Raw genomic sequence first — 65,089 nt, 5'->3', positions numbered from 1 at the left:
CCCCGCCCCCGCCTCGCCTCTAATCACAGAATGAGCTTAGCTGTTTTACTTTTTATCATAAGTGTTATGTGGTCAATCAACATTTTATATATACATACCTGTCTGTAAATATTTTTATGTATTTATTTTTATTTTTGGGTTTATTCGCTAAGTTTTCTCTATATAAAGTCAAATATATTTGTTAGCTCCAGTTTATATTTATATCGATTCCATAACACTTTATATGCCAAAGTCGATGTCTCATTGCCATTATCGCCGCTATGTCGTAAGTTACTCTGCGTGGATCTCTGACATCACAACGGACTATGATCGTACAAAGGGAGCCATTTATTTACACCGCCGTGGGGGTTGCTCCATCCAAGCTGCTCTGGTGTCTTATATTAGCTCAAGTACTCATCTAGTAGTTTGCTCATAATGTTGTTGTTGATTTTTTTTTATTTTTTTATTATTTTAAAAATCTCCACGATATGGAGTGAAATTCTAAAATTATATTCTCAGTAATCGAATGTTTTTTAGCTTATAGTATTTTTTTTTAATTTTATGAAATCATTATCTGACAGTTTATTATATTTGCACAACAGTTAAGCCGCCTAGTAATATTTCGTAATAAGTATATTACATATATATATATATTTTATTTAATTATAAAACTTACATTTAATTCCTGTGACATCTATTTTAGTTATAGCATTTCATTATTGTCTTACCTTTTCAATAGAAATTAAATATTTAAAAAGAAAAACTCAAAAAAAGTGCAATTCAGTATTTAATTTATTTTAATAATTTTATTTATAAAATTTAACTTTTTAATATGTCACCAGTGAGGAACACTTGCATTGTACAACTTGTAGTAGGGACCAAGGTATAAACCCGGTTTGCTTTCGTTTAGTAACAAGACGTCCATTTACTTTGTTTATACTCGATGCGATACTAAAAGACATTCTCATTGATTTCCATACGTTTTCGTTGTGTTTGTTTCCGCCGTCGGCTTAGTGATGTATGATACCGAAGGGCCTTTTATAATTTGATAAGGTTTAGCTTGTTGTCTTTATTTATATATGATATATATATTTTTGTAGGTTGAGGTTGCGACGGGCGACGTGCGACGTGCGACTTTAGCGTATAATCGCAGGTTTAGGATGAGGCGATAGGTCGGTCGCAGTCGCGCGAGGTGATATCTACAATAAACTAGTCTTCCTTGTGTTTGAGTGGACGAGAGGACGATAGGACGAGAGGGCGGCAGGCGGCACGAGAGGCAATCATTCCTCTAGTCTAGTTACGTGGTGCGGTTAAGTGAATACCAAATATAAAATAACGAAGGCTTTGATGTTAGTGTGTAGGCGGTAACCATAGATTCGCTCCGAGCAGCTTGGACCCTGCGAAACTTAACAAGGGAATGGTTGGGTAGTATTATTATAATGCATTTATTTCTCTTTTTTTGTCATAGTCACTCGTAAATATATTTAATTAATTGAGCTAATGCCTAAAATTGGAATATCAGAGTTTATTTAGGATGTTTCATATTTTACATTTTAGTGTTTAAATATCTAAAATTTACCTTAATTATAGTGAATGGATTTTGTATTATTGGTATATAGCTGTAAGACAAAGGTGTTCTCGATAAACACAAACAACTGATTAATACAAAATAATAAAAAAAATGTACTGAGTGACTTTACGTGTAAACAGAGCGGGCCATTGAAATAAAACGTTGAACTAAGCTAAATTTCTCTATGTGGTAATTCTAATAAATGTGATCGCTGCAAAATATTTTTAACTGCTATATGTATAGATATTATAGTTGAATAAGTGTCATGTATCCGTAGTTCACTGAGAGGTACGCCGGCGCTACGTGCGTACTGCAGAGACAATGGTGGGTGTGGTCTCCGGCCGCCCCGCCCCTGCCGAGTGTGACAGCTTGTGCCTTACCTTGTGACTGGCACATTGGCAGGCAGACCACTCTCGTTACAATCTTTACCACCAACGACGCCATCTAGTGGCATCTCATTGTCGGAATATATTTTTTAAACTTGTAGCCGGTGAACATAGTTGCATTTGATTCGTCGTATTTATGTATATATGAATGTGTATCGAAGCCGACCTCCCCCCCCCCCCCCCCCCCCCAGCCCCACCAGCCCACTCCCCACCAACGTGACTGCAGTTAATTGATGCAGTAGACTCGGGCGCAGCTCGCTGCCTACACTACACAAGACACTGCTTCTCTAGTCTGTCTCGCATTCGAACATCGCATTAGACGAGCTTTTGATATTCGAGCATAATTTTTATGAAATCGTCGTAATCCTAATAAGAAACTAGTTATTATTCGTATTATTTCTTTCATTAGATCTCTGTTGTACCTGTGTCGAGTTGTTTTATATTCATTGTTCATTTGTGTTCGTAGGAGAAGTGAACCGGTCTCGATGTCTCCGTACTCTGATATACGTAACTGCGTAGCTCCAACGACAGAATCGTGTATTTTTCCAGAAAAAGATAAATTAATAAAAAAATCCTCTCATTGTCAATCATGACAGCAAAAAATAATAAATACTCTGCGCTCTTAAATTAGTCACATTTGTACCTTGAACATACCTGTACATGAATAAAGTAATGGACCTCATGTACGCGAGAATCGACTAATCCAATTCTTGAAATATACTTAATTTAAATTTTGACAGACTGATAGCTGTGATTAAGAAAATATTTTTAATATTATCCAGTGAGTCGGATGAGAATATTTATTTTATTAGATGTTTCCTACTGCCAGAGACACGTATCTATGTGACGAGACATAATCGCTTCGCATATTTTTTTACTTTTAGTATTGTATCGTAGTGTTGTAGAGAGCGAACAATTGCGCCCACCACGACCAGCGCCATCTCGCGGCGGTCGCACGCACAGACTGACAAACGAATCGATTATCAGTACCACCGATGTCATCTGAAATTCATTTCCTAAATGATCTTCAACGTTGCATATCGACTAACATTTCTATTTCGAATGATTTTGTTGTATTCATATCCGTAATTTTTCCATAATATTCGTTAGGTTTTGATATTTATAAAAGAACTTAAGTTAACATAATAAACGAAACTTAATCGGTCGCCTTTGATAAGTGTAGTGAGTGACATCTCTCTAAAGTTAATGTACGATTGGCGTTGGTTTATAATAAAATATATTTTTCGGTACCACCTTTGAGTTAAAGTACAATGTAGTTATATAAAAAAGCGTGTTTCAATGGAATAATTCATAACAATATCAGAATAAAATTAATCGATAAGTTAATTGTAGATTAAGGCTGTCTCGTCTCATATAACAAACAATAATGTCAACTTCTCGATTTTCGTACTGTATTGGACATGTATTAAACTAGGCAAATACTGAATTTTTCATAATTATATCGGTAAGCTAAATATATTAAAGAAAACACTTTTCTGTGCAAATCTCTGTGATGGGAAAATTTTATTCTAAAGATTTAGTATTAATTGTTGATGTCGCGGGTGCGATCACGCGTCGCCGTCACGTCGGCTACGCTGATCGTGCCCGTTACGTTGCGCTCTTAAAAAGTTGAACTTTTCAGTCTTTTCGCGCAAAGGGTTGTGTATTAATTTTTATGTAGTACAAATGTGTTCGCAATTTGATTGCTGCTGTAGTGTTCCTTTTTTTTTCTTGTGTAACTTTCGGCATTTATTTGAAACTGGTTTTATTGTCGGTAATATGATTTGTAATTGTAAATTGTCGTCAGTGTCGGTGTCGGCCGCGTACCAAATAAGAGCCGGCAGTGCCGCCCGACCTTGTCACTCTCTTTGTATCTTTATTACCTCATTGTCTAACCTCACGTGTAAATCAGACTACTATATCGCCTTTCCGTACTTACCGAACGCACAGCACTGTTATTTGGTACACCCACCCCTATAAAATTGTCTTAAGTTATTTTAAGGTTTATCATGAACTGTATCGGCATATATAGTTGATATATTAAATTGTTATTTTTCTGAAACTACCTAAAAGCAATGTATTTTACAAACAAAGCAGGAGAACAATAATTATTATGTAAGTGTAACAGTTAGTGAATTTGTGTGCTATTTTCCATTCCAGAACTCAACGATATCAACGTTCTTATAATACTTATGTTCGGGTTTAAAAAGATGTTATTATTGTATAATTAAACTAAACTTTATGTGATTGAAATGCAATGTTTAGAAGTATTTTATTCTTTATTTTTTACCATTAATAATAGTTGTAGAGATCTATTTGAGAGTCTAATGTATCAATTATTTGTAAAGTTGGCTGTAACTAATTAGAAGTTACAATAAGTAGACATATTTTAATATAAACATTTGGAGCAAATTTTTATGTAGATTACAAATAGTTGTTTTGATGATTATGTAAAGTGTTGTATGTGATGTATCGTGTCGTAAGTAATTGTATGTGGTTAGCGCAATGTACGCACAACGGTGAGGCGTGGGGGCGCGGGGGCGCGGCACGGACCGCGTGCGACTCCGCGACCCCCCCACCCCCCTCCCACCACGCGACCCTCGACTCTCACTGCACAGCACAGCACAGCACTGCTAGGCTAATTCAGTTATTGCGTAAGGATATTTTTTCTTACATTTCATAAGAGTAATGTTTATAGTATAGGCAATAAATAACGTTTAACAAAAAGTCCCTATGTAATCGAACTGACGACAGAAACGCGTGTAATATTTGTGGCCTCTTTATAAATAAGATCTAAGTTACATGTTAAAGAAAATTAATTTTGCTATGCACAGAAATGATACTCAATTAATTGCCAAAAAGTTATATGTATATTCATAGTTCAACAATATTTCTTTTGGGCATATTTACTTTGATGATTTATGCAAAAACTTAGATTATGACTAAGTAGGTTGTAGACTATATGTAGAGTGGATGCATATATAATATATCTATATATTTAAATAAGGTGAATTTGAGATGTATCAATTTCTTGTATCGTTCGTAAGTTTAGATAATAAATGGGTTTAGCCATAATTCGGCTGGTTTGATATGTATGTTATCTGATTAATTGTAAAAAAATATAAAAATAAATAAAAATGCGTTTTTATTTCAAACCCTTTCCGAACTTCCCACTTATACAGATAGAGGAATAGTGTCTTAAAATAATTTTTAAATTATATTAATAATAAAAAACCTGTTTACTTTAATATATTTTATTGGGATAAGAGAAATGCCGATGTTAATTACTTAACTAGGTATCACTTCTTGAATGTGCTTAATTCAAAGCAAAGTCAATTCAGTACAAAACTACATCATAGTACCATTTTTGGTAATAATAATTACATACATTAAGAATATTAACTGAGATTATACAAATAAGCATTCATTGGTCTACTACTTTGTTAAAATTATTCACAAATGCAATATATTAGGCCAGAAAGAGAACAAATGTAAACAATTTGACAGCGATATATCTGTCTCTTTCACTCATAGTTAATAATCCAGAGACGATGTATTGTTGATTTGTCAGGTGTCATTTATGGCACACGGTCATTTCAAAAGTTTGAAGCGTCAATCGCCTAAAGTTTAAAGGTACGGATTTCAGATCGTGCGTTCAAATCTCGCCGTAGACTTTATATTAGTAAATTAATAAAAATCAGCTAATTTAAAAAAAATCTTGACAATGTCCCTTGACTTATTAGCTTATTACAATCAATTTATGTTCACAATTCTTTACGTCATCTCGCTGGCCGTAGTACTTTTGCACTAATTAAAACAATAAACTTCTATGTACACATGGTCTATATCCTAGATATTTATTCAAGTCGCTATTATTTCATGACATCTGTTATCTGCCGTCAGTGCCTGACAGTGACACAAATATATGTTTGTACCAAAAGTCAACAGTCTTGGCCCACGCGCCGAGGGTTGTCGAATCCGGTTTCAAAACTTCAATCAACATCTTTACTAACACATCTTTTAGATCCTGTGAACAAAAACAAAAATAGTTATAACTTACTAATCTTACCAATATTATAAATGCGAATGTTTACATGGATGGATGTTTGTTTGAAGATATCTTCGGAACGGCTCAACGTATCTTGATGAAATTTGGCACAGATGTAGAACATAGTCTGAAAGAACAAATAGGGTACTGATTCATTTTTTTTTTAAATTTCGCGACGACGGAATCGCGGGCGAAAGCTGGTCTATAATAAAAATAAACGTAAGTAAAAATTATTTACGAATCAGTTCGTTACTGTAAATCGGCACAACCTTAATACTTCGCGCCATTTGCTTATTATATAATTCTATCTCCATTCCCCAACTTCGTATAATTTTAATGTCATGTAATGAAAGTTACGTACTCTCAATATATACGACATTTGAGGAGAGTCGTGAAGCCGTCTGCGAGGAAAACGGAACCTGTTCCATTTATATAGCTAATATTATCTGTATGAAAACGCTTGTCATACGATCGCTGGCGTTTGTATTCCTATTTCTAAGTACTTTACATACTATCGTACGTAATCATTTGGGATTTTATTTTAAAATAAACTTTACATAAATTTCTAAACTTAGCTTACTGCAATTTAAGTTTTTTCGGTCAACAACCTAAGTGTGGTTAGATTTGAACCATTTTACTCTAGCATATAAGAGACAATATCACTACTTTTCCCACTGTTCTGTTTGGAAATAAAAAGATCAAATTAACTTACATAGAAATGTTGTTCCTGTAATTTTCTTTTTCTATGAGAGTCTCCTATCTTGAGCATCATTTCAATGACTATCTCCGGCTGGTCTAAAGTCTTCACTGCCTGATCTAGAGAAGACATCAAATTGATGACGTGAGCTTTGAACTGAAAGTTTCTCTCGTACTCTTCTTCCGGCAGTTTTCTCACCATTTTGAAGAATTCTTTCGTTTCTGGATACGCGCGGAATAACCTTCGATCAAACATAAAATTATTATTATACGAATTATTGATATTTTTTATAATTATAGTTTTTGTCATAATTTACCAATCACATGCACTTTAAAAGAGAAAAACCTGCCTTTAAAATTATAGTAACAGTTTTTATATCAAAGTATAAACTTTCGGAACATGTCTGACCAACATTTTTCTGTATAAATTCATCTAATATTACCTTTTTAATAATTCAATTCCGTTAGCCGTGGAGTCTTTGTGGACGAGTGCCCAGGATCGCTGCACCGCGTATATCTCACGCCGTGTCAGGCCCGAAATCGGGTTCACTATGTCGGGGTCTCCGCCCCACCATAGATAGCTCAGCCACCCGCCCATTGCCCACTAGCTTCCTGCTTCTACTTGTTATTCTGAAACACTAAAAACAATACTTCATTAAAAAAAATCAAAACAATATTTATCGAATGATACACGCTGCAACATCGATCCAGTCATTTAGGCTCATTTATTTAGGACTTGAAAATAATATCCAGGTAAAAACAAAAACCTAATCCTCGTTGAGTAAAAAGAAATGCCTGAATCCTGGTTAGTCAGCTTTTGTTTTGTCAATTCAAGACATGAAATGATTATGAAAGAAATTTTTAATATGTAATTTGTGCACAATTACAAAAGTAATTCCTAAATTTTAATGGTGTCGGTACTCTCCCAATTGTATGTTTAAAATTATAAAAAAAAAACATTTTGCAATAGTCAGTACCTTTTGCTTTGTCTTGACGCGCTTTAAAACTAAAAATGTCGTCAATAAAACGAATATAGAAGATAGGTAGACGAACAGAAGCATTATAACTTCCAGCACTTGCTTAAATACTACTTTTCTTAGTTATCAACTGCGGCGAACTAAAGTGTAAGATAAATTAATTTATCGTTTTATCACGAGTATTCAATTTATCAAGAGAACAACAAAATCATATGTCTCACAAAACAAAAGTAAATATAGTATCAGCTGACACATTATTCATCGCATCACGTTTATGTTTGAACAATTAAAGTTAATATTTGTTATTATTTGTATCACATTTAAAAGGATTTTAAGAGATCAGATAAACTGGTGACATGACGAAAAAAGTCTTAGTTAAATTTGTGTAGACACTTCGTGGCCATTTGTTGTTTGAAAAACGAAAAATTCGACTTGATTAGTGTTAAAAAAAACAGGAAGAACAGGAAGATCAGTGGTAATAGAGAACTTAATTTGGCAACTAAATAAATAAAACAAAAATGTATCATCTTTATTATGTGTGTTAACAAACAATCTCTTAAGTAAATAAGTAAATATTTCTTATGTACATTTATGTATAGGTATGTATATTATGTACAGGTTCCTCCTGATGTAAAAGTATTCCAGGATCAAGCGAAATGGACTTCGTTTTTTTGCCTACGCTTGATTTTCTATTTGTGGTTCTCAATTGGTTAACTTTGGCTCGGTTGTGAATTACAGGAATATTATAATATATATTTTTCTAAACAGCATTAGCAAATAAAGCTGGTCAAAATATCTTTGTACAGAAAGCGTAATATCATGTACGAATATATAATGTGAACCATAAGTGGTTGGAATCCAATTAACTGACACTCGAGAGGGAGCGACATTTGTGAAGCAAACACTCGTACAAAGGAAACATCGTGTCGGTTCGTAATTCGTGCCTTAATTAAAACGTCAAATACATATTTAGTTAACTATCTGGTGGTATACGTTTAAAATGTGTTACACGAAGAAAATATTTTAAACCAAAATGAGTAAAAAATTTGATCGAATCTTTTTTGAGTTGGCATAATTATTGCAAATATAGATAAAAGTGTGAAAGACGCTTACTAATAAATCTATATATATATAAAAGAAATTCGTATTAGTTACAATATTTATAACTCAAGAACGGCTTTACCGATGTGGCTGAATCTTGGTGAGGACGTAGCTTAGAGCCAGGAGAAAATAGGATACTATTTATTAATTTTTTTTCGAATTTATGTTTTGAAGAGCTGTTTTTTATTTAACTTACTAATATTATAAATGCGAATGTTTAGATGGATGTGATGTGGATGGATGGGTGTTTGAAGATATCTCTAGAACGGCTGAACGGATCTTGATTAAATTTGGCATAGTATAGAATATAGTCTAAAATAACACATAGGCTACACTAATTAAGTTTTTTTATATATCCACGCTGACGGAGTCGCGGGCGACAGCTAGTAATTTAATAAAATACGTGAAACTTATTGTGAATTTACGAAGTACTAAGTTAAATGTGTTTATATTTATATTTTATTCGCACACGTTTCTAAGTTTATAAAAAATGTAAACCACGTATATTAATTTATTTCCTCCGGCGCACGTAAATTGAAATCATACCGGAAGACTAATTGGACAAGGCTCGATCCACACTTGACCGGATTTTTTAATCAATTAGAGAGACGAAGATATAATATATGATATGGGCTCACTTTAAAATTATTTTGCGGTTTGCAGCTTTCGGTGGGCAAGTTTACATAGTGAAGAAAATATGTATTTAATTTACATTATTTCCAAATTGTTATATATATATAGTTAAGCTATTTTTTATTAAAAACAATCTACAATTTTTTTTTTGGACTCGTAGAGAAAAATATCTCATCATGAGGAACTTCTATGTCAAAGAAGTAACACTTCATATCGTTGTCAAAGTTCAAAGAGAATAAAAGCGATGATAGTATGTTTTCATAGAAATATTACTACAGTGGAAACGCAAAAGGATCGAGTTCGACAACCCTAGGTTGGATTAAGACGGTGTCTGGCTGTAGACGATTGCCGGAAAGCTTTCCTCCAAATTGTTAATTATGAGCAGACTGATGAGTTTCTTTTGTTTATGGTAGCCTGGTCCCTGCAGACACCGGCTAAGACGGCTAAGTAATAAATAACATAATTACTATTTCATTGGTTTAATAATGAAAGTTATATGGAATTAAAGCTTTAAACCTAAGTTTTTATTCAAAATAACCTATATAATTAATACAAATAACTTAATTATTACAGAATATAAGAGTCACAAATCAATCGAATAATAATTTTTGATAATAGTCATTTTTAAAAACTTAAGTTTCTTAGTAGACAACTTAGCCGATTTTATGTTTAACACAGACGTAGAGACCCCTCTCTATGTTAAGATTAACGTAACATAAATTTTATGTTATATTGGTATTATTACGTGGTAAATGTTGAAATGAAATTGTTAGATTACGCGATCTCAATATTTTCTACTCTTTAACGTTGAAGCGATATTGAATGGTAAACATTTGTACATCCAAATTTAACTGCCCGCCTAACCTTTGTGTGAACGTTGTGCAAATTGACCATTTATTTAAAGCCATAAATATACAAGAGTATTTCTGTACTCGTATTTCTAGTATTCATTGTGTGGTTAAAGACAAGGTTGCAAATGTTCTTTATAAGTCAGGATTTGTTCGTTGATTCCGTAATTCTGTTTACATCTATGTAAGAAGTCTTGATAAAAATGTTTGGAATTTGTATGTTTATTTATTACATTTAGGACAACAATAAAATAGTAATCAGCTCACTATACGTCCCCAATGAGTCTCAGAACCTAAGTTAGGGGTTGGATGACTTCACACGTATATTTGAATTTCTTCGAAGATATGTGTAGGTTGCATCGCGATGTTTTCCATCACTGTAAGAACGTCGGATAAATGTACATATGTAAATCGAAAAACATATTGATACATAGCGGAATTCAAACCCAGAACCTATAGATTACAAGTCAAGTGCATTGACCCCTGAGCCATCAACACTCTTGATAGGGATATGAGTACAACTTACGCCAGTAAACCAGTGGAATGGGTATAGTTTACAGTTTTCTATTTGGCGCGGTTCTGGTACAAAGATCAGCCTCTTCCACATGAATACTACGCTCGTATAATAAGAATGAAAATAATCGTATCTTTTATATCTACATTAAAGTATACGTATGTTTTCCGCACACTCGCAGTAAAATAAAATGAGTAACTGCCTACGCGGTATCGCCCACATCACTTCAATCTAGTACACATTGAAGTAAAGTGGGCGATATAGTGAAATGTGAAACCTTTTTTGTTAATAAGAAAATGCGTATGTAAATTGCGTCGAAAAAAATGCGTCGTAAGTTGCAATTTAAAATGTAATGTTTGTTTATAATCTTACTAATATTATAAATGCAAAAGTTCATATGATGGATGTTTGTTAGAAGGTATCTCCTAAACGGCTTAACTGATATCGACGAAACTTTGCATAAGTGTAGAGCAAAGTCTGGAAGAACTCATAGGCTATAAAGTTTTTTTTAACTACGCGAGGATGGAGTTGCGTGCGACAGTTAGTAGATAATAAATAGCATAAGAAAGTTTAAGCATACATAATTCCTATATTTCGTGCAAGTTCTGCTGTTACCAAATGTAAGTGTTGGATTGAAAATAACAACGAGGATAGAGTTATGTGCACTGCAACTGTACGAAATCACGTCGATGACTAAGTAAAGATATTTTATAAAAATTACATGATTAAGTATATTTCTACCTTCTATTATGAGTCCTTGGATAACTCCTACGTGATTCACATATTATATGAGTTAATACAGGACACCCTGTGCATAAATTAATAAGTTATATGTATAATGCAAAATGCTGCATTAATTGACCTTAATGATTCATTCAACTTTTGATGACGCTATATTTTGACATTCCTCGAAATGAGAAATCAACTCTGATTTCGTTTAGTACTCGCATATTTCTTATTAATTATATTTCTTTATATTATGTATTTAACTGTCTGTATGTTAGATTAAATGTTAATCTTTTTAAGGACATATCCAAAAAATTAATCGACATCGTAGGGGACCGAAGAGCTGGCAGCTACCTCGGGCAAAGAATTAGTTTAGCTATCCAAAGGGGGAACTCTGCCAGTATCTTCGGAACCTTGCCTAAAGGGACTTCCTTTAATATTACACTTCTGGCGTCAAGGTATTCGAGCTCTACCAGGAAGATGGGAAAAAGTTGTGTCTAGCGATGGGCAATACTTTGTATGATTCATTCATAATAATAAAGTTATATTTTTTTTTATCGAAAAAAAAGCGAGAACTTAGTTGCACACCTAATAATATATTTTTTAGTAAATTATTAGTTTTTAATATTTTATTTGATAAAATAATTTTTCATGTACAATATTCTAGTATACTATAATAATAAACTATCACATTGATTAAATGTAAAATATATTTAAGAAAATATTATCGTTTCGTTAATTACCGAGTCCCATAGCGTTGTAAAAGGTTGCTGCGAAACACTTAAATAAATACAAATTAAACGGTTTGTAACGTACAGTCTTAATTAAACTGTAAATTGGACGTTATAATTGTTCTCGAGATCCATTGAGATGTTTTTTAATTATTTTTTTCGATGCTTGTCTTTTTGTCACTAATTGACGTAATAAAGTAACACGATCAATTGTTTGTGTTAAACGTGCTAAAAGGTTAAAAAGCATTTTATACTAGCTGTCACTTATTTAGTAGCCTATGTCTTAAAAGCTATGTTCTACATCTATGCCAAATTATAACGAGATCTATGCAGCCGTACTAGAGATGCGTACCATCCAAACATTCGCATTTATAATAGTAAGAAGTAAAGTTTAACCCATTTTTTTTTACTAGAATAAAATAGATATGTGTTTTGGCATTAGTAAGTTAAGTCCAACTTTAACTGATTATCCTTAATGAGGCGATGATACTCGTACTAGAGGATTGATTTGAAGGCAATTTTAGAAAAAGTTTCATAAAATAGTTCATATAAAGATGAGTAAATAAATAGTGAATGTTGGTAAATAAACAGAATTCCCATAAACGCACTAGTAAATGTTGTAATATTAGTGACGCATCAGTTATGTTTAATAGTATTATTGAATGAATGAAAACAATTGAATCATCCATCAAGCAGTTTATTAAAACTCGTTACAGTAATTACTCGCGTGGTCGGATCGCAACGTGTCGTGTTGCGGTACTAAAATCTTTTTAAGACGAAGAGTTCGTAATTTTACGATTTAAAGATAATTACAAGCATTTTGGTATTAAGAAAGGTTACTTAAACAGTTCTTAAATTATACAGTATAATGTGGTATTGAAAAAATTATAATTAAGTTGATTTTGTTGCAAATAATTAAATTTTGTTTGGAAATGGCAAGCTGATTAGTAGTTTTATTTATAATCTTACTATGAAAGGTAAACTTAAACTTTAGTATAACTTAAAATAAAACTTACCTCGATTACTTTCCATCGCTTATCACGTTTTCTTTTGTTTTTAATAAAATAACCCGTGACACTTTTTATTTAAATATTACGTTCTTTTTTTAAATATATGTGGTTTTCTAAAAATAATAACACGTGTGATCTCGTTCAAAGTTGTCGCGCTACTGAAGTCATTTTTTATTAAGATCCTTGCAGACCTTTGGTATGTTAATTAAGCTTTTACGAAAAGGTCTTTCAAATATAATATAAACCTAAGTAGGTTTGAAAATGTTGAATATTTACTATATTTTTCGAAATATTAACGTATTTAGAAATATTGAATTTTATTAACCTATTTTCTTCAAAGATACGTTTAAGGAAAAATGTTTGAATTACGCTAAGTAGTACTTGTTGACTCGTTAAACAATATCGACTAAAAGATGACTTTCTAGCTACTAACCTTTGTTAAGAAGCAATCAGAGTAGATACGGAAGACAGCAAGAAACATTATAAAGTCCTAATCTCTACCCTCCTATCCCTCTACTCTATACTTCTACTTCATGCGGATATTCCTAAGACCATCCTACAATATATTATATTTGATCGATCTATGCTCTACTATACTCTTGTTCTTGACTCTACTATTATGGTCGTGTATTTAGAACGACTTTCAGTCGATCAAAGCTATTGACTACGGGTCGAGAATTACAATCTAAAGAATATTAATAAACAAGCTAATCAGTTTAATAATTCACAGACTGTACTGTCACTTGTGAGGTTCTATGTCACCGATCACATTGTATCTGAATGTTTCGAACCCACATCAAAGATAGGTTGTGTTAAAACAAACATGAATTGAACTTATATAAAATTAACAGGTGCTACATTCGCCACAGAAGTGTGTTATATTTTAATGAAAAAATAAACTAATCAAGCAAAGCGAATTCAAATACTTGGTGTAATGTAATTAGAGTACTCACACTTCAACGCGATTGTTTTTCCGGAATATTTCCCGCGTAACACGTCACGTCCGTCGGAAACGGAAATTAAGAGCACGTGCACCCCCGGCGAGGACTGGCACCCGACTGAAAATCTAAAATATGTCGTAGCTGGCTGCGTTGTTTACTACAGGGTAAGGTCACGTTTAACACGAATAAATAGTTGAAAAAAAAATTTCCTAAGTACGTAATTTCGTATCACATTAAGGGTTGAATTTAGTTAAAATATTTATTTAAGCCACTTACGTTAGAGTAGAGAAATTTGAATTAAATATTTTTAAGTTGGCAACTCTATTCATTTGCGGTTTACAACTATTACTATGATCAGTGTCCTAAAACTGAGTTGCAGGATTTATTTTGATACGACTGTAAAATGATGCATTAATGAACTTTCTTAAGCGTAAAGTAGGCTTACATATTATATATACTGTAGGAAACAAGTCGATAACAAAAGGACCTAAAACATACCACGTCGATGTTTAATTAATTTGTTACGTCAAAAATAGTAGTAAAACCACAAACAGTGGTGATGACGTAAATTGGCTCGAAAGTAAAACGGATTTTTCCTAACATCCGCTATTTTGTGGTCAACGGAAGAATGACTTTCAAAACAATAAAAACTATCTCTAGAAGCGATTAAACATAAAACAACTGATAGGAGTTAAACAAAAAACACTATTTAAACAATATTAGTTAGTTAAATAATTTCGAATAGTTGCATTAAGGGATATTTTACCTGTATATACCAATGTATTTTCCACTGATGAGTGGGCCTAGCACGAATATTTGTGACAATACCCATCGTATCGTCAACGACAAAATTTGTATTCAAATTTGTGCCGTGCCTCTATCGGAAGTATAGTGCAAAAATCATACTAATTTTGACATAATTGATGATGACGATACGAAAACGACTGTCACATATATTCGTGCTAGGCCCCCTGTTGAAAGCTAACTAAGTATGTGAATGTAAATTTGCCGCGAGTGTTTTGTCTCGATACAGAGTAGTGACTCACGATAGTCCCTTACTAATGGAAAATTCCTTCTAATATAGAATAAAACAGGATATAAGGAATAAGTAATAGAGTCAGCGACATCTATCTTTAGAAATGCTAAATTATGTAAGTATTAAGTCATGTCCGTACTTCCTTTGTCTAATAACATCTAGAAAACTGCGAAGGGAATGTATACGTCATATTTAAATCCATTTTACTATGCCTTATGTCACATTAGCTTTTACATATAAACTTTACGAGAGCACTTGAATAAATGTTTATTACCTTTCGCTACTTTTCGCATAAAAAAGGGCACGACATAATTTAGAATTGTATTCAGTACAGCCGAAACAATCCGTGCCCTTTGCATTGACATTTGCACAACGACCTACTTACAAACTGTTTACGTAATTCACATAGCGCTAAACACCGCTGTGACACAACTAATTATAATAATTAAAATAGGATGTGCAGACTTAAAAATTAAATTAGACATGAGCTTTATCGTAATATTTGTAGAGTGGACAACCCAATACAATTATCCCTTTGATTAAAGTCAAGTCCCTGTTGAAATTTCCCAAGTCTTATGGTGATTTATATAATCCAGAAATACTATAAATATAATGTAAGTTATCTGGTAAATTTAAGTAATATTTGGAATAAGTTTTCACTGCAGAAAAACCGATATAAAACATATTATTAGCATTAATTATTATAAGCAATAGATTAAATTGATTATTTTCTCCAACAGATTATATTAATTTTAATTGATCTGGAAACGCGTGCTTATTAAGATGTATTGATTAATTAGATAAATCTGTTCTATTCTTATTCAAACAACGTCTACAAATAGTCACGTAATTCCTCTACATTTGGATGTAGCGTGAGTTGTAAGTTTATTGCATTTGTATCGGATGCGTAGTTTAAAGATCGTAAAACTGCAGGTGTGTTAATTAAATAAAGAAGTACTTAATAGGGCTGTAACAAATTAAAATAATGAAACGTGCTGTACCATAAAAAATCTTTGTTTTTGTTGTTAAAATCTGGAGGATAAAACCTCTTTTATCTTCATACTCCTAGATCCTATTCTCAATAGAAGAGGTTAAATACTTTTATTAACAGAAAGATAGTTCGTATATCTGAACACGTAGACACTGCCCGATCCGGTAACTATAACGAAGTAACAGCCCGAGCCGAGGCTCCTGAGGGAGCCCTCCAGTCTTGTTACTCTTACACGAGGTTCAGGCTAAGCGTCATCTGCGATCAGCCACCTCAAGCCCGGTGACGCTGAAAATGCTTCTTCAAGGCAAACAGTGACTACTCAGTCACAACAAAAAATGACACTGTCTACATCACGGGATCACAACAAAGATGACTATATTTTTATTTCGAAACATATACCTTTTTTGTCTTTGTGAAATTTTGTGACAACCCTAAACGGAGTCGTAAAAGAATGTACATGTCATAAATATAAATAGCGGGCGGAGTTCCGTAGTGGCTTGTACCTGCCTTGTAATTGGTTAATCGATGATAAGGATCCTTAACGACCCATTGTCAGTATTATAATCTCTTTGTTTTATTATATATTAAATGCTTTAATAGAATATTGATGCGATATCAATTCTTCATCTCGGTGGAATGTCTCGTTTGATTTACAGCTCATTAACCGCTTAAGAATACTCGATAGATGAAGGTAGAGGGACAGAGGTGAAGCTTCGAGTTTTTATTGTTAGTTTTACACCATTTTAAAATAGCGCTTGAATTATATTTTAGTAGTTAATCCCTTTGGTTCGTACTCAATTGAATTAATCATGCAATAAGTCGCCTGTGACTTCGTCCGCACAATTAAAAACTTAATTAGTAGTCTATGTGGTCTTCCAGACTATGTTCTATATATGTCAAATTTCATAAAGATCCGTACAGCTGTTCTGGAGATACTTTCAAACAAACATCCGTTCATCTAAACATTCGCATTTATAATATTAGTAAGATCGTATTATTTAAAAATCTCATTTTAAAAAGAAGTTACACAATCAGGAAGTATTTATTATACATTAAGTCGCACGTGCTACTATTAATATGATCAAGAAATGCTTCCGAAATCCTTTTTCGCAAGCAACATATTTTATAATCTCGCTATGTATTTTGTATGAGAAACACTGACTTGTAATTAGTATGCGAGATGCGTGCAGTTCAGCCGACCCCATACACTTGGATTATAAAGACTGCGTCCCAAGGGAATACTAATAGAAGATATAAAATTAACTATTTTTATACCATGGCAAACTAATGGAGAATTTTCATCTTATATCTTTAAATGAGCAATTCTTGTATATTTATATAATTGGAATCTCGGAATCGGCTCCAACGATTTTCATAAAATTTAGTATATAGGGGGTTTCGGGGGCGATGAATCGATCTAGCTAGGAATCATTTTTAGAAAATGTCATTTTATTCGTGTTTTATCGATAATCAACTTAAATATAAACTTAACTTTTTCTATCGGTAAGATCGAAAAATATTATTCATATTTCATCATTTTATTAGTTATTCGTACTTAAATATAATTTCTAAAAAAACACAATTAAAAAAAAACACCGAGCAAAGCTCGGTCATCCAGGCTTTTTATGATTAAAGAGTTCAAAAAAATTTTGTTGGTACAAAATTAATCTTTAGTGACAATTAATATATAATTTTTGTTGATTAAACTTGATCTGATAGTTGAAAAGCAATTTGACAATAGTAAGTAAAAATATATTTTATAACAGAAATAAGAGAACACATCAAACGATTTTATGATCGAATAAAAATCTATCATTGAAGTATTGTTTGCAATTGACCCAAACAAATTGAACAAACAAACACTTTGATCACATGACATAGATTTTATATCGTAGAGTTCACGTCACACGACCTATTGACATCCGATAAGCTTATATTATTTTGCATTCACATATCTGTTGATGTTTTTCATCTTTGATTGTATATGTTTGGATCCGGTTGACATTTTTCCATCAGTGTCTCTAGCGGTACTGGTACAGGATAGCATCCCATGGGAAGTGGTCTTGGCACGTCCACTGGGTTATGCTTTTTGCTTCCACAGTTCATTGAGAAAAACAACGGCCAAGCTCGATCGTGTCAGCGCAATATCGTGTTTCTAGTTAAGAGTTTAGCGAATGAATCTGGAAGAATGTCTATCATAGAATAATAAATACTATGATCCCACTCCCTTCTGTTTTTATGATACTAATAACGTCACATGGGCGTACTTGTATGTTGTACAAAAAGTTCACGTATTTATTATTATTAATTCAGTTATTTGCAGCAAATATATATCGCTGTTATTAGTTTGATGCGAACTCTGTAATTAAGAGCAGCCTAAGCAGTGCTGCATAATTAACCATCTCATAATTATTACTTTTCGGGAATAAACCATTTTCCTTCGTTTCGCTGTAAAATCTAAGCTTACCGAAGAATTATATTCATCTCGGTTGATACCAACTTTTTTTTACCTTATTCTGAAGGCAAAATTAAATAATCAAACTTTGTTCTTACAAATCAAGTTTTTTTAAGGTTTCAAAGGCAAAACTTTTTCAGGGATTGTGAAAAAAATTGTAACATCGAGTCCCGACGCTCTGGGATGTTAAGCTTGCATAATTCAGAGTCTTGAAAATTTGATGCTGGTCACGTTCTCGTACGATTCATTTCCTTTAAATTTCAATACATCTCTCAGTCAAGTTTCACATTGAATAAATAACTACTGGAGACGTAGACAAGTAGTATAATATATTTTCCACGAGCACAGATTTGTGAGAAATAAAATTTGCTTGTATTTTTTCAAAAGGTGAATAAAGATAAAATTTGTTTTAATAAAAATATATTCTGATTTATTTTCGACTAATTTAATAAACATCATAGTCATTTTGTTTTACATTTAAATGTCGTATTTTAAATATAAATTGTATAATATTAAAACTTATTATATTTAATTTATTAACTACTTTTTGGTTTTACATACATAATATTTTTTATTATTTCTTATATTAAATCATATATAGATAAGTATATAATATAATTACAATAATACCTAATACAAATGATTATGAAATTATATAACATTTTATTTACATATACTCGTACCAATCTAATTAATAAAAGTGTTTATTTTTTAGTCTTTAAATAAATTAAGTTCCTATCTATCTGTGTTCAATGTTTCGAATATGTGTTTGTACCAAAAGCCAACTGTCTTGCCCCAAGCGCCGAGTGTAGAGTCGTCTAGTTTCAGTACTTCAATGAACATCTTCACAATAACTTCTTTTAAGTCCTGTAGAGAAAATGAAACCATTAAATTGATATAGAATAATAGTAGTCGATTATATAACCTTGCTTTTATTTAAACTTTTCTTTCTAACCAATTTACTATTAAAATTAGGTTAGAATGTAAATAGCCAGCTGTCGCCCGCGACTCCATCATTATCAACAGAATTAAAAAAAATAATAATAAGTAGCATACGTGTTCTTCTATACTATGTTTTACAACTATACTAAATGTCAGTGAGATCCGTTTAGTTGTTCCGGAGATACCTTGAAACAAACATCTATCCATCCATCCAAACATTCGCATTTATAACAAGTAAGATAATTCACCTCAGGTTTTCTCGATAAAGCATAGGCTTGTCAAAATTATAGAGATATAAAATCGTTTGTAGTGCAGTAGCAATAAAATTGTTATTCTTTATATGCATAGAGTTAAATAGTGGTAGAGTCCGCAGCTGTTTTTACGATTGGCACATTTGACCGATATAATAGAAAGACCATAGAAAATACAGGCGTGTAGATGCATTTTGCCATTTCGTTTAATCATCCATATTAAAAAAAAAGCAATCTTACATGAAAATGTTGTTCTTGAATTTTCCTCCTTTTATGTGACTCTCCGATTTTATTCATCATAACTGCGACAACTTCGGGCTGGTTGAGGTTAGTTACCGCTTGGTTTAATGCCGCCATCAAATTGATAACGTGAGCCTTGAATTGGAAATTATCCGAATATTCTTCCTCTGATAGCTTTGCTATCATTTTGAAGAAATCTTTGGCGTCTGGGTAAGCGCGGAAAAATCTAAACAATATTAAACGATTTTTTTTAATATCAATTAAGTTATTAATTAATCGTTCTATAGTTAACTTACTTTATATATAATTTAATTAAGTTACTTTGGTAGAGACTATTAATTTATTAATCAAGTTAATTAGTTTTTGATATTATATATAAAATTACATAATTTTCTAAAGAGTAAAACATAAACATAAAATCATATAAATGGCAGAATAGTCTATGAAAGCCAGAAAGTTTGTTTAAAAATATAATCACATTTATTTTTATGTGCCATAGAAATGTCATTCACAATGGAGCCAGATTGAATTCGGTTGTTTGTATACTCGTACAATATGACTTTTATCTGTTCATTGAATTGAACGCAGTAGTTTTGAAAGAGTAGACTGTAAATGTAATGGTACAATGATCTTATATTATCGGCCAATAGAAGTTGAGAATTAAAGATCGAAAAAAAGTGTCTCGATACGTCGAATACCGTTTTACCGCCTATTGCCTTTACAAATATGGGTGTATTGTAGCTAGAAAAATGTAAAACAAACATTTATCTACAGATAAACTTTACAAATATTACTTAGCACGTTATAATCAGCGAAGTTATTGAGAGAAAAGATTTTAAAACAACCTTTTGAGCAGCTCAGTGCCGGTAGCCACGGAGTTTTTGTTAACGGGCGCCCAGGACTTCTGCACGGCGTGTACCTCTCTCCTCGTCAGACCGGATACAGGGTTTACTTCTTCGGGATCACCTCCCCACCATAGGTAGCTCAACCAACCCCCCATTGTGACTGTGGGACAAATGGATGGAGACAATATTAGGAATATTTGTTATTTTTATCCAACTGATTTAAAGAGTAATCTTATTCGCGCGTTATGTCCATGGCTCCTACGTAAAGTATCGTAAGTCCAGAATATCAAGTTTAGAATTAACATACAAACTCACATACTATGTGTGAAGCAAGCGCTCTACAAGCGCCAGTAGAGCGCTTGCTTCACACATAGTATGTGAGTTTATATTAATTCTATAGCCATCGTCTGTAGCTTAAAAACATAAACCGATTTTGACGGATTAGGTGTCATTCGGGTCGTCTTTCCATGAGTGTCAGACTAACTTTTTGATTTTAAATCAATAAAAAGTGATGTTTTAATGAACATCATCATCATCAGCTCACCATACGTCCCCACGTACTCTAAGTTAGGTGTGACTAGGCCATCAACCACGCTAGCCCAGTGCGGGTTGGTTGACTTCACACATATCTTTGAACCTCTTCTCAGATATGTCAAGATGCTTTCCTCCATCGTAAGAAAGGTTTTTTAATTATATAACGAAAATAAAATATTACCTCGTCAAGTTGTACTGTGCATTTTTGCTATGTTTATATTTATTAGACTTCCTTATCTCGAATTAACGGTAAATAACGATAGTTTTATTAGCAACGTCATGTTAGGTTTAATCGACATGTTTTTACGACGATAACCTATTGAAGCTAGAGTTCAATTACTTAGTGTAAAGAATGTTTTTGTTATTGTTCACTAGCAGTCACCCGCGACTCCGTCCACGCAATTAAAAAAAACTTCATAAGAAGCCTATGTATTTCATCAGACTATGTTCTATACTCATCATCAGCTCGCTATACGTCCCCACCAAGGGGCTCGGAGCCTACCTTAAGTTAAGGGTGATTAGGTCATAGCCACCCACTAAATCTCTCTGTTCCTCCAACGCATCGGGACGGGACCACGGGCACGCTTTCGCTCTTATCCGCGGCCCCGTCTGCGCCAGCTGCCGAGGCAGCTGCCTCTCGGGATTAGGTCATAGCCAACCACGCTGCCCAAATGCGGGTTGATTGACTTTACTCATATCTTTAAATTTCGTGTCAGATATGTGCAGGTTGCATCACGATGTTTTCCTTCACCTAAGAACGTCGAATAAATGTACATATGTAAATCGGAAATCGAAAAACACATTGGTACATGGTGGGATTTGAACCCACGATCTGCAGATTGCAAGTCAAGTGCTTGACCCCTGAGCTACCAACGCTCTTATGTTCTATGTTGTTCTATATGCATGCTAAATAAGAAATACCTTCATACATCCATCTATTTATATTATTAGTACAGTTTCCCTTGTTTAGTTCGACGTTCGTGAACATTGTTCGTTGTTCGGTTGTTCGTTTATGATTAAAATATTTGAAAGAAAATGCTCGTAATGTCTGCTCTATACCTTATATTATATTTGAATCTCTTTGTTTAAACTTGCTTGTGATTAGATAATGGTCTCAAACAATTTTTTACACTTTTTAATCATTCTTACCGTGCGATTCTGAGACCGATAATCCCGTTTTAAACATATCGTTATCCCCGTTTTGTCAAAGATAATAGGCATGACATTATGTTTTGTTTAGTGGTTTAGAATATTAAATGAGGCGTACAAAATTTTTAATAATTTTTATTATGTCAAGACAATTGTAAACACATATTAAATAAGTACATAATCAAACATACGCACTTATATGTTCAATCATGAACCGGATGTCAATTAGATCAAATATTATTTACTAAGATGAAAAGCAGTTTTATATTTGTATTGCTCATTTACATGGACTATCGAAGATTCTTTGACTATTTATTATTCCCTAGCTATTTATAGAATAATTAGAAGCATAAATAAAGACTTTATTTTAGTTTAAAATGTGACTGTAGTAATTATTTTTAATCTGTTAAAACTTTTTTATTCATATTTTTAAACATGTAGGCAAACAGCTGGCCATTTATAAGTGATCTGGGATACATGGTCAAATGAAACAAAAGAGATTTTTTTTTAAAATCGTAACTCGTTTCTTAAATATTAAGTCCTACTCACATCAATGAACTAAAACAGGCTGATGGTGATGAATATTTGGTGATGATGAGTATTTTTCGCTGTACCAAAGTTATTGAGTGCCGTCGCATAAATGATAATAATCTCAATTCCTATGTAGGGTGAACAATCAAGTTAATGTCTTGTAACCATTTGAATTGTTGTATGAAAACTTTTAAATTTCGAAACGGAATCATAATGAGAGGCTTTATATTGCAATATCAATGGCTAGAACTTGTTTTTTTTAAAAAAAAAACTAAAAATATAAAGGTCAAGATAAAAATAAATTTGTTTCGTATTTTATTGCAAAGATAATTGATTTATTTAACTGACGATTAACAAAAAATAGCTACATATAAAATTCCCCTGGTTTCGTGCCAATTTGACGATTACAAAGCATTTGTAATGTTAGTAGGAAACAAAAAATGTCGACACTGATTGGAAACTAGTGAGGATATATTGAAGTTCGTATTTAAATAAATATTTTAATATACGGTTAGATGATATAAAATGATTATATAATAATAAGGACAAAAAGTTAAATTGTAAAATGATAAAACAAAAATAATGAATGAAAATATTGAAACGGTAAATAAATGCTTAAAAGGTATTAAAAACAGTCGTTTTAATTAAGTCTAATTAATAATAAAAAAAAATACCAACCTAGAAATTATAAATTCCAAAAATTCGACGCTCCTACGTAATTAAAAAAAAAATTGTTCCAAATACGAAAAAAAATCAAATATCGATACTTTTTAATCACATGAAATAAAAAAAAAAAGAAGACACTGGCTGGTAAAAATTAAAAAAAAAATCTGTAGAGCACGCGCGCCACGATTCGACAGAAGTGTCGTACTGAGATGTGAGAATGTTTTCAGAATGTTAACTTCCAATCCGTTTTCGACCACTACGTTTCCCTCTATAATAACAATGATATTGCATGTAATTTTAAATATACAAAAACCATAAGTAAGCTCTGAATTATTTAGTTTTTGAACGAACACAGTAATGTTGGGATGACATCTGCACAACTTGTTAAACCGGCTCAAAGAACTTTCTATTAACCATTTACACTGTCGAAACATCTGGTTCAAAAACGTTGTTATCTCTATTTCTTTTATAAACATGAAAGGGATGTCAATATGTTATATGCAGATCTATAAGCAGTGGTAACATATCCGTAAGCATATTAATTTTGAAGATTATCTTAAAAATAAACTATGTTAAAGACGCTTACCGGACGAAAGCCCGAGTCAATTTTTCATTCTAACTAGAATATAATGCGGTACCAATTGACATGCTTTGGTATCACAATACAAGACGCCTGTAATATGAAGTTAAATAAAATAGACAATTTCTATATTCTTTAAACATCTGCAACTTTGAACAATGATCGATTAAAAACTACATTAACGTACGCTCAAATTTTCATCTCTCCTTTCCTATGGCTATAACATGTATTAGTCAGATGTCAGTCTGTATATCGGTGGAGGGCCTGGAAAAACATCGTTTTCTCGCCGCTATTTAACTCCTTTAATAATCAATTAAGGACTTAAGGGCGGCACTTAAATAAATTAAGCGGTAATTTAAACATATTTAGATATCCATCGATATATTTGAATATTAATTTATAAAGTGTTGGTGTTAGTACATTGCTTTACAATTATAATTTGTGTATAATTTGTATTTTATGTTTAATTTTCAGCAACAATATTAACGCAACTGTTGTTTAGAGCTTTGTTAAAATCTATTTTTGAATTCGAAAATAGTACTAGACGGAAAATGGTATTAGGTTACAACAATCGCAGCTGGAAATAATATATTGTATTGGTGGAATAGGTACTTTTTTAAATAAACTGACCGTACGGCAGTCTTGCTCAATAAGCTCTGTCCGTCAGAGTACGTCAGAAATAATTTCCTGTCTCATATGAACACTAATATATATAATAATGAGAACAACAAAAATAGGCTAACGTGTATTGTTTTTGCGCACGCAGCGTGAGAATAATTTAAGTATTAAAAATGACATCAATTATTTTTAAATCTTAGTAAACAATGTATTATGATTAACATGTTTAATATGATTTTAATTTTTATAAATGAAATATGTGTTAGAAAAGGAAACGGATTATTAGATAAATTCAATAATTAAAAAGATGATAGGTTCTCTATCTTAGGGTCAGCTGTAAAAGCACTGTGTTAGAGTTAAGTTCACTTTTAATACGACCCTTTGCTCCTTTGTATTTCTTACGTTATGTTTTTTGTTATTTTGTGTAAAAAGTTTAAATAATTAAATAAATAAACTATCAATGTCACCTTTTTATGTTTTCTCTAAGTATTTCAAATTTTAAAACTATCCAAATCTGTCAAAGTGACATATTTACCTGTCAGCTGTCACCACAGAACAAAACATTTTGAAAACGGAACACGTTTTATTCGCCTATTTGTTGGTAATTTATTTTGTAAAAATACAAAAATGGTGAATGTTAGCGAGTCAGCTATCAAAAATATTGGAAAGGTGTTAAACGACCCTTCAAGACCGATGAAGGAGCGTTTTAGAGCACTTTTCAGTTTGCGAAACTTGGGCGGCGAAACCTCGATAGAATGTATTAGTGAGTGTTTCCAAGATGAATCAGTTTTGCTAAAACACGAGCTAGCATATTGTTTAGGTCAAATGCAAGATAAAAGAGCAATTCCGGTGTTAAGAAAAGTGTTAGAAGATACAGAACAAGACCCCATAGTACGCCATGAAGCCGGTATGTATTTTTATCATTTTTAAGTCCTCACGTACATGATAACATTGATAAGAACGTAGAGAATTTTAGTCTACTAGAAGCCAAGCCCTATACTATGTAAAGATTATATCCATAGTGTATGATTCACAATTCAATTAATTTAATGTTGAATTCCAAATACTTAAGAATTTGAATCTTTTAATATTCATATCTATGTTCCAGGTGAGGCACTGGGTGCTATTGGTGATCCAAATCTAAGAGAGATTCTAGAGAAATATCAACATGATCAAGCTATTGAGGTTGCTGAAACATGTCAAATTGCTTTGCAAAGGTTAAATTGGATTTCAAATGAAAGTGGAAATGATGTTAATTTATCAAAGAGTCTGTATAGCTCAGTGGATCCAGCTCCACCAAGTACTGAATCAGATGTTGATTGCTTAAAGAAAACTCTTATGGATGAAAGTAAATCTTTATTTGAAAGATACCGAGCGATGTTCAGTTTAAGAAATTTGGGTACAACGGAGAGTATCAGTGCTTTGGGTGAAGGTAATTGATTTGATGTGATAATGTATGTCATTGTGTCATAAGTTTTAATGTCTCATCCATTAAAACATACCTGATAAAAGATCTCTAAGTATCCAACATATTTTGTGTCTTTTACCTGTGTTATATGTATTTCCATCACCAAAACATGTGCACAAAAATGTATGGATATATCTTTTTATTACTGCACATTATCTATCTTCTTGCTGATATTATAAATGCAAATGTTTGGATGGATGGATGGACATTTGTTAGAAGATATCTCCAGAATGTCTGTATGGATCTTGCTGAAATTTGGCAGAGATGTAGAACATAGTCTGGAAGAACACATAGGCTACAAATTAAGTGTTTTGAGTTCCATGCGGACAAAGTCGACAGCTAGTTCTAATATAAATGTTTTGATTTCAGGTCTTAAAGCAAGTAGTGCATTATTCCGTCATGAAGTGGCATTTGTGTTTGGTCAGATGCAAGATGAGCGCAGTGTGCCGTACTTGAAGCAGACATTAGAGGACACCAATGAGCATGAGATGGTCAGACATGAGGCAGCTGAAGCTCTTGGCTCTATAGCCACTGATGAATGCACTGAAGTTTTAAAGCGGTTAGTATTTTGATGCCCTTTTTAGTTTTATGCAAAAATTAGATGATGTCTAAAAGAACTTATTAATTAATATAAATTGTTGCTACAGTTTACTTGTACAAAGTCACACATTGTTGGACTTTAATCAAAATATGTTGTTTTTTCTAAAACAATTTTTTGAAGATTGCCAATGGACTTGTACAGCGCCTCTATGAGGCTGAAAAGTAACTAAAAAATTTGTTAGCAAAAACTTCATTTCCATAAATTTTCTAATGGTCACATGTTTATTTGTAATTTATTTGAACAATAGCTGTCGCCTGCGACTCCATCCGCGCGTAATTAAAAAATTTCAGCCGTTCTGGAGATACCTTCAAACAAACATCCATCCACCCATCCAAACATTCTCATTTATAATATTAGTAAGATTTAGTTGTGGCAAGTTTTGATGTTTTCTGTGCCTAAACATGTTTTATGAAGTGCGCGTAATATGTTTTATTTTTAAATTTAATAATTATAAATGTAAATTCGTTTTCAGGTTCCTAAATGATCCAAGACGTGTTGTTAGAGAGAGTTGCGAGGTGGCGCTAGATATGTCTGAATATGAGAACAGTCCGGAATTCCAGTATGCCAATACTTTACTAACGGTCAAGGCTTAAATATTATATGTATAATATTAAAAAAAATATTTAACTCTAAAAAAAAAACTTTTATAAAATTATATGATTGATAAGTTGCCAGTTGGCTATTCCAAAAATGTTTTTTTTTTAATTTAAAAGGTTTTTTATTTATTGAAATGATTAATGAGCTGATGGCCTAGTATAAATATTTTTGACTTCGTGACGTCATAGAAAAATATGTCAAAATTTGTATGACATTTCGTAGTGTGATTTATGTCCGTTAGGGGCGCTGTACGCATTTTTGTAGAAATTTTGTCGAAAATATTTTGAATGTCCAAACTAGGCCTTTAGTTTTTACACAAATTCTTTGGTCAACTATCAATTATAAATACGAAAGAGGTAATTTTTATTTTGTTTAAACAAAATTGTTTCAGTATTTTAAATAAATAATGCATACATTTTTGTTTTTTTTTCTTGTATTCCCATAAACAAATACTTGGGTTTTATTTATTTGTAGAATTGAATTTGCAATAAAAATGTTATTGTTTCATGAAATATAATAAAAAAGCGATTAAGAATTCCGTAGTATGTTATTGTTATTTCAACTGCCAAATAAAATGTAGATGAGAAAACTCAGTAATTTGTGAGAATGATTTTTTGGAAGACATTTTTTATTTTTATTTTCAGTATTATAGTTAATGGAGTTGTAAGTAACCTTTTTTAATTGAGTTTTTGAAGAATTATTATAAAGATTAAATCTATTAAATTTGCGTTTCCCACTATATATATTGTACAATCTGTTTGTCTGTTTTCACGTCAGAAACACAAGATCTTATAATTATTCTCTTGAAAATTACATAATTGATTTATTTTAGTTCTAAATTGTTGAAATGTTATTATAAAATTATTGGTATCCATATTACAAAATGTATTCTTAGGTAAGCGATTTCCTAGATGAAGAGAGAGGTACATTTTTTGGGTTAACACATGAAGTACCTATCAGTGTGACAACTCTGGAACTGATTGAGCAACTCCACGCGGCGGTGTGGTCCCACGCTCACGGCGACCGCAGAGTGCGGCGATACTTCGAATCCTATGGAACACCGTTCGTGGGACAAGGCAGAAGGAAACTATCCTAAAATATATTAGTACTACAAAAAATACCTATTGAAGAAAAAAAAAATTTTTTTTATAAGATAAAAAGATTTTGATAAATTTTTGACGAAAAAATGTGGAAATTAAAAAAATAGGAAGCGAATTAAAGCTAATAGATCACTTTTTTGTTTCGTATCTTATTTTTTTAATTGCATAATTGTTAACAAACTGAATGTCTCGTATCCGGCTTACAATAAAAGATGCGGGTTTTTGTTGTAAAAATTTGCATATGGTATGTTCATAATTTTCCAATGTCGAAACCAAAGCATATATCCGACTTATAACAACTCTAAAACAGAGAAATCGAAGCAAACCAATGTTACAAAAATAATTCAAAATTGTTCTATTTTCAACCAACTTTTTGATACGGTTTATTAAAAATTATTCAAGAACTATCAGATTTTAATAAATGTGACCATACGACACGCAGTACCAATCAAACAAGAAAATAATTATGAAAAGTGGACAAACAGGAGCGAAGTTACGAGGCAACAAAAAAAACACATCCTTCTTTAGTCGGTTAAAAACAAATAGTATTAAATTATTGAATAAATCATGAATAATAATTTAATAAAACAAATACGAGTAAAAAAATAAGTAAATTTTTAGTACGATTATACTAAAACTACTCTACACCCTGTATATATATTTATAATAGTCTAAAATATTAAAACACATTGGTATGAACAATCGGTTAAATTTAAATATTCTTCCATTCATAGCGTTTTAAATTCACGCCTTTAAAATGTAAATGTTCTTTAAAAACCGTTGTGAATATCTTTTTCACTTTAGTACTATAAAGATGGGATAAATGAGGCTTACCTTGTTTAAGACTTGGTTTATAGTATGATTTTATGTTGCTCATATTTTTTTATAATATCTAAGAGATTTTAAAAAGTATTTATGTAAAACCATGCCTAAATAACGATTTAATGCCAACTAACATTTGCCCATGACTCTGACCGCTTAGAATTAAAAAAAAAGTTAAGCAGTAGCCTAAGTATTCTTCCAGACTATGTTCTACATCTATGCCAAATTTCCGCGAGATTAATGCAGGTTCTGATAGTATCGAACATCCATACATACATCCAAAAGTTCTAATTAAGCAATTAATAACTATGTATTATATTAAGAAATAAGATTAAAATAGATAAAAATATGATTGTCATAAATTAGTTATTATTCTTACGGTGAAGGAAAACATCGTGATATGTGCAGGTTGTGCACATATCGGAGAAGAAATTCAAAGATATATGTGAAGTCAACCAACCCGCACTTGGCCAGCGTGGTTGACTATGGCCTAATCAACCTTAACTTAGGGTAGGCTCCGAGCCCCTCGGTGGGGACGTATAGTGAGCTGATGATGATGATGAGTTATTATTCGATAATTAAGTATCAAAATGTTATTAATATTTTTCTTATGTATATTTTCGTTATAAATTACCTTGTGATTTTATGGTAAAACTAGCTGTCGCCCGCGACTCCATCCGCGTGGATATATTATATAAAAAAACTTAATTAGCGTAGCCCACCCATCCATCCACATCACATCCATCTAAACATTCGCATTTATAGTATTAGTAAGTTAAATAAAAAGCAACTCTTCAAGGCATAAATTCGAAAAAAAACGAATAAATAGTATCCTATGTCCGTCTCCTGGCTGTAAGCTACCTCCTCACCAATTTTTTGCCATATCGGTAAAGCCGTTCTTAAGTTATAAATAGTGTAACTAACACGACTTTCTGTTATATAATATATATATATATATTTTATAAGATAAAATTACTAACTCTGGTATTAAAGTATGAAAAAGCTATTACGTTATTTCATTTTCTCAATCCATTATGTGATCTTGTATTGAACGTGTATGAATAAGACTTATTCAGCTTAGTTCTCAAGCTTTATAAAGCCTTTAAAATTGATTTCAATAACTTTTGTTGTATCACAGATAAAAGTCAACGTTCAAATCGGAAATTATTAATAACATGTTTATTAAATTCAATTTTACTTAAAACTAGCTGGCGCCCGGGATTCCGTCCGCGTGGCATGGAAATAAAACTTAATTAATAGTCTATGTGTACTCCCAGACTGTGTTCTACATCTATGCCAAATTTCAGCGAGATCCATACAGACGTTCCATCCATCTATCAATCCATCCATCCAAACATTCGCATTTACAATATTAGTAATATAAATCTTTTATTGTTTTAATTATTTTATGACATTTTTCTACAAAAGTCAAGGTTAATTTGGAAACAGAATAGCAAATATGAAGTGTAATGACAAAATGTTTAATATAATAGAAAAGTAAAATATTGCAGGCATGTTAGGTATCTTGACTTACTGCATGTGTTTATCTGTTAAACAAATATTTGTGTCTCATTACCTTGTCTGTTATCAGAGTTCATTTTTAACTTTAAAAATGCTTTGCCCATTTAACCAGTAACACAATGACAGTGCCTCTAAAGTGAATTTCTATTGTGTTTTCGTGTTTTTTAATTGCATTTGTTTTATTTTATTTTTTATATCTACGCCCGTTATAATGTACAGTCAAAGTGGCCAGTACGATCAATTTATTTTTATTCGTTATACGGTGGTTACAAAAGAGGTTCTAGTTATTTGATTATATTTTTAGCTGTACTCTCAAGGACAGCTGCATGAAACCAAATACTGGTGCTGCCTTCCAAGATATCCTTTCAACTTATCATTTTATGGTGGCGTCGACTTGCCTTATAACTGACCAATGGCAGCCTAGTGCAGATATCAAAGGTTAATATTAATTATTTATCACATTAAAAACACATAATATATATATGTAAATAAATAAAATTTTAGCTATCTCGGAAACCGATTAAAATTAGGGTTACAATTGTTTACTTTTTTAGTTTATTTATGTATGGAAGTAGGTCTTTCCAGTAAGAACAAGAATTTCCAAAAAAAAAAACCAAATTAAAAACAACTTTCGTTTTGTAATCAGTCTAACACGAATAAAGGTGTTACAATTAACAAATGCTAATGGTGTAATTTTAAATGCGATCAACGCATTACTTTTATCGGAAACGAAAACGGCACTTTTTAACTATTTGTTACTCGATAATAAATATATGAATAAGCGGACGATTTTTAAATTTGTCGGATTATACGACTTAATTTATACAGTTGATTTATATGCTATAGTTCTGGTAGGATAGTAATATTTTCTGGGTATGTCCGTACAATTGTAGCCACAAGATTATTAAGATGAAGGCGCATTGCTGTACACCTGGTTCACCGTCTCATAATCACCATTCCCTCGCCATCGCGCGCCCTCTACTCGTTAAAGAATAACATAACCTTTAGCCAATCGTTATCCCGATCCATCGGCGACGTCGGGGCGACGACGAGTGGATGCCACGGCGATCGCGAGCTGGGTTAGTGCCGGGTGCGCGAGGAATTGACGAGTTGGCATCAACCCTTACGCATCCTTACTACATTCTTTTGTTTTAGGTTTTGATACATACGATTTCATAGTAGTTGGAGCAGGTTCTGCTGGCTGTGTATTGGCCAATCGGTTAACTGAAATCACACAATGGAGAGTATTACTGATAGAAGCTGGTGGTGATCCGCCTATTGAATCTTATGTAAGTTTGAAGAATAATGTAGTTTTTGGGGTTTCTTTAAAAAAATGACAGCGCATAGTTTCTCTGGTTATATAAAACTAAAGTTACACTGATCACTTAGTTGTTTATCAGCTAATTATAGGTAATCCTATTGAAAGTATTTTTTTTTATAAGAGAAGGGAGCAAACGAGCAGCGGAAACACCAAGGTGTTCATCGATGCCCTCGGATATCTGCAATACCATAGGAATCGCAGATGCGTTTTCGGCCTTTGAGATGGTGATACCTTCGCTTCTTGAATGACCCTAAGTATTTTTCGTAAAACACTTGCTTCGAAAAATGCTTTCATGAATTATTACTTTTAGATACCACAATTCGATCAAACTTTACGAAAGACTCAATACGATTGGAACTACAAGACGGCGCCGACCGGAAGAATCAACCAAGCAAATGTCGGGGAAATAGTGCACTGGCCCAGGGGAAAGATGCTTGGAGGTAGCAGCGGTATTAATGGCATGATATACTTTGAAGGCCTACCTGATGATTACGAAAAGTGGCATAATCTTGGTAATCCTGAGTGGCGTCCAGACATTCTTCGTAAGTTTTTCAAAAAGTCCCAAAGTCTTCAAGATGAGAAGTTGTTGCAAAATCCTTTGATAAGAAATACATATGGTTTACATGGACCTCAAATCATCAATACTTTTAATAGCACGTACAGAAATCTAACTCTAAATGTTCTCAGTTCTTATAATGAAATGGGATTTAAAATACGAGAAGATTTGCAAACAGCACAGCTTCTAGGATCAGGGATATTTAGAGCCACTGCATATAATGGAAGAAGGGCTAGTACAGCCAGCACATATTTAAGTTATATTCAAAATAGAACGAACTTTAAGTTAATTAAAAACACTCTGGTGTTAAAAGTTCTTATTGACAACAATCAAAGGGCTTATGGAGTTTTACTTAAACAAAAAGGTAAAATTATGAAAATATTTGCCAGACTTGAAGTAATTTTAAGTGCTGGAACTATCAATTCACCACAACTGTTAATGTTGTCCGGTATTGGAGAGAAGAACCATTTGGAAGCTAAAAGAATACAATGTAAAGTAGATTTACCAGCAGTTGGTAAAAATTTACAAGATCATATGATACTGACCGTACCTGTTTTTTCTAATTATCCTGGCTACGAAAATACAGATGAAAAATATTTAGATGTTGCACTGTATGCTTACAATCGGACTGGTTCTTGGGCTCAGGCTAGAATTGCAGATATACTTGCGTTTTTTGCTAAAGACAAAAATGCTTTGATACCAGATTACCAAAGCCATTTGATAATATTTCCGAGAAATTCAACACAAGCTAAAAATTACTTTTCTATATATAAAGAGCCGATTGCACAAACATTTGCTAATTTAATTGAAGAACATAGCGTTTACATTTTCCAATTTAATTTGTTACATCCATATTCACGTGGAAATATTTCTCTAAATACTAATAGACCTGTTGACTATCCTTTAATATACCCAAATTATTTCGACGATACAAGAGATCTTGACGCTGCAGTAGAAGGAGTTCAAATATTATCAGAAATAGTTAATACGAATTTCTTTAGAAGTATAAACGCGTTTCTTGGCAGATACAACTGGCCAGAATGCAATGCATACAAAACGAATAGTGCGGATTACTGGCGATGTATAGCTCCACAGATTGTGACTACAGTTTATCACCCTGTGGGAACATGTGCGATGGGTCCTAATCCAAGTGCATCAGTTGTAGACAGCCGTCTGCGTGTACACCATGTCAAAGGATTGCGTGTTATTGACGCCAGTATAATGCCCAATATCACAAGTTGTAATACTAACGGACCAACGATTATGATTGCTGAACGTGGTTCTGATTTAATTAAAGAAGATTATGGCATTGTAGAGCTGAATTAAAAAACGACTGACATAATTTAAGGTCCATTTCTGTAGATCAAATCTCAAGAATCTCTTTCCTGTGCTCTTCTTTATTTCTTGAAACAAAACAACATCGACTTTCTCTTTTTCTTCTTGCATTTACGCTATTCTTGCTCTTCCTCTATTCCGTTTTTTTTGTAAAAAATTAGTTTGTAGTATTTTTTTAATGCTTTATTTAATTGTTAATGTTATTTTATTTTAAATATAAATGTCTATAATTCGAATAACTTTGTGGGTTTTGATTGTCGGTTTTATAAACATGTTTCAGAGGAGAAGGGCTAACAACAAGGAAGTAACAAGTTTTTTTTACAACAGATCCTATTAAATGTTAATTTAAAAATAAACACATTTGCCTGTTTATTTTTAAGAGGCTAAAAATCTTAATAAAAATCATATTCGTCGATAATAATACATAGGCCGATAGAAATAGTGGAACATAAAGGAGAATATACAATAGTTAGTTATATTTGCACAGTTGATAGAGTTGTATGAATGAAAAATTTAAATAAACAATCGAAAAAATCGACTGCCGATTAATCTTCCATTTTCAAATTAGAACTAAAATACAAAAGATAATCGACCAGTTTTACGAAAAAATAATTATTTTTTGTGTTCCGCTAATTCTGCCTATGTATGTCGCATATGGTAATTTTAACTTTTTAATTTTGCAAGGTCTATGTCCTTTAGTTGGCAGACAGAAGCTGATAGAACTTAGGAACAAAGAATTTGAGGCACTGATCCGTGTGTCCATACATTACAATTGTCAAATTGTATTCAACCAGCTCAATATCACAAAGTAGTATTCAACCAGCTCACTGAAACTCCTTAGTAAAATTCAAATAAGTATTCTATTTTTTAAAGAGAGATTAAATGTGATGTTTATCGACTGTCGCTACAGTTATTGTAAACATATTGTTGTCTCATTTTTGTAAAGCAGAATGAAAGGGATGACAATATTAATATTAATACAATTTTCACCACACTGGAGTTCTTCGTTATAAAAACAGACAGACAGTTAAATTAATGTAATCATCAAAATAATAGGGTTTGTATATTTCCTTATCTGTATTTATTTTAAAAAACTTATGTGCATATAAATATAAAGTTAACCACAAAGTGTTAGATCTTTAGATCCAGTTGTTTTGTTTGTCGAGTCAGTCAGTTTATTCCTTTCTTAATTATTATAGACGATTAATTTGATGGAAAATGTTGGGGTAAAAAAAATATTATTATTTTCGTGTATATAATGTTTAAAGTATTGTGTATATTTAATTGAAAATTTAATATTGCACATTTAAATTTGTCATATTTACAATTTTAATTTCCATTTTCTACCTTATTATTTGTTCTGTGGTATTATTTAATGTACCTTTAATAATTGCGGTTGGCAAGATCATTTTCAGAATTAAATAATTATTGCAGGAATTATCTGGAAAATAACTGTCTACCGAATTATCTCAAGGACAGCTGCCCCAAGCCAAATACTGGTGATGTCTTTCAAGACATCATTTCCACTTTCCAATTGTTAGTCACGTCAACTTGTCTTATTACAGACAAGTGGGAGCCGAGTGCAGACATCAAAGGTATAAAATTTATGCTATACTAGTTGTCGCCCGTGACACCGTCCGCGCGGTATTAAAAATAACTTAATTAGTAGCTCATGTTATACAAGACTATGTTCTACATGTGTGCTAAATTTCATCAAAATCTGTTGGGCGGTTCCAAAGATCGTATTAAACAAACATATATCCATCAATCCATCCACCTCAACTTTCCCATTTCTAATATTAGTAAGATTTAACAATTTTAATGAGGAGTTGGCTGTTAGACATGTAGGAGGATATATATTAGTTTCAAAGATTTCCGTTGCCTTGTGTACGAATACTTTACTGTTCCGGATTTGAATACGAATAACGAGACTAGTATTAGTTCAAAAAGGGTTGTCTTAATTTGATTTAAGGTGGCTGTGCGTTGTACAAATTTTGATTAAGATGAGGCGAATATAAATAATTTTTTCTTTCAGATGGTGATACATTCAATTTCATAATTGTCGGCGCAGGATCAGCCGGGTGTGTTCTGGCTAATCGCCTAAGTGAAGTCAAATCTTGGAAAGTCTTATTGATAGAAGCGGGCGGTGATCCACCTCTAGAATCTTACGTTAGTATTTACCTTGTTTAAAACCAATGGATATGTAACGGCAATTAGACATCAAGATTAAAAATTTATGTATAATATTTTTTTAGATACCACCGTATGACCAAAGGCTATTTGGAACTTACTCCGACTGGCAATACAAGACTGTTCCAACAGGAAAAACTAATTGTGCAAATGTCGGAGAAAGTGTGAAGTGGCCTCGCGGAAAAATGCTCGGTGGATCAAGTGGAATTAATGGCATGGTGTACTTTAGAGGTGTCGCTAATGATTTTAAACAATGGTTCGATCTCGGAAACAAGGAATGGTGTCCAGATATTGTTTTCAAATATTATAAAAAATTAGAAAGTCTACAAGATCAAAAGTTATTACGAAATCCAAAAATAAGAGATCTATACGGATTGGATGGACCACAGGTTTTAAATACATTTAATAGAACGGACCAAGAACAAGTAAAAAATCTTCTAGAATCATACAACCAGATAGGTTTAGAAATTCACGAAGACTTACAGTTGGCTAATCTTCTTGGAGCAGGATTATCTAGAGATACTGCTTATAATGGAAGAAGAGCAAGCACAGCTACAACGTATTTAAGTCAAATACAACACAGAGAAAATTTTAAGATAATGAAGAATGCTTTTGTTGTAAAAATACTACTAGATGATAACTCTAAAGTCTACGGAGTAGTAGTTAAATACAAAGGCGAAGAAATTAAAGTATATGCTTCAAATGAAGTTATCATTAGTGCAGGCTCTATCAATTCACCACAATTATTAATGCTGTCAGGAATTGGAGAGAAAAATCATTTGGAATCAAAAAATATCGATTGTAAAGTGGATTTACCAGGAGTAGGTAAAAATTTACAAGATCACCTAACCATAAATGTACCAATTTTCGGAACTATGCCTTATTCTCAAAGTGAAATTGAAAAACTTATAAGTTTTCCGCTTTACTCTTATAATAGAACCGGGTTATTAGCACAATCCGGTTTTCCTCATACACTAGCATTTTATTCGAGAAATAGAAACGCAACATATCCAGAATTCGAAGTTCATTTGGATTTTTGGTATAAAAATTCAACCGACGCCAAAAATTTTTTTTCGATGTTTAAAGAACCAATATATGAAAAATTTGTAAAGATAATTGAAAAGCATGACTCTATTGTTTATCAATTTAATCTACTGCATCCATATTCTCGTGGGAATATATATTTAAATACGAGTAATCCATACGATCATCCGTTGATATATGCCAATTATTTAGATGATGAAAGAGACCTTGAAGCTACTGTAGAAGGTATCCGAATGCTGACACGTATCGTTAAAACCGATTATTTTAAAAGTATGAATGCATTTCTTGGTAGATATAATTGGCCAAAATGCAATAAATATAAACTAAATAGTTACGACTACTGGAGATGTATAGCTCCACAGATCGTGACTACAATTTACCACCCTGTGGGAACATGTTCGATGGGTCCTGATCCAAGTTCAGCAGTCGTGGACAGCCGTCTGCGGGTACACCATGTCAAAGGATTGCGGGTTATCGACGCCAGTATAATGCCCAATATTACAGGTTGCAATACTAATGGACCAACGATCATGATTGGTGAGCGAGGTTCAGACTTGATAAAAGAAGATTATGGGATTAAAGATATGAATAAAAAAGGACATTAAGAATTTGTGGCTCATTAACAAAATAAACGTAAATGTTAGCGAGGTTACTCGGAGTTATCATTTTGAGACTAATATTACATTAGTTGGTTTGGGTCATTTAAACAGACTGAAATATTATTTATTAAAAATATGAATACAAATTTTGTTCTTATTTTTAGTTTATCTAATAAAAACTTAAATACGGACTGATTTATAACTTTAATAACTTGTTCGCTAAGTCAGTGATCCTCTACTCAATTACTCCCTAAATAAATGTAGGTAAATATGTAAATAAATTATATATTTAGTATAATATTTATCTGAGAATACTTTAGTCCTCTTATCTACTAGTCATTAGTAATGAAACAAGTTTCGCACCTACTTATATATTATATTTCAAACATGAGTTAGCAAGGAGTGTAGCAAGTAAATGTTAATCGTAAAGTGTTGTTTATAAATTATTTGAAGATGATGGGGTATTAAAAATAAATCTAATTAACTTATTTTGCTTAAAATGATATTAACTTATAACTTAATTGATCTCATTTTACGGTCACTGCTTGTTGTTGTCCTTTTTGTAAATTGATGCTTCTAATATCTTCAGAGATTTTAGAAGCGTTTATCTAAAATTATGGATTTACTAATAATTTCAGGATGAATGTAGATAGTAATTTTCCAAATCATCTTAAGGATAGCTGTACGAAGCCAACTACTAGTGATATATTCCAAGATCTCCTTTCGACTTTTCATTTTATGGTCGCATCCACCTGTTTAGTTTCTGACAAGTGGGAGCCGAGTGTAGACATCAAGGGTGAAAAATACATTTTTGATGTTATATTATTTTTTAGTTATAAATGGTAGAAACAGTTACATTAAGTTTTAAAATATGCAAGATTACAAAGTCCTGCCATTGATGTTAATACAATCTTGATTGAATTTGAAGGGTGTTGATTTTTAGACAACGATTAACAAAATGTAATCTAACATAAGGTTAACTGCAATAATTTATTTATTTCAGATGGTGATACATTTAATTTTATAATTGTCGGGGCAGGATCAGCCGGATGTGTTGTGGCTAATCGCCTAAGTGAAGTTAAGAAGTGGAAAGTATTATTAATAGAAGCTGGTGGTGACCCACCAATAGAATCTTACGTTAGTATTAACGAATTATTTAAAGTAGCTTAAAGATAATAGTCAAATATTAAATTAGAACATTATTACAACTGTGCTGAACATGTTTTAATGTGTCTTTCAAATTATTATCGATGAAGTCAAGAATAATCTTAAGGATGGTAGTTTGAATGTGCCTTACTTAAAAGCTACATTAGTTCTATTTTACCAGCTTGACCTTGGATTTTAGTCAATTTTATGTGAATATTATATATTGGCATGGGTTCTAATCTATTTCCAAATATGCTACTTTTCTTTTCAGGTGCCTCATTATGACCAACATTTATTTGGGACTGACTCCGATTGGCAATACAAGACTACTCCAACAGGAAAAAGAAATTGTGCAAATGTCGGAGAAAGTGTAAATTGGCCTCGCGGAAAAATGCTCGGTGGATCAAGTGGAATTAATAGTATGATATATTTTAGAGGTGTTGCTAATGATTTCAAGAAATGGTTCGATCTCGGTAACAAGGAATGGTGTCCAGATATTGTTTTTAAATACTTTAAAAAATTAGAAAGTCTCCAAGATCAAAATTTGTTACAAAATCCTCAAATAAGAGACCTCTATGGATTGAATGGACCTCAAGTTATTAACACATTTAATTGGACAGACGAAAAAGTATTTGAAAATGTTTTCAATTCGTTCAATCAAATTGGCTTACAAATTCAAGAAGATTTACAGTTGGCTAATCTTCTTGGAGCAGGACTATCTAGAGATACTGCTTATAATGGAAGAAGAGCTAGCACAGCTACAACGTATTTAAGTCAAATACAACACAGAGAAAATTTTAAGATAATGAAGAATGCTTTTGTTGTAAAAATACTACTAGATGATAAGTCTAAAGCCTACGGAGTAGTAGTCAAATACAAAGGTGAAGAAATTAAAGTATTTGCTTCAAATGAAGTTATTATAAGTGCAGGATCTATCAATTCACCACAATTATTAATGCTGTCAGGAATAGGAGAGAAAAAACATTTGGAATCAAAAAATATCGATTGTAAAGTGGATTTACCAGGAGTAGGTAAAAATTTACAGGATCACATTATCATTAATGTTCCAGTATTTGGCAGGAAGCCTCGCTCTGAAAACTATATTGATAAATATTTGGATGTTGCGCGTTATACTTATAATCGTACAGGCTATTTAGCGCACTCCAGTGCTCCTCATGTTATAGCATTTTATTCCAGAAACAAAAACGCTACATATCCAGAATTCCAAGTGCATTTGGATATAGCTGATAAAAATTCGTCATATGCAAGAAGTATATTTTCCATATTTAAAGAACCAATAAACCAAAGTTTCTGCGAACTGACTGAAAAGTATGATTCCTTTATTTTTCGTTTTAACCTGCTACAGCCACGTTCATATGGAAATATATATTTAAATACGAGTAATCCATTCAATCATCCGTTGATATACGCAAATTATTTAGATGACGAAAGAGATATTGAAGCTACCGTAGAGGGAATTCGGATGCTGACTGCTATCATTGACACTGATTATTTTAAAAGTATTAATGCATTTCTTGGTAGATATAATTGGCCAAAATGCAATGAATACAAACTAAATAGTTACGACTATTGGAAATGTATATCTCCAGAAGTTACAGTTACAATTTATCACCCTGTGGGAACATGTGCGATGGGTCCTGATTCAAGTTCAGCAGTTGTAGATAGCCGTCTGCGGGTACACCATGTCAAAGGATTGCGTGTTATTGACGCCAGTATAATGCCCAATATCACAAGTTGCAATACTAACGGACCAACGATTATGATTGGTGAGCGTGGCTCTGATTTAATAAAAGAAGATTATGGAATTGTGGAAAGAACTGAAGATTTCTGTCTATGATATATGAAGGTTCCAGTTTACTTCAAACGTGGTTGATATGAATCCTGTTAACGACTAGTATTTTCATTAATCTATTAAGAAATCTCATTCTCATTAGATTAAAACAATCCTTCAAGAACCGAGCGTATCACCATCTCAAAGGCCGGCAACACATCTGCGGTTCCTCTGGTATTGCTGATGTCCATGGTCGTCGTAGGACAACTCGGTGTACCCGCTGCTCGTTTTCCCCTCCTGTTATGAAAAAAAATCTTCAATCTTCTGTTGTTCTGTGTTAAGATAAAGAAGTCGATGCTATCATAAAAAATACTTGATTTAAGTAACATTTGCTATAAAAACATCATCTCCTTGTCCTAATCCTCTTCTAAATTATATCACTTTTCATGCAATCAATCTTTTCGTTCCTACGTCATGGTCAAAGATTATATTTAAATTTTCTCCATATGTATTTTTATTAATTTCTTTAATCTTCTTTAGTATAAGCTTCAATCGATGTGTCTTTATGTACGAAATATAACATTGTGTGTGAAGTTTTCCAAATGACTTTGATAGTAAACATTTTCGCGCTTGTTAGTAGAGGATAAAAATATTGTAGAAAATTGTTTAGGAAATCATAAATGGAATGCCTCTACGCTTTTTATGTTAAAGTACTATAACATCTATATATTAGAAAATATAGTGTCAATTTGATAATATAACATTAATATTGGATGACATGTAACGCGGTCTTCTCTAACTAATATTATAAAACGCGAATGTTTAGATGGATGGATGTTTGTCTGAAGATAACTCCTGAAGGGCTGAACGGATCTCGATGAAACTTGGCATACGTATGGAAGGACGCATACGCTACTAATTGTCTTTTTATTTTTATTCCGCGCGGACGGAGTCGCGGGTGGCCGCTAGTGTGATATAAAACTTTTAAATGACATCATTCAATGCAGAAAACGACTAACAGTTGGAATAAGCGATTTCATCTGAAGTTTTTAGAGTCGCGTTTAATGACCGATTATTCGAGAAGTTATGAAACGTGAATTCTTTCTGACACGATTTTATACTTCATATTCAAGTACAGAATTATAATGAGTAAGCGATTTATACTTAAAATCTTATATTTTCACAGGATATTTAATAAAAAATGTCAATAAACTAAATAATACGCTAGAATATAAAATGTTCGCAAAAACAATTATTAGTTGTCTACCTACTCGATTGTTAGACCTAGATGTTTAAAATTACATTAATTAAAATTAAAATTAGTGTGTTAGAATATTAAACAGCATAAATAATTAATTATAAACCTAATTTAGTAGCAATTTAATTTTCAAATATTTTATCATCTCATACATATTGAAAATTTAAATATACCCAATGTGTTTCTAAATACTATGTTAAATTAGGCGGCATCTATAAATTACGTGAGGTGTTTTTTTTAATTTTCTGCCCCTCCCTCCCCCTCTGGTGAGATGTCGTGAGATTTTATTCAATCCCCTTTCCCAACCCCCAATCTCACATGAGATTTTTCAAAACTTTCTTACGTAAACGCGTTGGATTGCTATTATACAAAGAAAAAATGCTTGGTGCTTTTGCTTTTTTTTGCTTCAATCAGAAAAAAAATTGCTTGATATTTGCTGAGACCCCCTCTTCAACATAAGATTAGATAAGATTTGCTTCGATCCCCTTCCCCCCTTAAACACCTCAGGTAATTTATGGACGCCCACTTAATGTAAATTATATATTTAATAATATCAATTACGGTTATTATAGACATTATTTTATTGATACGTAAAGCGAAAGCTTTGTAGTTTTTTGTAAATTGTTGGAACGGATAGACTTGAAAGATTTTGCGGCGAAGAAATACATGAAGCTATTTTTAATCAAAAAATCTTTGATTATGATTTATGGTTTAATTTCGACAAATGAGCGACCTTATTATGCTACAATACGATTTATCTAAATTTTATATTCATTATACAAGACAATAGTGACTGGCAGCAGTTTTATGGACTCTAAGAAATCCATCGCTAAGATTAAAACTTTACGATTTCAGTGCCACTTTTGTCTCTCTACCTATAAATATAAAGGTCGGTCTATGTTAGAGGAGCCGAGCCGCTCTGCTTGCAGTGTCAAGTGTGAGCTTACAACAGGCTCTCACCTCAAACATAGTTTTCCGCTGTATGTTTACCGCCAAATCTCTTTGTATTTCTCAGAATACTACCATATGAGCCGTGCACGAAGCGTGCTCGTTCGTCTACACTATACAAACTTTGGTTCGGCTCGTGCCCCGCTCGTGCTCGGCTCGTCTAGTGTAGACCCACCTTAAGAATTTATTGCGAAACGTCTTAAAAGCTTCTGACTGAGATATTGATACCTTTATTATTTTTATGATTTACGTTCCAGATGGAGGGGCTAAAGAATTTTTGCTTTACTGACGGCAGGGTTATGGTTTTAGTCACAAAAATTAGATATCAAAAAAGCTGGATTATTTTTTTTATCAGCTACAATTTCAGATGCGTTGCCTACATTTAATCGAGGGAGAATAGGACTCACAGAGAGAACACATTTCTCCTTTCCTATGCGTTCCCTCCTCCGACAAATCTACTTTCGCGTGCTCTACGTCGTCTTCTGTTTCCCCAACGTCTTCTGTGTGGTGGTAGTATTGTAGCGGTTGTGTGGAGGCTCAAAACCAGTCACCGACCGGTGTGTGCGAAGAGTATTTCACATGTGCCCACACCCCGGTAAACAGTGAGACGAGGGAACCAGAGGGGGTTTAGTGGGTAGGCTCCTTGTCCCTTTAGGGATGTGGAGAGAGTCCCACATAACCGGAGTGGCTTTCCCCGAGGCACCCGGTATGCGTAACGCATTCCCCCTCTTAAAAAAAAAAAAAAAAGTATTGTAGCGGTCGAGCCGGCACATTCGTGCAATATATGTTGTTGCTAGCGTCTACCACTGTTACTGTTATCCTTATAAAACGGGAAGTAATTAAAATCAAACGACACATTACATTAAAAAAAGCTTAAGCAGTTTATGCTAAAAACAGTTACAAAAAATGAACACCTGATAGAATATTCCTAACCATTTTTCTGGGTAAAGACAAAAGCTAAAGTTAGATATTGTTCTTTATAACTTGAAGCTTTATTATTAAGGGCCAGGAATAATTTTATCTTACTGAAAGAATATGATTCAAATGAACGGCAAAGCTTATGCGGGTAATTTAAGTTCCGTCTGTTAACTATAACGTTATTTAAACAGGCTAGGTATTGTGAAAGAATTAAATTTCCTTCCCACTTAGGATCAAATAAACAACCAAGTTCACTGTAACACTATAATTGTAATGGATTCCAAATAAACTTCCTCGATTATACGTATTTATTTAAGAGAAATATATATATATATAAAAGAAAGTCTTGTTAGTTACACTCTTTATAACTCAAGAACGGCTTTACCGATATGGCTGAAAATCGGTGATGAGTTAGCTTAGAGCCAGGAGACGGACATAGGATACTATTTATTCTTTTTTTCGAATTTATGCCTCGAAGAGCTGCTTTTTATTTAACTTATCTATATATTAAGTTTTTTTTATATATGACAAAGCGGATGGAGTCGCGGGCGACAGCTAGTTTAAAATACAAAAATATAATAACATAAAAATTCAAAGACTTAAAGAGTTTCATATGATTCACTGTCGTTCACTTAGATTTTTTTATCAATACTATTATCATAAAAGTAGATATAGTGATGAGGAATTTTATTCATAATCTAATTTAATATGTTTATACTTAGTTCTTCTTCTTCTAGTGCCTCTTCAGTCTTGAAGGTTGGCCGTTAACTTGGAATACTTGGTTCTGTCAAGTGAAAGGCGAACAGTTCCTCCGCTGACCTAATCCCCGTTCAATCCCTAATATTAAACTTATTTATTTTGAGTTATTCATTAAAAGCTCATTGAATATGAATAGTGGTAACCAACATTTGCGGTTGCCCTTCGTTAACTTACAGTTCAAGAATTTCGTTGAATGAGTGGAATAGGGTTTATAATGCAACTTATATCTAATAAATCCTTTTAAATATATTTCTGGCCCACTGCGTGCGTTGATGGATATCATTTCAAATATTAATTTTGTTTTAACTACGAGTATTGCTCTTTACATTATTAATTATTTTGTTTTTAGATCACACTAGCTATCGCCCGCGACTCTGTCCCGTACAGAAATAAAAATAAAGAAGCAGCCTATGTAATCTTCCAGACTATGCTCTACATGTGTGCCAAATTACATCAAAATCTGTTTAGTCGTTCCGAAGATACCTTCAAATAAACATCCATCCATCCATCTAAACTATCGCATTTATGATTCTAGTTAGATAAACATATAATGATTGAATTTTCGTGCGTCTATAAATATTTAAAGTTATTGAAGACATTCAATTTTAAGGCCGCTTTAGCCACTTCATGAAAAGGCCAGCAACATCATGGCCATAAGACAAAACTTAAAAAAAATAATTGATTAAATAGATGCATAATAAAGCTATTTTGCAAGCTTAAAAGCTTGGGCAAAGCTTTAAACGTTATAAAGACAACAATAACAAAAGTAATAAAGCTTTCTTTTAATCATAATAAACATAGTGCCGATTACTTTTATGTGTTATCGAATATATCTAAGGTAAGAAACAATTAAAGAGATATAATCTGTGATTTAGATCCTTTTTTATTGCTTTCGCCCTTTCACGTAATAAAACACGGCAAAACACCCTTATAAATAAAATTTTCTCCGCTCATGTTACACGTAAGAAAGTGTAATACGAGTTTTAATGTTTCATGATGCTATTTCGTTTTTATTAAGGGAAATTACAATACAAACAATGTGTGTACACACACATAAAACATGTTTACACGATAAGATGTCACAATATGAAATAGGAGTTAACTTAAACTATAGAAAACATTTTTTCTTAGTAATATTATAAATTCAAATGTCTGGACTGAAGGATGGATATTTCTTAGAATGTATCTCCAGAACGCCAGCATGAATCTTACTGAAATTTGTCATAGGTCTTGAGGAACACATTGTACTAATTCGTTTTTTAACTTCGCTAACACGGAGTTGCGGGCAATAGCTAGTGTAGTAGATGGGTTACTTTGTTCTAATACTTTAATTCTACAAGTAAATTACTTTGTTGTCAAGGAATCATGTCGTTTTTCAAATAAAGTTGTGTTCGCACTATTGTAGTTTTTTGGAATTGTGCTCTCGATTGAGAAGCGCGAACATGCATAAGAAGATGCCTACAGTTAAATACATTGTAACCAAATTCGTACCAATGTACAAGTATTAAGATTTTGTAAGTTAAAACTAGCAACAGAAGTTGTTTAAACTCGGAACTTCGAAATACAGTTGTATCGTTAAAGTTTATAAAGCTTTCAAATCAAGCGGGCTTCCGGGAGCGATTTAATTTGTTTCTTAACAAATGTAGCGACCGACTTGCATTCGAGTGTACTTGTGTAAATATTTGGGTACGACTTTATTGAAAGTTCAGAGGTTTGACAATTTGTAAATTTTTTAATTCAAAGTTCATACTTCGAAGTACTAAAGTTTTATTTCCAAGGAAGTTTATAAAACGGAAGCGGTATTTTTTTTATTTAAGTTTTAGGGCTTTTAAGAAAGTATAATAAAGTTTGCTTTCAAACATTAAGTAGTGATAAGATTACAATAAACTTTTAATTTTTGGTAACATTGGTAACTTGGTAACGGTTTCAACTTAAATAAAATGAAGTTATATTATTGAATTTCTTTTAAATTTCCATATTAACGACACATCCACATTGTCAAATATGATAAAATTACCCTAAGTTAAATATTTTTACTAGTTCGAAGGTTCAAATCTTAAAATAGTCCAAAGTTTTGTATACAACTTGGCATTGTGTACGTGACAGAATTATACATTTATCACGGCCGTGTAACCCATTTTGACCCGTATCATATGAAGTCGTGAATAATGGGCCTATAAATCATCTCACATACGTATGACCCTTTATTACTATTACACCTATTATTCATGAAAAAAAAATTAAAACAAAAAAGTTCCTTAAATCTTTTTACCAAGGAGGCTGACTATTGCCTGTAAGATTGTTGAATGTTAAATTTGCATCTATTTAATTAAAGATTTGTAAAGTTTTGTATTGTGGCATGTTGCCGACAGATAAGGGACCTTTTTATATGTTTTTTGCTCATAATTTTTACATTTTTGTATTTGGAACTTAATTTATTTTTTCTTCCTTTTTCTCTATATTAGTTGTGAATATTATATCTTCTAACGATGCGTGCTGATCTTTTCATTTCACTCTTCTATTTTATATTTTCATTTTGTCTTTTTATTCTATAATATAATATTCCAAAATTTATCTTAATCCAACCGCTCTTTCCGTCGTCTTTATTCTAGATCTAATAGTTGGCCATTTCATGATATTGCCGGTTTTTCATGAAGTGGCTATAGCGACCTTAAAATTGTATGTATTCAATGACCTTGAATATTTATAAACGCATGGAAATTTAATTATAACATATTAATTCTACTAGAATTATAAACGCGAAAGTTTAGAAGGATGAATGGATGGTTGTATATTATAATTTATCTCCAAAACGGGTTAACAGATCTTGGTTGAATTTGACATTACATCTATATGTAGAACATAGTTTGGAAGAACACAGAGGTTACTAGTTATTTTTTAAATTCTCGACAGAGCCGCGGTTGACAGTCAGTATGTTAAATTAATATTAAAAAACAAAATCTTGACTCAATATTTTGGATGTCAAAACGATTTTGTCAGGGAAATTTCTGATTGCTTATAAAAATCATTTAGATAACTCAAAGGTTTCAAATCAAAGGTCTTCTTAAAGGAAATTAACCTTTGAAATTGTGAAAGAGTTTTAATTAAAATTTTATTCAGAAAAAAATATGCTTGAATAAATTGTACGAGGGTAAAATATCGATGTAATCAGAGACCCGCCTTATCAGATAGATTAAACCGCCACGACGAAGTCTTGTAGAAAGACACCGGATTGAAAGAGTAATTTTGTTAAAAAAATAATAGTTTAATCGAAGGACAAATCAATTTGAAAAGAACATAAAAAATATATACTAACTAACCCATCTTTATCTTTATAAAAGAAAATGACTGATTGTATGTAAACACAGCAAACTACTGGGCCTAGAGACTTTACAAACACAGAGAATTTTTTGTAAATACGTAGGCGAGTATTAAGAAAAGAAGTTTTAAATTCATAATAAGTCTAGAGCTACTACATAAATAATAGCCTAATGCCTTAAGTAGTTACTGGAAAATTACAAAAAAACATTTTTGAAAATACAGTACTTATTTTTTTAATCTCTACGTGGATGAAGACGCGGACGTCAACTAGTGTTGATACAGATTCAACAGCTTTTTAAAATTCCGTTCCTTATTGAAGCAGCGGGGCGGGCTGTCCAATGATTTATTTCGGAAGTTATGTACCACGAAGTAAAGCTCGGAATACTAAGTTTATTACGATCTTTCCATCGGTTATGCCAGTACAAGTAAATTTAATGTACATAAAAATTGAATTTTGAAAAAAAAATCTGTAACAAACTGTAAAGTCTAACTATGACGTTCTTATTCAGAAAACTCTTTCCACTCTGTAGCCAGCCATATTCCGTGAATAAATAATTTTAAGTTTATATTTTTTCTAGAGAAAAATCAATAAAAACTGCTATAAAAATCGGTTATTAAATTCTGGATAAAATATTCGTAATTTAGTTTTTACGAATTCTATATATTGGTTAGTAATCATCTGTTGATGACGCTCTTAGTAACCAGGAACTGTTACTAACAGATATTTTAATGGATATTTAAAGACAATTTTGGGCCATCTTAATAGATTTGATACACGTATCACATAGAGCTTATTAGAGACATTATGCGTCATTTGTGCAAAAATTTAATCGAAAATTACGTAATTTTAACGTAAGCGATGACTTGACTTGGCTCTGATCCTGAATTGCAGCCCCAAGACGTAACTACGACTATTGTGGAGATGCAAATAAGTGTAAAACGCTTCAGAGGCGATGGCGTTTCATCTGGAGATCCTGCAGCTACTTATCATCGCAGTTGGCGGACACCGTGAGGTTTTTAGTCGGTGCAAACGACATAACCACCCTTATACCCCTGTGAGTGGTAAACGATAGACATTTTCTCCATGATAAAAAAAATATAGAAGGAATCACTTGATTTAGCAGAAAATTTTATATATCAGACGTTAAGAATATTACTTTGCAGTTTTGTAGACATTTGCATAAATTATTTTGTCTATAACATATCGGTTCTGAGTATGAAGTGACGCGAAATTGGTTTTCACTAAAGTTATGATCCAATAATTCGACATTTGATGAATTTAGTTAACCGCAAAATGATATTGAAACGTAATGATAACATAGCAGGGTTACAAAGTGCATTCGCTCCGATACGATTCCATAGCGAACTTTAAATTGTATGAAACTGATGCGCGACAATCACGTGACTAGCGAAAATTAATATCAGTTCCATACATTTTTGAAGTTCATTATGGAATTGCTTCGTAGCGAACGCACTTTGTCCAACCCCATTGCATCCAATATATTGATAATACTTGTGCATATAAAAACATAGGTTTCTCAATTTTTGCCTAAAAAAGAAAAGGATAACAAATGATTCCGTGTGTGTGTGTTTCGATAGTGAATACTCAGAGTATTATAACACGAGTATAACGTATTTAAGAGTTTTTCATGCAAAATGTACAAGTCGTAGCATTAATATCGTACAATATATTTTCTATCTTTTTGTTGCGAACGCCTCACACACAGTCACGTTTATTAATATACCAAGAACATAAATTCCATCTTGAAGAACAAAACAAAAGTAACGTAAAATAATCCTGATTGTAGATAGCAATAAGTTTTATACTAATACTACTAAACTAATACAAAGGCTAAACTATCTTTAGGAGTCATCATAATCATCAGCTCAATATACATCCCCACCGAGGGGCTCGGAGCCTACCCTAAACTAGGGGTGACTAGGCCATAGCCAACCACGCTAGCCCAGTGCGGGTTGGTTGACTTCACACATACCTTTGAATTTCTTTTTCGATATGTGCAGGTTGCATCGCGATGTTTTCCTTCACCGTAAGAAATCTTTAGGAGTAATGAATCTTTATTAGCATAGTTTATATTTAATCCAATTTCTTTGTACATACAAATGTTTTTAAGGATTCAGCTAACCATAGAATCGATATCGAACTATGAGTGCATGTCGATGCACTCATATAAGTCGACATATGGTCTTCCCTCACATTCTCTATGAAAAAAAAACAGAGACAACAAACTGCATATTTTTTCTTTTATGCCATTTTCTACGTTCACATAGTTTTTACATTTTCAGGCGGAACTTACCCTGGTAGAAGCATCTCTCTTACTAGACCATCCTATTCTTAATTACTTCAAATTAAATATAAGTTCAAAATAAATGTTGTTTCAAGTACGAATTATAAATTTCACCCTTTTTATGTCGTCGTCTTTCGTCGTCTACGTCTTATTTTTTATTTTGCTTTGTTAAAATTGTTTCGAAGAACTGCTTCTATTATTTTTTTTTATTTAAGGGAAGCTAAATAACTTTTTTTGTTGAATAAATAAAAAGTAGCTAAAGATTTTTCTGAAAAATAAAACGTTTGCAAAATATTAACAATGCTTCGCCGTCTTTTTATAAGACTTAGTTTTTAATCAAGCAACTTAAAGTTAACTTAATACATAACGATCTTACTAATATTATGAATGCGAATGGATGGATGGATGTTTGTTTGAAGGTATCTTTAGAATGGCTCAACGGATCACGATTAAATTTGGCATAGATGTAGAACATTGTCTGGAAGAGCAAATAGGGTACTGATCAAGTTTTTTTTTATTCCGTGCGGACGTCGTTGAGGGAACAGTTAGTTTCTTCGTCAAAGAGTAATCGTTCGACCCTTATGACTTAAAAATTTTCAGACTACTAAGCGATTGAAAATACAAATTTTAAACAATATTAATTTATTTAGACATATTTTAACAGTTAAAATTTGTTTATAAAATAACTTTATCGGGTCTAGACAAATTGAAGTCTTTGAGTTCTTAAATTAACTTAATTGGTTTTGTGAGAAAACTTTAGATGTTTAAATTTATTTTAATTAATTCTCTCAACAAATGTAAGACTTGAAGATATTACAAATTTATATCAGAATTGCAATGCAATATTTAAGTTATCCAAATTACAGCGATCTCCATACAGCCGTTGCGGAGATACCTTCAAACAAACATCCATCTAAACATTCGCATTTATAATATTAATAAGATTCATGGTTTAATAGTCTTAAAGTTAGCTTTTTTCCGTATTAATTTTGATGTAGTGCAAATAGAAAAACAATTTGTTTATTTCTAATTCTCTTTTTTCCGTTCGACAAATTCATTTTTGCTATACAAACATGTACTGTATTTTTTTAAATAACCTGCTAGAATATCTTTTAGGGAATTGTTTACATTAAATTAAAACGTAAGTCCATTTTTTGCGTGCTTATTTAATTTTTAAATATATTGCATTATTCACTACAAGACATTGTGAATGATAAATACAATGGTAGTGATGAAGATGATAATGATGACGACCATGATGATGATGAAGATGATAAATCTGTGATTCATATTCATAATAGCGCTCCGCGCTGAATTTTATAGGAGTTATAATTAGAAGCCTATGTGTTCTTCCAGGCTATGTTCTACATCTATGCTAAACTTAAGCGACATCTTTACAGCAGTTCTGGAGATACGTTCTAACAAATAAACATCCATCCATCCATCTAAACATTTATAATATTATAGCTTTTAGCATGCAGCACTTGATTGACAAAGGCTGCTGCTGATAATGATGACTACGATGATGGTGATGACGATGATAGTGATTGCGACGATAATGATGATGTATCAGTGATTGATATTGTTTATAGAAGCTATAATTCTTTTTGATCAATTGGAGTTTTTAAGTGTGACAATGTTAGTGGTTGAGTGTCTTTAATCGTATTTTACGTTCGTTCAGATAGAATAAAATCCTAGAAAAAAGTAAGTATGCGACAAACATCCATTACTCGTATTGCAGATCATAGATAAAGTTTTGCATGAGAAATGATAGCGATTTGTTGTTGTCGGGGCGAAATGCGTGCGCCCACCGCGCTGCTTTTTATCTGTTCAAATAATATCAGAGAACTCTTTCTGTGAAGGAAAATCTATTTGCTTATTTGCAACCTCTTTGGTAAAGTCGGTTCTATGGGATACGTATTTTTTTTAAATAAAATTTACATTTTCGATGTAAATGTGACGAATATAATGAATTCGCCAATGTAACAAAGCTACCATTGGCCAATGGCATTGTAATAAGTTAAAATTTTGCAAATGTTTTCCTTCATAGAATCGACAGTGAAGAGGATGCACAGAAGGAGGACATTTCCCATTCCTATGATTTATAATCCCTGTAAAATTCAATTCCTCTTCTCGTGATTTCCTTATAAGAAAATGCTGTAAAGGGGAAGAGGACTAAGACTCATCAGACGAAACGCGGAATGACTTCCACTTTACATCTGCTGTTCGAGGGGACAATTCGTTCAATTAATTCTGCTGCGGTCTCAACTTGTGTTAAATTTGTATGGTATGTTTATAACATTGAATTTTATTTGAAATGATCTGTCGGGTACAAAATATTATACTAAAATTGTTTTGTTCCTCTATACTTACGAGGTGTAAATATTTTAAGAGAAAATTAAAATCTATATATATATATAAAATTAATTGCTGTTCGTTAGTCTCACTAAAACTTGAGAACGGCTGAACAGATTTATCTTATCTTGATCTTGAAATGTTCGTGGAGGTCTAGGGAAGGTTTAAATAGTGAGAAAAATTCGAATAGTTGCGGGGAAAAAAACCCTAAAAACAGCCCTTAACTTTTTTCCATATAAACGGCTGAATGGATTTCGCTGAAACTTGGCATAGATGTAGAACATAGTCTGGAAGAGCACATAGGCTAACAATTATGTTTTTCTTAATTACACGCGGACGGAGTCGCGGGCGAAAGCTAGTATAACTTAAAAACATGGAAAATTAATATTTAATGTTTAGTGGCTAAAAGTGAAATTCTAGAACTACATTTCCTCTCTACGGAGTTCGAAATAAGCGCTTTGAAGGAGGCTTACGCGCTTCATTTAGGTCATTAATAAAACCATTTCAGTAAAGCGATGTTAAATAATTTAATTAGCTCACATACTTTTTATGTCTTTTTAGTTAATTAGGCTTTCAATCAAAGAGGTTTTAAGCGTTTTTCCAGTCTGAATATTATGATTCTCTTTTAATTTTCTTTCGGCAGTAGCAACTTGCAGTAATGTTTTTTAAGTTAGATTTACGTAGATTAGTTAATTTCAGAAGTATTATCCAGTATAATTTGAAATGTATCTAGAAAAAATTATTACTTTGAAAGTAAATTACGAGCGTGGGTTTACCTATTATCTAATTTCATAATACAAAAATTGCTTTGTAACTTATTATTTTGTATGAAACTATACGTTCCCTTCTTGATGCATTTAATCCAAACTACGATAACAGTGGTAGAATCCGCAATTACATCTTTTGCTTTCCACGAATGGTGCGGCAAGCTCGTTGCAATAATACGACTACTCAGAAAACACGCGAGAAGTTGAAGTATTTCCGCATATCTTCTGACGAGGTTGCGTGCCAGATCTTTTAGCCCTCTTTCCCTTCCCACGCTTTTATTATAAGAAATGGATGTGAGTAAATGTATTTGTTAGAGGACGCATTGGGATGGGAAATATGCCCTTTTTTGCGACCCTCCTCGATCCCTCCTCGATTATAGGTAGGCAACGCATCTGCAAATGCAGTTATCTATGGAAAACGTAGAGGTTGCTCTCAAAACCGAGTTTCTAGCCCGTCGGGACCGGATAATCTCGTTTGTAGAGCTTTCTCGCTTATATTTAATCAAATTTCATTGCTACAAAATGATTTAAAGATATTGATTTATGTTAAAACACCCTTTAGGTACAATAACTAGGAAAAAACATCAGATCATTAAAATTTTACGATCCATGAAATTCATAAATATTTAACCAGAGATAAAATGCGTTGAATTTTCTGTGAGCCAAACAGAATGGCATCTCGGTATTTAAATTACGATGTGATGCGTCGCTCGAAGTGGCAGTTTTGAATGATCGCCCGCATTTTGCTTTCCACTGAATATTTGAAAAGCATGAATATTACTTCCTATGTGGAGTGCAAGCTATTGAACTATCACTTATATTGCGAAATATTATAGCTTTTTTGACTGGAATGGAAGACACATTGCTAGAACTTTCATCCATAGAATAGAACGCTCGAAATGAGGGCCGAATCGGTTTTGAATGAGTGTTTACAAAATTTATGTTTTTTACCAGCGTCTTGACTAATACTATAAATAAGAATGATTAAGTTCTTTAAAGGATCCAAAACTACTGAACCGATCTGAATGAATTCAAAAATTCTTTTACTCTCGGGAACCTACAATATCTCCGGGTATAGGCTATTACTTTAATTTCGTTAAGTTTTTTTTTAATCCGCTCGTACGAAGTTGCGGACATCTGCCTTATCTTACTAATATTATAAATGCGAATGTTTAGATGGATGGATGGATGGATGTTTGTTTGAAGGTATCTCCAGAACGGCTAAACGGATCTCGATGAAATTTGGTTCGATAAATATTCCTTATTCTATATCCTCTTAGAAAATAGATATAAATGAAAAGACTATGGTTTATAGTAACGTTATTCAAGATTATATGTGATTTAGGTGAAAAGAGCTTGAAAACGTTAGGTGTACTTAACTTGGCGTTTGATGAATGGACAGTTCTATAGGTTAGCTTATGCGTTGCAAGTTTATTTGATTTAAAGCCGTTTTTAATGATCTTTGTGGTTTGTCATATCGGTTTCCACTGCTGAAACACTTTTTAAAACATATGTTCCTTCTCATTCTTTGTGAAAAACAGAGACAACATTCTTCGCTAGTGGAGTTTCGCGGGAAAAATATTGTAGTAACTCCACGGATCTTGTGTTATGTTAGTTAAATTATTAGTAAAAGGTTAACTGTATAAAATGATTTAGAAACAGTGGTAGACGCCAGCAACAACAACATCTGGTGCACGAAAAGTAATTGCGCGTTTCGTCTGAGGAGTGTGCGTGCTGATGGCCTAATTTTAGTCCTATTTTCCTTCCCACCATTTTCTCATAAGATAAGGATGGGAAGGGGTGGTGGATTTGACGGAGGAGGAGATGCATAGGAAGGGAAAATATTTTCTTTCTGTGTGCCCCTTATTCTGACAATTAAAGGTAGGCAACACAGGCAGCGATCGCTTCGCTATTTCAGCGAATTCAGGTGACTCATTTGTCATCTTATGACATAAAATAATAAACAAAGAAAACATTTCTTTCTTTCTATTTACAGTGATACGCGTAAACAAGCGATCTGGTAATAAAGAAAGGAGAAATCGTTGCGGACCGTAATTCATTTGCGTATTCCTTTGTGTGAAATAGAAGAGGATGTTTCCAATTGCTTCCCCACTGCTATTGTGATTTGTTGCTCCTGTACCTTGTAGCTCAATAACAACAATCAAACCTACAACGATTTCCACGTAAATACATTTTTTTGAGTACGATGTAAACAAATTCCATCGTACGCAAGTCAAAACGTTTTATTTTACATCACTTTAAAATTCATTTCGAAAGCAAAATAAAAAAATTCACCATTTTATTTATACTGCTTCATTTAGCGAAAAGAGTTGAAGTATTCCGCTTTTGCAAGCCCTTCGTTTGATTTGAAAGAAATTTAAATTAAGTGTCGCGACCCACCTACGGGACTGAATACTTTCGCTGTTTTCAATGCCCTTGTGATATATAGCATGAGTCAAAGCATCGAACCATCGTTAAAGCAGTTATTAACGAAAATGCTTTTTATATTTGTCAGTTTTTGTGTTGTGGCAAATCAAAACTAGGACCTATAATTCGATTGCTAAAGAATCAATTTTTGGCAAATGTGTCGCTACACTTATAAACACGAAATATAGAGAGTTTACATTTCTTTAGAAGTTAATTTGCAGTTTAAATGAAGCGATTATAATATTTGCATAAAATAAAATTTACGATTTTATTTAAAGTATTAACGATTTATCAAAAGTTAAGAAATTAAAAAAAAAACTTCGATCGAACGATCCAGCGTTAGCTTATTTATTGTACAAAAAATTTAAATAAAAGCTCATAGCTTAGTTAAGTTACACATACTAATAATGTATATTTCATCTGCTCATTACTTTTAGACATTATTAGTTAAGATGCTTTGGCGCGAATGTCGTGCTTTCATTACAAAGTCAAGTGTCAAAAAGTTAATGAGGGGACGTAGACGTCGACATTTTAGTAAGGCTAGTGTTGTGCCAGTACACCGGCACAGTGTCGGATTTTCTTGCTAACATTACATAGTATATTTTGTATGTGTAATAACATTGGCATATTGCCAACATTTCTACACTGATGAATAGTAAGGTTTAGATAATATATACATACTCCTCCGAAACGGCTTGACCTATTATGTGAAATTTTGTGAGCATATTGAGTAGGTCTGAGAATCGGCCAACATCTATTTTTAATACTGCGCGGACGAAGTCGCGGGCGACAGCTAGTATTGATAAATTATTGTTTAGACTAAGTTTATAGTACTTAGAAGTATCTGTGTCGTCCTTTTAATAGTAGACATTAGGTTTACTAAATATACGAAGAGTTAAGTTAATCTAAAGTGTTAAAAAGAGGGAATAATTCACGCACTTTCCATTAATCAAAAATTTTTAGTTGGCAATTATATTTTTTAAACTTCTTGATAAAATTATTTAGAGATAGTTATTGAGATATTACTATGCTTATACTATCTTACTAACATTATAAATGCGAATGTTTAGATGGATGGATGGATGAATGTTTGTTCGAAGGTATCTCCAGAACGGATGTAAGGATCTCTATGATATTTAAAAGTTGACATAGGTTACTAATTATTATTTTTTTACTTCCACAAACGGAGTCACGGGCGACAGCTAGTATTAAAATAAAATTTAAACACATAGGAAATATATTTTCATGCATTATAAGTTTGTATGTATGAAAAACACACGTATTTTTATATTTACATATACTACATTCAAATACACGCCTTAGAAATAGAACTGGAAAGAGATTTTTACGTTGGTATTGGATCGTAATTGTAAGAATTTATTGAGCTCTCAGGTTCCCCTTTTACGGACGTAAAAAGTCGTGTTGTATGATAATTTTATCGTTGTTTTATATTCTTCTTCAGTGTGATATTGTATTTGAATAGAAATGTCACAATCAACACGCAATTTCGCATATCTAATAAAATCTAACGAATTTTATTTGTCTCTACTTTGACTTTTTATGAATTACTACTACCAGCGATTTCGTCCGTGCAGAATCAAAAAAAAACTTAATAAGTAGCCTATGTGTTCTTCTAGATTATGTTCTACATTTGTATCAAATTTTATCAAAATCCGTTAATCCGTTCCGGAGATACCTTCAACCAAACATCCATCTAAACATTCACATCTATAAAAGAAAGTAGTGTTAGTTACACTATTTATAACTCAAGAACAGAATTACTGAAAATTGGTGAGGTGGTAGCTTAGAGCCAGGAGACGGACATAGGATACTATTTTTTTTTTCAAATTTATGCCTTAACGAACTCCTTTTTATTTAAAGTTTAGATGGATGTGATGTGGATGGATGGTTGGGTGAGCTACACAAATTAAGTTTTTTTTATATATCCACGCGGACGGAGTCGCGGGCGACAGCTAGTTTGTAGTATTAGTAAGATTATTATATTTATAGTTTTTTTTTTAAATTGACCTTCAACTTTTCCGTATTATCTATGAGAAAACGCTGAGTTGTCTCTTCCATTTTTTGTCTCTAGTAATCACTGTCAGCCTTGAAACGTTGGCAAAGAGCCAAGTATGCTTACCGTATTAAAAATAATTGATAGATAAAAACAAAAAGCTCGATCGATATTTGTGTTAAGTCTCGTGGTAATTGAGTTATTTTATTCTTTGAGACAGTTTTTGGATTTTTTCGTTTGCATTTTCCTCCTTCCAATGTATTTCAACAATTTCTCTGTGTTCCAATTTGTTATTACGTCAAAGGTTTCATATTAATGTTTAGTTTTTGTAAATTACTTTTAAAATCTTATGAAACTCCAATGACGATGCAGAGGCAACTTATATGACTACTATACGAAGGCACTTTGAAGACTCAAAGAGACTTGCGTATATCCCGCTTGAATCCCCGTGGGTTTGCCGAAAACGTCTGACAACTAAACCACGAGTAGCAATTCTAGTGAAATTGTCAGATAGACAACTTGTAGGAAATTACACACGTAATACCCCAAGTGAAGACAAAAAATGTCTCTAAGGCATCGAATGAATCTACGGAAATTGACGAAAGATAAAATTAGGAAAGATGTTACGAATAAATACGTTAAAAGTATATTTTAGTGAATTTCCAAAGCCGAATCTTGGTAATATTATAAATGCGAAATTTTAGATGTATAGACAAATGGATGTTTGTTATTACGTATCACCAGAACTGCTAAACGGATCTCGCTGAAATAAGTATAGATGTAGAACATAGGCTGAAAGAACCTAAATTGGCGGACGGAATCGCGGGCAAAAACTAGCATTCATATACATCTTATTATCTGTTCTTCTTTTAAAAATCTGAAGAAATAACAAAATGACTTTATATTAAAACAATTTTTAGTTAATATATTACTTATGATATTAATGGACATCAGTTGCAAAACTTAAGTAACAAGAACTATTGTAACTGTAAATTTGACAAAACTTCCGTAAGCGCAGCTGCTGAATAAAGTTCTCAAGTGTTTGAAAGCTAAATAGCTGCAGGCCATTGCTATTAACGCTTATGTGAGTCTAGCATTCAAGCTTAAAATAATCGCCCTCCTTTGAAATACGAACTTTATATGCCTGCTAAATTATAAAAATGAATACAATTTTAAAAAGAATTACAGAACGGAATCTTTCTATATAGAATATGAAATGAAATAACGATTATGGTACGAAATTCTAGATAGGTTTGTAATCGAATTTTGGGAAATAATAAAAGTGGTATATTTTAAAAATGTCATATTAAGAATACATTTTTGTAAATTTGAATAAGATTTATTTGAACTAAAGTAATAAAAATTCAATCCGCCCACTTCAAAGGGTTCATTCTAATTCAATTATACAAGAAGAAGACCCTATCAATCTTGCCTTATTTACTTCGTTGCGTTTCCCTTTAATAATAAAGTCCAGAGTATTAGAAGAGTTATAGGGGTATTTTGAAAGTAGATAATAATTTTTAAATATTAATCTTTGTATTATTTCATTCTTTATCTAAAACTTAACTAGATTAATAAAAATATTATAAATTCAGTAGAATTCCAGTGATCAAAATTTACAAACCCTAAAGAACCCTTGGTTTTAACGTTTATCAAATAATTTTAAAATGCGTTCAAAAATCTAACCCATTTTAAATTAACGACGTTGACCCGTTTGAACACGGGACCCTTATCACGCTTGAACTGATTTTAAGGAGGCGTTAAAAATGACTTCGTAAATATGCTTTTATGGCTTTTTATTGCCAGTTATGGTTTAATTACGATTTTTTACAAAGTTGGGCTGAACAATTTTTTGTGAAAATGTTATTAACAACATAACTCACCCAGAGGAGTAGGTGTAGACCACAGACATCCATTTGCCACGGTCCAGACACACCGCTTCTTCTCCATTTACACATCTACGCATACATGCGTCAGTTTCGAGTGCTCTTTATTCCGCTCTTCTTGAGTATTTTATCAGTCTGAATGGTATTAATCCGTCTGGAATGGCTCCATCAAAAATTGCCATTTATCCTTTCCACTTGTCCTAGCCATCTAATCATACTGTTTTCAACTCAACTTGCAACATCTTTTAACCCACATTTTTTATCAGTTACACGTTAACGTTTAGTTCGGAGATTCCCAAACATTTTTCTCATAGATTCCTTTGCACCCTGCTTGCACCCAACATTCTTTATACGACTTTCTCTCTCGTCGAGTCCTCCGTGGGCCACGTAGGTATGGTTTAGTTTAATCGAAAATATTGCAAGATTTTGTTTCAGTGTTAGAAGGTAAATGTAAATTTATCGTAGGTACATGATAGCTATTTGTATGATTTAATTTTAAAAGGGTAAGTAAAATCATATTTAGCACGTATCATGTTATTACGATATAAAACGTGCGACGCGGAGAGCTATCATTGGCAACCATGTCTGTAATCTCAGGACGTGACTTGTTATTTTATCACTACCTTCCTTTTATTTTGTTAAAGAATATATTTTTTAAAGATATAATGAAAGAGATTTTGTAATGTATTTTATACTAGAGGTCGCCAGCGACTCCGTTCGGAATTTAAAAAGAAAACATAATTAGTCTATGTGTTCTTCTAGACTGTTCTATATGTATGCAGTATTTCATCGACATCCGTTCAGTCATCTAAACTTTCGCATTTACAATATTAGTAAGATTTTCAAATAGACAAAAAAGTATAATCAACCGTTTAAGTGAGGTGAACAGTTTTAGCTTTTTTTCTTTGTTTTTAGAAACATGCCAGTTATATTACTTAACTACTAAAATAATTGTTATGAATTGTAAATAATTTCGTTTTTTTTTGTAATTTTGTTGTTTATTTTGCTTCAGCTATGCTTGAGTTCACAGATAGGAACAAAATATTCCAGTTGTTCCTTCGATTCTTATAGAAAAAATTTGTTTCTTTTTCGTTTAACTGGTAGAGAACTTAAGAATTGATTAAAAACAGAAACAAACTGTACTTCGGGAGGGATGAAGTTATTTTTTTGTACAGATGTTTCGTTATGGTATGGATATTATACCATTTCACAAGTATTTATACTGAATTGAGTATTTATAGAGAGTTGATATAAATCCGTGTTTTGCTTGCGCTGTCACGAACTGACTGAGTGGACAGGATTTCAACTCACACGTATTTCCTTCCCGTTTATTCGAGCTTAAAGTTTGAATGAATTTCAAATATACAGCGAACCAAAATTACCAAAACACCGTAACCATAAACAAATTTTTAATTGAAACAGAATACAATAAGAAAAATACACCGGTTGACTTTTAAATATTTAGAAACCTGGGTTTTATAGTACTAAACTAATTAAATATCACACCTTAACATTAAATAGTAATATCATATTGTAGCAGGTTTTAGGTTGCCGTAATAACGTCACACATTCGCTGTAAACCTTCTTTATATCCCTAAATGAAAAACGACTTTCTCATCGCCCCAACCTGCATTTTCATTTTATTATCCCACACATGTAATATTTGTTATACGAGAGACAATATATCAGCTCCAAAAGGAAGGACTCACCGTTTTAGAAAAAAAGCAACGTTCTTTTTTCAAACTTGATTAAATATGAAATAACCTAAGTACTGGCTGTTTTATAAATAATTCATATGTATCAGTTTAAAAATAAAACATTGACGTATAATACTTTTTCGTTTCTATTTGTTAAATATTTTAAGTTCATGTTTTTATTTGGTGGTATATTAATTTTTTTTGGTATAATCTCCTTGCACTGTTTTCAATCTATAAGTGGCCAGTACACCAAAATAAATGTACATATGTCTTTCTGTCACTTTATTTCTTTTTTCGTATGATCGATTTATGTCTTGTTTCAATATTGGTAGAGTCCGCAACAGCATTAGAATGCAGGCTACAGTGGAGCTATACTTTACGTCTGATGATTGCATTTTTGGTACTACAAAGTTGAGAATCTAAAAAAGTGTTTTCTGAAAGATTTGTGGTTAGCAAGAGTGTTACAAAGAGAGAAGTTTTATTGTCTGTGAGTGCGTTTTAATGTTTTTCATAACAAATTCATTTGTACTCGGTTGTACGTTGTTTTAACGTGCAAAGTTGTTGTAGGGTTAATGCAACTTTTGGAGTTTTAATGCTCCATTGAGATTAAAGTCGATATACTATGAAATACGGAGAGTTTTACAGTCTAAATTAATTTAATCAGTTTTATTATGATTTTAAAATGGTTAGAGTATTTAAAAATGTGTACTGCAGTCATAATTTATCATTTCAAGTCAATAATTAAATGTTATCGGGAAAGATATTCAAGATGGTTGTACGTTTTTACTATCATTGCGTGTTAGTGGCTCAGGGGTTAAGCACTTGACTTGCAATCTGTAGGTCCTAGGTTGGAATCCCGCCATTTACCAAAGTGTTTTTAGATTTGCATATGTACATTTAGCCGACGTTCTTACGGTGAAGGATAACATCGTGATGCTACCTGCACATTCTGAGAAGAGATTCAAAGGTATGTGCAAAAGTCAACCAACGCACCCTGGGCCAGTGTTGACGATTATCTAGTCAACCCTAACTTAGAATAGGCTCTGAGCCCCTCAGTGGGGATGTATAATGAGTTGATGACAATGATTGAATTTCCACTGCTGAAACTCCTGTTTAAAACATATATTTATCTCTGTTTTTTTAAAAAAAAATGAAGGTGACGACATTAGTTTTTGTACGAACGTTTTAAAATAGGAATCCCGCGGTTGGCCTATATAGCTGAATGACACACATTTTCTTTTGTCTCACGTAAAAAAAGTCGGAAATGTCTGTCACTTTGTGATTAATGGTAGAGGAAGGCGGTAATTTAGGAAGTTGGTAGCATTAGAACATTATTCACTTTTTATTTTAACTTATTTCAGCTTGAATTGACTTTAAATGCATGCCGTTTTAAAAATTATTTATTGTAAAAAATATTTAGTCATATTTTTCTTTTCGATATAATTTATTATAATTAATTAATATAATATTATAAATAATTAAAATAAAGCTAGCTACTAAAGGTATGCAGAGGTCGCTACATCAATTTTAAACAAATTCACCTTTTGTTAAACTTAACTTAAGCTCATGAAATTTCTTGAAAGTAATAAGAAGTAAGCAAATCTTACTAATATTATAAATGCGAATATCTAGATGGATATTTATTAGGATATATCTCGAGAACGGTTGCATGGATCTTGCTGAAATGTGGCATAGATGTAGAACATAGTCTGGAACACGTAGGTTACTTATAAGGTTTTTTTTAATTAAGCGCCTTGTATTTATAAAATCAAATCCTATTCAATCGGTACTATGTTTATAGAATAAAAAGATATATTAAATTGAATAATACTAGCGTCCTCTATTATTCCACGAAAGACATAAATGAAAACTACAAAGCTTTGATCTGGGAAAACAGTACGGCAATTCCCACGAAACATAGCAAAGGGTGCGTTTCTATTCAGGCGGTGTGAAAACAAAATAGATAAAAGCGAGGCCTGTGAGTAAAACAAAGATCTTTTTTATTTTGCCAAATTCTTATTTGTGTTACAATTTAACTGAACAAAAGGAATTGAATATAATTTTGTCATTAATTTTACTAATATTATAAATGCGAACTGGCTGGATGTTTCTTACAAGGTATCTTCAGATCGGCTCAATAGATCTCATTAAAATTTTCCATAGATGTAGAACATAGTCTGAAAGAACACTTAGACTACTAATTAAGTTTTTTTTTAATTCCGCCTGCACGGTATACGGACAAAAGCAAGTTTATATGTGTGATTAATCATGATCTTAATTATAATAAAATATTAATAATACGTATACCAAAAAAATTGTACCCTTTTTAAAGAAACGGAAGTATGATAATAAAAAATCTTTTATTATGAATTGTTAACGAATTTCTCGAAGACCTCGAAAATTATTGGTCTCTACTAACTCTTGTCAGGCGAATAAAAATACGTTTATATTTATATTGAAACAAAAATAAAATAAACAAGACATCAAATAAGTCCCGCAACACACGAGGGATCCATGTGCTCTGATTGAACAAATCGTTTTCCATGTTACAACAAGGATACTGAATAAATATTTGGTATTACACCTAGCGTTAAAATTGTACGAGCATTGGTTCAATACGAAAAATTCTACGTCGCGTTTTGTTACAATTGTTTTACAAAACATTTTCATAGCGACATTCAAGTTTTATTTTTGGTTTGCTTGTTGAGTCTAGAGAAGTCTAGTTAGGCTGTAACAAATAAAAATTGTAATATATTTTCATTGTTACCTGCGAGCTATTAAAATATTTGTTTGACTACAAAAAACTATTGTAAAATGCTAATGGTGTATGTTTTATTCAATTCATTTATATCTTAATATAAAGAACATTCAACGAAATCTTACTAATATTATAAATGCGAACGTTAAGATCAGTCTTTCCCAAAGTGGGCGATAACGCCCCCTTGTGGGCACTGCAGGTCTCAAGTTGCGGGTTATAGTAAAAGTTTAGTTTAGATTCTCCGTTAATAATAATTATAATTAATTTAATTTGAAGTTATAGTGGTTTTTAAATATGTGAAAATATTTATTCTCAAAGTGGGCATTACACAAAATAAGTTTGGGAACCACGGGACGTATGTTTGTTTGAATGTATCTCCAGAACGGCTACATGGATCTTGCTGATATTTCATATAGATGTAGAACATAGCCTGGAAAAACACACAGGCCACTTATTAACATTTGTTTAATTCCGCTTGAATGTTTATATGGATGGATAGATTTTGGAACAATTAGGCACAGATGTACAACGTAATCTGGAAGAACATATATGCTACTAATTAAGTTGTTTTTTAATTCAGCGCGG

The 65,089-nt window shown here is 32.4% G+C and overlaps 6 protein-coding genes across 8 annotated transcripts; 4 read left to right on the top strand and 2 right to left on the bottom strand.

The window, feature by feature from the left end:
• Positions 1–5,198: 5,198 nt before the first annotated feature.
• LOC106118872 (globin-like) lies at positions 5,199–14,261 on the bottom strand. 3 transcript variants are annotated; one of them, XM_013313634.1, is made up of 4 exons: positions 14,173–14,261; positions 7,123–7,317; positions 6,696–6,921; positions 5,199–5,962 (listed from the first exon to the last, which is right to left on the bottom strand). In XM_013313634.1, exons 2-4 carry the CDS (start codon positions 7,275–7,277, stop codon positions 5,825–5,827), a joined length of 519 nt encoding a protein of 172 aa, XP_013169088.1. In that variant the 5' UTR covers positions 7,278–7,317; positions 14,173–14,261; the 3' UTR covers positions 5,199–5,824. The 3 variants fall into 3 exon arrangements, with proteins under 3 accessions (XP_013169088.1, XP_013169087.1, XP_013169086.1); XM_013313633.1 differs by lacking the exon at positions 14,173–14,261 and adding an exon at positions 13,226–13,309; XM_013313632.1 differs by lacking the exon at positions 14,173–14,261 and adding an exon at positions 7,657–7,780.
• Positions 14,262–19,324: 5,063 nt separating this feature from the next.
• Glob1 (globin 1) lies at positions 19,325–23,854 on the bottom strand. Its single transcript, XM_013313635.1, has 4 exons — positions 23,813–23,854; positions 20,921–21,080; positions 20,076–20,301; positions 19,325–19,509 (listed from the first exon to the last, which is right to left on the bottom strand). Exons 2-4 carry the CDS (start codon positions 21,073–21,075, stop codon positions 19,378–19,380), a joined length of 513 nt encoding a protein of 170 aa, XP_013169089.1. The 5' UTR covers positions 21,076–21,080; positions 23,813–23,854; the 3' UTR covers positions 19,325–19,377.
• A 1,680-nt stretch (positions 23,855–25,534) lies between these two features.
• Positions 25,535–28,000, top strand: nero (deoxyhypusine hydroxylase nero). The gene is made up of 4 exons (XM_013313580.1): positions 25,535–25,905; positions 26,107–26,430; positions 26,836–27,025; positions 27,540–28,000. Exons 1-4 carry the CDS (start codon positions 25,626–25,628, stop codon positions 27,658–27,660), a joined length of 915 nt encoding a protein of 304 aa, XP_013169034.1. The 5' UTR covers positions 25,535–25,625; the 3' UTR covers positions 27,661–28,000.
• Positions 28,001–31,234: 3,234 nt separating this feature from the next.
• Positions 31,235–34,445, top strand: LOC106118879 (glucose dehydrogenase [FAD, quinone]-like). Its single transcript, XM_013313643.1, has 4 exons — positions 31,235–31,338; positions 31,412–31,545; positions 32,263–32,396; positions 32,739–34,445. Exons 1-4 carry the CDS (start codon positions 31,319–31,321, stop codon positions 34,308–34,310), a joined length of 1,860 nt encoding a protein of 619 aa, XP_013169097.1. The 5' UTR covers positions 31,235–31,318; the 3' UTR covers positions 34,311–34,445.
• Positions 34,446–35,467: 1,022 nt separating this feature from the next.
• LOC106118778 (glucose dehydrogenase [FAD, quinone]) lies at positions 35,468–38,158 on the top strand. The gene is made up of 4 exons (XM_013313526.1): positions 35,468–35,545; positions 35,754–35,914; positions 36,355–36,488; positions 36,575–38,158. Exons 1-4 carry the CDS (start codon positions 35,538–35,540, stop codon positions 38,156–38,158), a joined length of 1,887 nt encoding a protein of 628 aa, XP_013168980.1. The 5' UTR covers positions 35,468–35,537.
• A 391-nt stretch (positions 38,159–38,549) lies between these two features.
• On the top strand, positions 38,550–41,517 carry LOC106118893 (glucose dehydrogenase [FAD, quinone]-like). The gene is made up of 4 exons (XM_013313658.1): positions 38,550–38,613; positions 38,791–38,948; positions 39,156–39,289; positions 39,570–41,517. The coding sequence occupies exons 1-4, from the start codon at positions 38,606–38,608 to the stop codon at positions 41,154–41,156; spliced, it is 1,887 nt and encodes a 628-aa protein (XP_013169112.1). The 5' UTR covers positions 38,550–38,605; the 3' UTR covers positions 41,157–41,517.
• Positions 41,518–65,089: the final 23,572 nt, after the last annotated feature.

Source organism: Papilio xuthus, unplaced genomic scaffold (assembly GCF_000836235.2).
Source record: "Papilio xuthus unplaced genomic scaffold, Pxut_1.1 DF827542.1, whole genome shotgun sequence".
NCBI lineage: Eukaryota > Metazoa > Arthropoda > Insecta > Lepidoptera > Papilionidae > Papilio > Papilio xuthus.
The sequence above is the reverse complement of the archived record's forward strand: the minus strand, read 5'-3'. Positions and strand labels throughout refer to the sequence as shown.

What these genes read in the sequence shown, in the direction of transcription:
- Glob1 (XM_013313635.1), bottom strand. Translation starts at nt 21,075, where the DNA reads ATGGGGGGTTGGTTGAGCTACCTATGGTGGGGAGGTGATCCCGAAGAA. An exon ending in GGCACTGAGCTGCTCAAAAG is followed by an intron (nt 20,302 to 20,920) that starts GTTGTTTTAAAA and finishes AATATTGTTTAG; the next exon opens with ATTTTTCCGCGCTTACCCAG. An exon ending in TTCAAGAACAACATTTTCAT is followed by an intron (nt 19,510 to 20,075) that starts GTAAGATTGCTT and finishes TTTTCTCTACAG; the next exon opens with GACTTAAAAGAAGTTATTGT.
- nero (XM_013313580.1), top strand. Translation starts at nt 25,626, where the DNA reads ATGGTGAATGTTAGCGAGTCAGCTATCAAAAATATTGGAAAGGTGTTA. An exon ending in CATAGTACGCCATGAAGCCG is followed by an intron (nt 25,906 to 26,106) that starts GTATGTATTTTT and finishes TCTATGTTCCAG; the next exon opens with GTGAGGCACTGGGTGCTATT. An exon ending in TGCACTGAAGTTTTAAAGCG is followed by an intron (nt 27,026 to 27,539) that starts GTTAGTATTTTG and finishes ATTCGTTTTCAG; the next exon opens with GTTCCTAAATGATCCAAGAC.
- LOC106118872 (XM_013313634.1), bottom strand. Translation starts at nt 7,277, where the DNA reads ATGGGCGGGTGGCTGAGCTATCTATGGTGGGGCGGAGACCCCGACATA. An exon ending in GGAATTGAATTATTAAAAAG is followed by an intron (nt 6,922 to 7,122) that starts GTAATATTAGAT and finishes GTTTGATCGAAG; the next exon opens with GTTATTCCGCGCGTATCCAG. An exon ending in TACAGGAACAACATTTCTAT is followed by an intron (nt 5,963 to 6,695) that starts GTAAGTTAATTT and finishes TTTTGTTCACAG; the next exon opens with GATCTAAAAGATGTGTTAGT.
- LOC106118778 (XM_013313526.1), top strand. An exon ending in GCCGAGTGCAGACATCAAAG is followed by an intron (nt 35,915 to 36,354) that starts GTATAAAATTTA and finishes TTTTTCTTTCAG; the next exon opens with ATGGTGATACATTCAATTTC. An exon ending in ATCCACCTCTAGAATCTTAC is followed by an intron (nt 36,489 to 36,574) that starts GTTAGTATTTAC and finishes ATATTTTTTTAG; the next exon opens with ATACCACCGTATGACCAAAG.
- LOC106118879 (XM_013313643.1), top strand. Translation starts at nt 31,319, where the DNA reads ATGTACAGTCAAAGTGGCCA. An exon ending in GCCTAGTGCAGATATCAAAG is followed by an intron (nt 31,546 to 32,262) that starts GTTAATATTAAT and finishes CTTTTGTTTTAG; the next exon opens with GTTTTGATACATACGATTTC. An exon ending in ATCCGCCTATTGAATCTTAT is followed by an intron (nt 32,397 to 32,738) that starts GTAAGTTTGAAG and finishes TATTACTTTTAG; the next exon opens with ATACCACAATTCGATCAAAC.
- LOC106118893 (XM_013313658.1), top strand. An exon ending in GCCGAGTGTAGACATCAAGG is followed by an intron (nt 38,949 to 39,155) that starts GTGAAAAATACA and finishes TATTTATTTCAG; the next exon opens with ATGGTGATACATTTAATTTT. An exon ending in ACCCACCAATAGAATCTTAC is followed by an intron (nt 39,290 to 39,569) that starts GTTAGTATTAAC and finishes TTTTCTTTTCAG; the next exon opens with GTGCCTCATTATGACCAACA.